Source organism: Oryza glaberrima, chromosome 3 (genome assembly GCF_000147395.1).
Source record: "Oryza glaberrima chromosome 3, OglaRS2, whole genome shotgun sequence".
NCBI lineage: Eukaryota > Viridiplantae > Streptophyta > Magnoliopsida > Poales > Poaceae > Oryza > Oryza glaberrima.
The window spans coordinates 22,125,425-22,197,056 of record NC_068328.1 but is presented as its reverse complement, the minus strand read 5'-3'; the positions used below and the strand labels follow the sequence as shown (position 1 = coordinate 22,197,056).

Below are 71,632 nucleotides of genomic sequence, written 5' to 3'. Positions count from 1 at the left end.
TAAGCCGATAGGTTCATGTTAATGTTTTATCAGGGTGCTAGCCGATAAGTTATCTAGACGTTGCATCGGCTTGTAGGGATTGCATATACATATAAGTTGGATTTAGCCGATGGCAACAAAGGTTTCACTGTTTAATCTAATCTTGTGGATCTTATGACATCGGACCTCCAGCCGATATGTGCTTTAACCTTCGGATCAATATTTGTTCTTCTATTTCATATTGTTAGCCGATTGGTTTCTACTGGATTATATTGCTATATTATATTATCATCAGCCGATTGCCTTTATATCATTATCTACATTGGACATATAGCCGATTGCTTAAACCCTATCGCTATCGGCTGCTATCGGCATCGGCTATGGCTATTATCGACTATCGGCTGGAACTACTCCATCGGCTTGTCAGCCGATCGGCTGTTTGATCTATTATTTGTAAATCTTGTCAGTTGCAGGATTAAACTGACTGGCACGCCCGCATCTCATTAATCTTTGGACCTGTACAGGAGCTAAGCAGATCTCCCAGGCCAGTGTGTTCGATTTTTTCGTCAACACCGCCCCTCAACACACACTGTGCCCTGGCCTCTTGTAACCTATGTATCCCTCCCCTCAAAAAAAAAAAAACCTATGTATCCCTCTCCCTAGTTGCGGCCAAGAGTCACATTCCACCTACAATCCACTCTATTAGATCTGCCGCTGCCTCCATGCGCCCAAACCTTAGGCCGGTTGATGCATCCTGAGTTCCTCTCGACACTCAAGGCTGTTCTTGGCCCGATCTTTCGGTGAGTTGATGATAACTACGATTTGGGAGAAACGTTGACGACCCGACTACAACCGTACAAGACGTTGCGTTGCGCCTTAGCGATCGATACACCTCTCCATGGTTTGTTGATCTTGCCGGTGCAAATCAACCTTATTCCTGCAAGCAAATCGAAGAAACAAGCAAGAACAAGATAAAAGCAATCTGAATTGCAAATAGGAGTTAAATACGAATGATAAGTTGGGGTTCCGAAGAACAAGCAGACGGACGGTCTAGCCGACACGCGCGCTGCAAGCAAGTAGCAATGGCTAAACTTCAATCTATCAAAACCCGAGAAACTCTAAAGGGGTACCTAACTATTGCACCCTGAGTTCCTCTCGACACTCAAGGCTGTTCTTGGCCCGATCTTTCGGTGAGTTGATGATAACTACGATTTGGGAGAAACGTTGACGACCCGACTACAACCGTACAAGACGTTGCGTTGCGCCTTAGCGATCGATACACCTCTCCATGGTTTGTTGATCTTGCCGGTGCAAATCAACCTTATTCCTGCAAGCAAATCGAAGAAACAAGCAAGAACAAGATAAAAGCAATCTGAATTGCAAATAGGAGTTAAATACGAATGATAAGTTGGGGTTCCGAAGAACAAGCAGACGGACGGTCTAGCCGACACGCGCGCTGCAAGCAAGTAGCAATGGCTAAACTTCAATCTATCAAAACCCGAGAAACTCTAAAGGGGTACCTAACTATTGCACCCTGAGTTCCTCTCGACACTCAAGGCTGTTCTTGGCCCGATCTTTCGGTGAGTTGATGATAACTACGATTTGGGAGAAACGTTGACGACCCGACTACAACCGTACAAGACGTTGCGTTGCGCCTTAGCGATCGATACACCTCTCCATGGTTTGTTGATCTTGCCGGTGCAAATCAACCTTATTCCTGCAAGCAAATCGAAGAAACAAGCAAGAACAAGATAAAAGCAATCTGAATTGCAAATAGGAGTTAAATACGAATGATAAGTTGGGGTTCCGAAGAACAAGCAGACGGACGGTCTAGCCGACACGCGCGCTGCAAGCAAGTAGCAATGGCTAAACTTCAATCTATCAAAACCCGAGAAACTCTAAAGGGGTACCTAACTATTTAAGGAGGTGGGAGGACGACCTAAGGGAACCCTAGGGTCGTGCTCCACCTGGTTGGGGCGCACCCCACATGGGCCCCACTTGGGCCGGGGTCCCAGACGAAGTTACAAGCCCATAGGCCCATTATAGGTGACGCAGCACCTTGTTGCTTCAATTGCGGCTCCATAAGATGGAATTTCGCAATGAGGCTGGATCCATTGGAAAGAGGACTCCATGAGCTTTCCATCAAGTACTCACGGGCCGAAAACGGAGGTCGTATGCAGATTCGGCGGCCGTTTGAAGTCAGCAGTGTAGTAGGTGGCCGAATCGGATTCCAGCACTTGGAGGACTTGATCTTGATATCTTCTTGTTCATCCATGATGTGAGCAATGGTTGCATCCGTGGTAGCCATGGTCACATCATCCTCCCCTTCTTCACGGAAAACCGTCCTCGGTTTTTCCATATGGTGCTCTTTGCGTAGTCCATTTACAACAACCTGTTTCTTCCAATCAAAACAAGGCAAACTCGAGACAATTTGGTTAGCAATAACATTTCGCTCTAGCTTGCATGTTTTATCCACATGTATAGGAGGTTCTAAATCTGAACATATGTAAACTCTATGCACCAAATATATTCCTCTATCATCAGATTCGCCAAATATATGAAAAATAGCACTAGTTGGACAAGGCAAATCAGACTTAGCAAATAATTTCTTCTTCAAATTATCGAGCTCACAAAAATCATCAAACTGAACATAGCCCAAAGTTTTTAAAGAAGATAGCAATTCACGTTCCTGTACTTCATTAGCAATGTGAACAACATGCTTAAAATTGGCACACAAAGAAACACTAGAAATAGCATGTTCATTCACCAGTTGTGGCATGGATATAAGTGAAGCATTATCGCACAACTCTTCTTTATCACAAGGAACAGCAAGTAAATCAACTTGTGACAAAGGCAACTCAGCAATTGATTCCACTAATGGTTGCTCTACTATAGCATGAAAAGTGGACAAGTGTAGCTCACCTTGAGAATACTCACCTTCATTTCTCTCAGCACCATTTAATTTACCTTGTGAACTTTCTTCAGACATCGCAGGTGCTTCATCCTCTTTCTCCTCAAGTATACCATTCTCCTTTTCTTGGATGTGCTGATCTTCCTGCAAAACGTTAGTAAGAGGGGAGACAAAAGATTGCTCCTCCAATGTTTGCACATCATCATTACATAAGTATATTGGGAATTCAGAAATAGGAGATAAATCACATTGGTCATGCATCCTCGCCTTTGATATGATCTGACTCTCAATGCTACGAGCAAGCATGAATAGGTGCCCAATATGATTATATGTCACATTATCAAGCAAAACCTGAATTTCAGAATTAAGCCCATTGAAAAATCTACGCATTGTATTTTCATTGCACTCTTTGAGACCATTGTAGATGATACAGACCTTAAATTCATGAATGTACTCCCTAACAGTTCTATCACCTTGTTTCAGATGTTCTAATTTCTCCCGAAGAGTACATTTGTAATAAGATGTCACAAAGCGTTTTCTCATCATGGTTTTCAATTCATCCCAAGTTTCAGGTTTATTACTAACATAAGTCCACCAAAATAATGCAGAAGAGGTAAACTTATTACTAGCAGCCTTAATCATTTGAGCATCAGAAAAATCATATATATCAAATTCATTGTCTACTGCTAGCTCCCAATCAATGTATGCAACAGAATCATACTTCCCATCATAGAATGGTAACTTAGATGCAACTTGTTCAAAATTATAGTCATGTACCTCATATGCATCACGTGGAGAAGTCGTCATATCTCGTCGAAGGTGTAGAAGTCGATGTTCTCTTATTCCCTTACGCAATCCTGCCATGGTTAGTAGCAAACAAGAAACACACAAAAATATGCACGCTCCTATCAACTACTAGGTAGTGGCAGCTCAAATATCACACACACTCAAGCTTTTAACCAAGCTCTTACAAGTTCTTACCAAAGCAAGCGGAATGGTGATGTACACCGACTTAACCAAGCACCCCAATGGAGGTTGGATGTATTGATGCCTTGGCAAACACTTGCTGTACGGCTGCTATCAGATCTGTGGAGCTCTGGGTAGGCTTAAATATGTAGCAAAGGGATAGCAAATGCTCAAATCAGAGAATGCAAAATTGAATAATGGTTCAAAGTCAAGTACCGTGCTGGTCCTAGGCTAGAACGTACTAGAGACGCGAGCCTAGACACAAACGATACCACAAGATAGCACTAGGAACAACTCATGCACAACTCTGATATATGAAGTTCAGCTCAAACATAACAGTATTTTCTCTTTTCTTTCTTTCTTCTTTCTTCTTTTCTTTTTTTTTTCCTTTCCTTTTCTTTTCTGTTTTTTTTTGTGCGGCTTTTTTTTTTCTTTTCTTTTTTTTTTGCACCTTTCTGCCTTTTTTTTTCACTTTTTTCTTGATTTGTTTTAACAAAAACTGACTCAAGGACCTTAATGTAAGGTTACAGGGACTCAAACGTAAATATAAAATTTACAGGGACTCAAATGTAAAAGTCTAAACCCAAAATTAAAATTATACAAAAATGGAATGCTGAATTTATGCCGGTTCCGTTTTTCCAAACAGATCTCGAAACCGACACCAAACAAAAATTCACCAAGGTGTTTGACACAACTCGGAACCGTGAAAGAGAGGGAGGGAGTCGGACTCGGCCAAAGGGGCGAGTGGGACTCGGCCAGGAGGTGGAGTGGATGGCAGCCGAATTTGGTGTATGGGATAAAAAGGAAACTGATTTTTAACCAATCCAATCTACTATATCTTTCCAAAACAAACTTGACTACTTCCAAAATCAGATATGGTAATTCACTTTCCTCCTCTCGTGCACGACACAGGCACGGCCAAAACAAACACACAAAAGAATTGGCAAACTCTAGATGCAACTCAAGAACTCCAAAACTAACCGACAGAAACTTCTGAAAACTACAAAAATAGAACCGTGGCAGCGAGCCGATTCCGTTTTCGTAGGTCCCGACAACAACAGAGACACGGTGGCAGCGACGACTGTGGTACAAAACGTGACCAGAACTCGAAACTCTAAACGAACTAGACGCTAAGACCAGCAACACGCCGTGACGATGCAACACAAAATTCAACAAAGCAAAAACTGAAAAGAACAATGCAATGGCACAATATGGCTTGGTAAATGATACGAATTTTTTTGTATGGCTATTTTCTGGTTATAGGAAGATAAAAACTCACCGAGCAACGAAAGCTCTGATACCACCTGATGCACCCTGAGTTCCTCTCGACACTCAAGGCTGTTCTTGGCCCGATCTTTCGGTGAGTTGATGATAACTACGATTTGGGAGAAACGTTGACGACCCGACTACAACCGTACAAGACGTTGCGTTGCGCCTTAGCGATCGATACACCTCTCCATGGTTTGTTGATCTTGCCGGTGCAAATCAACCTTATTCCTGCAAGCAAATCGAAGAAACAAGCAAGAACAAGATAAAAGCAATCTGAATTGCAAATAGGAGTTAAATACGAATGATAAGTTGGGGTTCCGAAGAACAAGCAGACGGACGGTCTAGCCGACACGCGCGCTGCAAGCAAGTAGCAATGGCTAAACTTCAATCTATCAAAACCCGAGAAACTCTAAAGGGGTACCTAACTATTTAAGGAGGTGGGAGGACGACCTAAGGGAACCCTAGGGTCGTGCTCCACCTGGTTGGGGCGCACCCCACATGGGCCCCACTTGGGCCGGGGTCCCAGACGAAGTTACAAGCCCATAGGCCCATTATAGGTGACGCAGCACCTTGTTGCTTCAATTGCGGCTCCATAAGATGGAATTTCGCAATGAGGCTGGATCCATTGGAAAGAGGACTCCATGAGCTTTCCATCAAGTACTCACGGGCCGAAAACGGAGGTCGTATGCAGATTCGGCGGCCGTTTGAAGTCAGCAGTGTAGTAGGTGGCCGAATCGGATTCCAGCACTTGGAGGACTTGATCTTGATATCTTCTTGTTCATCCATGATGTGAGCAATGGTTGCATCCGTGGTAGCCATGGTCACATCACCGGTAGTGCTGCTGAAATTCTTCCTTGTGCTTTTAAGTTTTATGATCTGATCGAAAAATATTTTGAGGTTCACACAGCAAACCAGCTGGTAGCATAATATATTGAGGGAGAAGTACAGCCAGGTTAATGCTAATATCACATCGCCAACCACACACTAGTACAGAATTTATTTTTCCGTGCGGTCAAAATCTATTTTTCCGTGCCGAGGTAGCACCTGTCTGCACCCAGGGGTCTGTGAAAATCAATATTTTCATGAGCGGGCGGCCCAACCGTACAGGATAATTGATTATCCCGTGCGGTCAAATTATACCAACCGCACAGAAAAAACTGAAAAAAAATCCCGTCGTCGTCGCCGTGGTCGCGCAGCCGCCACTTCCCGCCGCCGCCGCTCGTGGTCGCTGTCATCGTGCTGCCGCTGCTCCCATCGTCGCCGCCGTCGTCGTCGCCGCCGCCGCCGCTTGTGGTCGCTGTCGTCCCCATCATCGCCGTCGTCGTGCTGCAGCCACTCCCAGCCTCCGCCGCGACCGTCCGCCGTCGCCGCCGTGCCGCCTCCCGCGCCGTCGGTGGCGGCGACGACGACGACGCCCCGTGCACTCGGTGGGGAGGGGAGGAGAGGAAAGAGGCAGAGAGGGAGAGGAGAGAGAGAGAGGGGAGGGGGAGAGGAGAGGAACGGCAGAGAGAGAGGAGTGAGGGAGGGAGAATAAAAGGGAAAAAGAAAAGAGAGGATGTGAAAAATTTAAAGTGGGTGAGAGAGAAAAGAAAGAGAGAGGATGTGAAAATTTTGAAGTGGGCGAGAGGGAAAAGAGAGAGAGGTATTTTCCCGTGCGGTCCACTTAAGAGGCCCGCACGCGAAAATTGATTTTTCCGTGCGGTCCTCTTAAGTCGACCGCACGGAATAATGAGGATTATCCCGTGAGATCAGATTAAGATGCCCACATGAAATAATGAGGATTATCCCGTGCGGGCGACAGCCCGGCGCCGGTCGCGCGGTTTTTCCAAACGGTGCCACTTACGGCCCGTCTGGAATCTACCGGGGCCGATGTCTAGAAAAATCATTTCTATACTAGTGACAGTGAACCTTTGTTTTTGTTTTTGTTTAAAACTGCAACAGACGAAAATTATATGACTGAATGTTGTGGTCTTACTGGCCTACTGGCATTTCGTATTTATGAAGGTTGTCTTTAAATTCCTTTGAGGAAATAGTGACAAGGTGATTGTTGACTTGGTATTTTCGGATGACGACCTCTCTTCATGATTCATGACGCACGTGTTAATTTGATTTTCTTATCTGCTCCTATAGGTAGTCGGTAGAGATAAGAGGAAGAAAGCTAGAATGCAGTTATTATTAGCTGGAATGAATTTCTTCAACTAGTCCCTTAGGAAGTCCAGATGGTACAGAATTAATTCTTGAACCCTCAATTATGAAGTATATATATATATATAACAAATTACTATGTATTTTCTACTTGCCAAAATATGCTAGAGTATTAAATACAGCAAGTGCCCAAAGTTCTGTACTTGAATTTCTTCTTTAATTTGTCACATGCACAGACAACTGGGCACTGTTGACCATCTCTGAATAATCTAAACTTACCATTTTATCTAACTACACTGATTGTTCAATTCCCTCTACTCAACCATAACAAAAATAAATTCATGCCATTTTCGTTATAACTTGCTGGGAGCTTGGGATCCTGTATATTAAGGTTTTACAACTTCAGAACTGTCAGAAGGATGCCTTCCAGATTTCTCATGTCCTAACTGTGATCAGTGATTGCACTTTTGATTTCAGTAGTAATTTTGGTAGGACCGAAATTTATTTAATTTCGTGATTTTTGGTACCTTTTGGATCGAAATTATTTGAAATTTTAACAAATTTTGACTGAATTTGTAAAAAGTTTGATCAAATTCAATAAAAATTTATGGAAATCTGAAAATTTTGATCGAGATAATGATTTTGCCGAGGGTCCAAAATTACTGAAATTTTGAACCGAAATTGCAATCACTAACTGTGATCAGCATGCATACTATTTTGGTAACTCAAGATCTGGTGTGATATTATATTTATAATTGTTTTATAAGCTCTTTGACAATCTTATTTTTTAAGAAACAAAATCCAAGCACAGACGCTCACAACGCCCGCATACCCTCCCTTTTGAGAACACACACGCATAGCCTATCCATATGAGCACCTCCGGAGGACTGGAGCCAATATATCTTGAGATTAACGAAGTTACCATGGATATCTTGCTATTAACAGGTATGTCATCTATCACTGAAAGAATAATTAGCCTAAATGCGAGTATTCATGTCAAGCTTAGAACTTAAATCTAGTTCGGTTGGCTTCACCACAAGAAACTAATTAACCAGTCAAGCTACACTCACTTTGCAGTTCCTTACCAATCTAACATTACTTGCATGAGCTATTGGCCTTTTATTCTTGACTGTTTATGTATGAAAATGTCAGGAAATATCAAAAAAAAAATTGCAAAGAAGAAAAATTTCAAATTTTACGTGCAATTTTTAATTCGTCCTGGACTGACAACTGATCTAGCTTGTAGTTCCAACTGACCCCTCCTAGGAGGATGAATCTGTTCAGGAGGGGTCACATCCTTTCCTAGGTTGGGTTTTTTTTTGGGACGGAGGGAGTATAGGTTGTTAGTCAACTCACTGCTGGAAAGCATGTAATGACTGCTGCATATGGGAATTCACTTCGTACGTTCTGTAACCATAATTCATCTGGAAAATTTGACTTCTCAAGATGTGATTGTATATTATTTTCTTCTTTTCAGTAATTTCATCTTCTATATATGGTATTGTTTTGACTAAGGGATATTGGTTTCCGCTTTTGCTTTGGGCAACACCCTCGTTATCCGGTAGCATGTTTTTCGAACTACTAAACCTCATGTTTAATGAAAAAAAATCAAATAAATTTATTTTAAGTTTATAGTAATTAATATTTGTTTTGGGGCCGCCAACAGCTGATTCAAACTGAGCCTAAAACTTCTCTTGTTTTCAGGTAATTAATCAGCGTTAACAAACATTCTATGCTTTACATTTTCAAGGAAAGGGAAGTTTATTAGATGGGGAAGTCCACTAGGACCCTTCTGAGGCAGAGCGTTTATGCCCGTACCAGGGCAAGAGTCGTCTTCTCCAATGTCCAACTTAGAGACGCTTGAGAAAGTAAACTGTTGATCTGTTGCATTTGTCCAAATTCAAAAACAAACTTATAGACAACTACAGGGGAAAGAGTAGTTGTCCTAGTAGTTGCCATCTGAATTTTTCAGTTCTTGGATTGTACATGATTCCAGTCGTACATCAAGTTGGCTATGATATTGGTTCCATTATTCATATAAAGGAACAGTACTATTTCTAATATAAGTTTGTACGATTTGATTGTCATTGTTGTCAACATTTGGTTGCAGGTTTAAGGAATCAGACTGAAATATGTGCAACCAACTATATATACTTAGATGCACTTATTGAAGCTGATACTATATATAATATGTTTAACTGGCCATTGTCTAATGCTTATATATAGCCTTCTTTCTTTTATAAAAAACTCTTGAGTAACTTATGAGGGTTTTATGCTATTTCTGATACGTGCATTTTCTTGTTTGCAAAAATTGGCTCAATACAGACAGAAGGTCAGCAAATTAGCAATTCAAGTTTTAGCTCCCATAAAATACTCCAACATGGTTGTTAGGTACCAGACAGCACTTTCCCTTTCGATGTCTTCTCAAGATTCTTGTCGAATTTGCCTTTTTTTTCATTTTTCCCTGAGAAGTGGTCAACGAAACATTCACTTCGGCAACATCTCAAGAGGGGTAAGGATGAGCCCTCAATCGGAGGTTGCTAATGCGCGTGTAGCTGGCGCGCGCGCCAACTGCCCCTCCTCCCCTCGCGTTTTTTTTTCACACCTTTTTTTTTCTGATTTTGGCGCCTCCAGGCACATTTTTCTTTTTTTTCGTCATTTCTTTTCAATTTTTTTTTCAATCTTTCACACACCTATTTACAAATGTAGAATTGAAAGTTTTTAATTTTAACTTAAAAGTTTTCAAATCTTGACTTGAAAGTTTTCAAATTTTGCGTTGAAAGTTTTAAAATTTTGGTTGAAAGTTTTCAAATTTTGAGTTGAAAGTTTTCACATTTGAGTTGAAAATTTTCAAAGACTAGAAAATTTTTAAATCTGGGTTGAAAGTTTTCAAATACGGGTTAAATGTTTTCAAATTTGGGTTGAAAGTTTTTCAAATCTGAGATGAAAAGTTGAAAGTTTTCAAAGTTTGACTTCAAAAAATTCAAATTTTGAGTTAAAAATTTTCAAATCTAGGTTGAAAGTATTCAAAATTTGACTTCACGTATAGATTTCTGTTCAATATGTTACTTAAAAAAATCTTCGACAAAAAAACAAAATATATCTTAATTATCGTCATTATTAAAACCAATCGGATTAGTTACTTTATATGTATGCATCTTCGGAAAAAAAAATCCCAAAAAGAAAAAAGAAATCTAACCACGCAAAAAAAAATTCCGGAAAGAAAAAAAGAATCTAACCGCGCTGCGTGCGCGTCGCCAGCACGCACGCGCGAATTAGCTTTCTCGCCCTCAAACCACAACTAACATTCCATACTCCAGTGTTAGTCATGTTCTTTGGTACTCCAATTGGTTAACGTGCTTTAAGAGTTTATTTATATTGTTTCACCACTGCTAACGCTACTTTAAAAACTATTTGTCATAGCACCGCCATTTTATTTTTACTGTCAGGTTAAGAAAAATGAACTATTGTAAAAAAAAATACATTTATGTGATTCTAGGCACAAACCACCAGCGAAAATCAATTTTTGCTAATGGCCACTTAAGAGGTCCGCTTGTAAAAATAGAGTAATTTTTACAAGGGACCTGTTAAGTCACTGCTAACAAAAAATTAGTTTTCGCTAATTGCCGCCTTTAGGGAAAAAAACTACGGTATTAAAAGGCAGAGTCTCCCCGGCCAGCACACTAGCTAAGTCCCTCTCCTCCCTCCTCTCCCTTACCTCTCCTCCCTCCCTCTCCCTCCATACTCCCTGTATCCTTCCTACCTCCACACCGCGCGGTGCTCTCAGTGACGGTGATGGCGACTATGACCGCGGCGGCGATGGCGACAGCGAGTTGCAACAAAATCAGGAGAAGGGGATCCGCCGCGTAGGCCTTGGTTGCCGTAATGGGAAGGGCCGACAGTGTTCGAGAGTTGCGGAGACGTAGAATTGGGAGTTGGTCATAGAGGTATCACTGACCGGCGAGCGCAGCCTCCTATCGGCTCGGAAGTGTCTGACGAGTGCATTCCACCCCACGTGCCCTCCCTTGCTCACAGTCCTAGATCTAGACGAGCTTCTCCACGGCAAAAAAAGGAAGGGAGCAATGCCAGTGGATGAGGGGGAGGGCAAGGCCTCTGGCTCTAGATATAGCGGCGCCGACCTTCCTATCTCAAATCCACCAAGCTCAGGACACTTCAGCGCTAGTGTCCCTACGGCTCATTGGTGTCGATGACCGTGGCTTGGCAACGGCTCCAAGACAAGCTAGGCTGCCTTCTCTTCTCTCTAATCTTTCTTGTACATCTGAGATGAAATTGTGAATGGATTCTCTATGTTTCTTATTGATTATAGAGTATTGTGATGATTGTTCTTCCTATATTTGCTTGATTTGTGGTTTGATATCTGGAAATAGAATGCAGCTGCATGTGGGCATTTTCATTCCTTGTTTGCCAAAAATAATCTTTGCAGCCGATCAGAGGGGAGCTGCATGTGGGTATTCTTCATTTTTCTTTGACGAAAATGATTTTTTGCTAGTGGTCGTCTTAACCTAGCTCTACCTGTGAAAATCGATTTTCGTTGACTGGTGGCTTAAGGTAGGCACTAACGAAAATCAATTTTTGTTAGCGGTTGAAAGCCTGCCTATAAAGATTATGTATTTTCTCTAGCCTATGGTGGCTGGCGGGCTTATTAAAAGAAAAACATAATATTTATAAAACTTATTCTGATCCCAAAGAAAAATCTATTGGTAAAAATTGCTACACGACACTGAAAAAGTGTGGTATTTGCTTGTAGACAAAAAAAAACATGAATGCCCGAGGACACTCCAAAATTGTGATAATTTGCTGCAGGACACAAAGACGATTGAAATATTATTTTTATTAGAATTGGAGAGAGAATTTAACTAAAACAACTTCATTGCCCTCTCTTCTTCCTCCATCCATTTCTCTCAGATGGCATGGGCGTGCACAAGAGGAGCGGTGGCGCGACTGCACGGTGCGGTGGCATCGATCTTTGTAATGACTGTGTTTTTGTGCCTGAGAAAATCTATTTGAATAAAAACTTAATGAATGGATCAGAAAGGGGTTCTATTTCCGGGCCGGGCAGGAGGTGAAGGCCAGGAGAAGAAGAGAAGTGCGCCTCCCCGTAAGGAAGAGGATAAAAATGTGTTGTCATCTATCTCGACCTATTTCCCGAGGCATTGGAAATGAAGACCGGCTTGGAGCCAAAAAATTGGATATTTTGTATTTTTCAAGTATGTGCCAAGGTGTGCATCTCAAATTCTTTCTAAACCATCGCTTACAAAAATTCCCCAAAATTCCCTGAGTTCAAATATCAAGTTTGATTTCAAATTTCAACTCATCAATTTCCCCCTTCCAAACTCCTGGAAAATTTATAAATGTTCTTGTTCAACCGGGCACCCTCCTCCCCTTACTCTTCCTAGCCCGCTAGCCTCGTCCTCCCCTCTCCTCCACTTCCTCCACAGGCCAATGTGTCGCGCGGCCCATCTCATGTGCCGAGCCTCCCCCCTCTCTCATGTTGTATTGATTTGATGATATGATTGTGTGGTTGCCCTTAAGGAGCTCTCTGCGCATCTTATATAGGGTGGGGTGAAGGGTTCCAATGAGGAAAACCTAGCCGGAAACGACATCAATTTCCTATTCTATTACATGTTAGTATCCGTTCGGGGCTCTATACCATACCTTAACATACAAGGGAACATAACGACCGAATCCTACTTTATTACATAATACATGGGTTCAGTCCATCTTCTATTTGTAGTCGGATATGTATGCCGTGTACGTAGCCATTACCCATATCCTCAACAATGAGAAAAGTTAGAAGCTAAGACTTGACAATCGAAAGGCCACCAACAGTTAATTTGAGAGAAAAACCATTGATTTTCCCTTATCGTTTCTCTTTACAAAACCAAAATACCTGAAATTTATTTTACTTTTGAAACAATCTATATGACATTCGACTGAAAATTATCATTAAAATCTATCAAATGTAACTACGGAGTACAATAAAGAACAATGTAATTTTAATAATTACATTATATTTGTACTATAATTACATATGTAACTAGCATGTAATTATATGATAAATAGGATGTAAGTTGACATCAAGTCATAAAAACCATAATAGCTTGGTGGATGTGTCATGCGCCTGCATCCCATCAGGTGACAGGATTCTTTTCGTATTTTTATTAGAAAGAACGGATCTTGATGCATATTGAACGACTAGCACAAATCTCAAACACATCTAACGGTTTAGAAAGTGAAAGATTTAACCATCAAATTTCTGTCAGTAGACAGTTAGCAATTCTGTTTATTTTTATAATAGAAATGATTTATATCTTAGGCTCTGTCAACACTCACATAGGTAATTTTGTTGATAAAAGAAAAAAATCAAGTGCTGAACCAACAAATAAAGTAAAAGTACATTACATTTACCAATCTTGCTTTTTTTTTTGCATGCACACAGGCCGAGTTCTTAAAATAATAAACCAGTTCACATCTAACCATATTACGTCACATAACGCTGGTCCTTATAGCGAACAAATACACCACATAATGCGAATTACTCATCAATCATCATTGTTCTCATCATGATTGGGTCGATCGGAGTTGGAGAAGAAGCGGTTGATGGAGGGCATCACCTCTGGGCGACGCCGGCCGAAGAAGCGGCGGAAACCATGCATGCTGTACCTCTCCGCTTCCGCCGCGCTGTCTGGCACTGCGTTGCGGCGGTTGCGCTTGCTGATCCTATTTAGAGCATAGCCGAAAAAAAATACATGTTAGAAGTTAAATTTCCATAACTTAATTAGTGCAGATTGATAATACTGGTGGTTTTGACTAGAACGCTAAAAGATTGACTATAACCACTATTTTATATTATAATATATATAATAGAAATATTAATAGATATATAATTTAATTTAATTAAAGAACTTTTTTGCTAATCTATATATATGGTCTAAAATTATTTTAGAAATAATTTATATTCAAAGATTTTAAAAGTTTGATATTAGCTCTTATCTCAAATGATAAATATTCTTAACCTAGAGGCAGTATATTGACATTCTGTAATCTAGGCTAGTTAGGTTGGAAGAGGTTTTGCATTGACATACTTGACTTCAGGGTTGGTGCACACGTTGCGCCCAAGCTGGAACACAACCATGCCCGATGCCAACATCATCGCGGCCATCAGAGGATAAACCTGCATATGTAGGTAATAGATGCAGCGTCCAGGGGAATACATTTTGTATATATATTATTACATCTATGTGAATGGCACGCATGTAATTAACTAGGCAAAATTAATGTATTATTTGCCCCATAAGTTTTCCTTTTGCCACACAATGGAATATCTTTGAATCACTAGAACGGATAACATCATCTCAATCGGGCGGCAACCCCCATCTCAATCGGGCACGGCGTCCGTAACATGCTAGAAGTCACTGATGTGAAAAGTTATCTCAATCGGGCAAACGGCCGTCACGGATGAACCTATCTTAATCGGGCGCTAATTAAAGCCCGTCACTAATAGCTTTAACCCAGACGACATGTCAAACTATAGCCCATCACGGATGACCTATCTCAATCAGGCCTAAACTATAGCCCGTCACAGATGACGGGTCATCTGTGACGGGCATTAACTATAGCCCGTCACAGATGAGTCATCTCAATCAGGCCTAAGTTAATGCCCGTCACAGATGAGTCATCTCAATCGGGCCTAAGTTAATGCCCGTCACTGATGAGTCATCTCAATCGGGCCTAAGTTAATGCCCGTCACTGATGAGTATAATCCTAAAAAAAATAAATTTTTATTTTTGGCTAGCCTTGCCATGCCGTCCCGCCCTTCTCAGGCCAGGGCCTAAGTTAATGCCCGTCACTGATGAGTATAATCTAAAAAAATAAATTTTTATTTTTGGCTAGCCTTGCCATGCCGTCCCGCCCTTCTCAGGCCAAAAAAAATAAATTTTTATTTTTGGCTAGCTTTGCCATGCCGTCCCGCCATTCTCAGGCCAGGGCCTAAGTTAATGCCCGTCACTGATGAGTATAATCCTAAAAAAAATAAATTTTTATTTTTGGCTAGCCGTGCCATGGCGGGAGATGAGTATAATCCTAAAAAAAATAAATTTTTATTTTTGGCTAGCCTTGCCATGCCGTCCCGCCCTTCTCAGGTTTTTTTTGTCCTTACTCGTGTGCACGAAGTTCACTTCCCAATCGGTCACCCATCGGGAAATTGCTCCAGGCTAAACACGCTTAATATCAAAGTTCTTTGAAGATCAGCTTCCGGAAGAATAGTTGTAGCTTGTTGGTATGAGTATTCTATTAATCCTATTAAGCCCTAGGCCGGGATATATCACACCCCAACATCCCCCATTCATATACATTCATTCACATACACAACCATCAAAAATCATAAACAACAAAATTGTATAACTCATCGAGATCTACAACTATTGTATCAGTCCTTTGTACAAATAAGTTTATTTGAACAATTCAAATTTTGAATTTTCAAAATTTGACAACTTCGAAGAAAAATTAGGGTAAATAAATGATTTTAAATGGAAAAGTCACCAAAATCAAAGTTGTAGAGCTCATCGAGGTGCAAAATTTTTATTTTGGTCATTTCTCCATCTGACTCTATTTAAACAATTTGAAATTTGAAATTCAAAGTTTGAGAAATTCAAATAGAATTTTTTATTAGTGAACGACTTCAACTGAAAAATTCAATCAACAACAAAGTTGAATAACTCAAAGTTGAATAACTCATCAAGATCTATAACTTTTATTTTGGTCATTTTTCTATATAACATTTTTTTAACCGTTTGAATTTGAATTTGAAAATATAACAACTTCAAACAACATTTTCAAATACTAAATGATTTCAATTGAAAAAGTTATCAACAACAAAGTTGAATAACTCATCAAGATCTATAACTTTTATTTTGGTCATTTATTCATCTGATAAAGTGACAGTAACATTGTTCACAAAATTGACATATCTCTTATCTGGTTTTATAAACTATACACATATATATAAAATTTATGAACAATGTTACTAACATTTTATCAGATAAAGAAATGACCAAAATAAAAGTTTTAGATCTTGATGAGTTATTCAACTTTGTTGTTGATAACTTTTTCAGTTGAAATCATTTAGTATTTGAAAATGTTGTTTGAAGTTATCATATTTTTAAATTCAAATTCAAACGGTTAAAAAAAAAGGTTATATAGAAAAATGACCAAAATAAAAGTTATAAATCTTGATGAGTTATTCAACTTTGTTGTTGATAACTTTTTCAGTTGAAATCATTTAGTATTTGAAAATGTTGTTTGAAGTTGTCATATTTTTAAATTCAAATTCAAACTGTTCAAAAAATGTTATATAGAAAAATGACCAAAATAAAAGTTATAGATATTGATGAGTTATATAACTTTGTTGTTGATGACTTTTCCATTTGATATTATTTACTACCCATAAAATTATTTTGACTCGTAAAATGAATTATTATACTGCAAGTTAATTATTTTGCTATAGTTCAACTTACAAATATAAACATTTCATATGAAAAATGGAAAAATACTCATCGGTGATGGGCTTTAATTAATGCCCGATAGAGATTAAGTGATTAAGTCATGTCAACCGGGGATTAATATATAGCCCGTCACTGATGAGTCATCTGTGACGGGCCTTAAGTTGTTGCACGTCACGGATGATGGTCATCTGTGACGGGCCCCAACTTCAAGCCCGTTTGAGATATGGAATGTTATCTCAATCGGGCCTAGACTACGGCCTGTCACTGATAGGTGTCATCCGTGACGGGCTTAAGTTTTATGTCCATCTAATATGTCTGTGCGACCATATCTCAATCGTGCACTTTTTTAGCCCGATTGAGATGACTTTCTTGTGACGGCCCGCTATTTCCAAGCATGTTAAAACCCGTCACAGATATAAGGATCTGTACTAGTGAATATATATGTAAAACTGTAAGTTAATATTAATTCTCTCTCATATAGAGACACATCACTTTATATATTTTTAACTATGAAGCCTAAGATGTAAATTGTCTCTCTTTTTTCAAAAGCCCCACCATATATCACAATCATTTATAACCTTTAGATCGATATAAAAAGCATATGAAAGAAAAATGTATAGTAAGTATGGAAGTAGATTTTTCAGGTCATATCTACTACTTTGTCCCACAATTATCTCGTAGCAATGTACCGGGTTTTATCTACTCCCTCCGTTTCAGGTTATAAGACGTTTTGACTTTGGTCAAAGTTAAACTGTTCGAAGTTTGACTAAGTTTATAAACAAATATAGTAATATTTATAATACTAAATTAGTTTCATAAAATTAATAATTGAATATATTTTTATAATAACTTAGTCAAACTTAAAACAGTTTGACTTTAACGAAAGTCAAAACGTCTTATAACCTGAAACGGAGGGAGTGGTATATATTATGTATACACGGTTACGATCTTAATAGTATTTAAGTGAGTGGTGTATATATGTTTGTATGCGTGTATGCGTCTTTCGTATAATAATGAAAAAAATCTACATCCACGGAAAGTAAAATGTAGACATGGAACTAAATGTAGGTACTGTGCTGCAAGCCCTAAGAGAGATGATTAAAACTTGAAGTTATAAAAAGGACTAGAGAAAATTTTGAGGTATACAAGGAGTTTTTGTCGACAAACTACTGCTACCGCTTGCTGGAAATGGGCCGCAGCCCAAACCAACCAGCTGCTCGTGCAGTCGTGGTAGCTCTTGTCCCCGGCCCAAACCTACCAGCCCTCTATCCCATTATTTTTCCCATCCTCCATCCTTCCTACCAATATCCCCCTCCTCCCATTCTTCCAATGAATAGACGACGGACTATTCTGCAGTTACATCCTAGCCTTTAATTCTGTCAACTTTATCCATCTCTGACGCTACTCAGCTCATGGCCGATGCGGATCCAGTTCATTCTGCTGTAATACGGAGTCATCCCGCAACAGTAAACTGAAATTGCTCTACGGTGATTCAACGCATGAAACAATTAATGGCAGTTTAATGCAGCTGCGATCCACTGCCTGATTTACCTGTCGGGAAAATTTACTCTATTGATTACTGTAATGTGCTTTGATCTGAGCGGTCTATTTCAGGTCTAACAGTAAACAAGCCACCAAATGCATGCGCTATCACTATTCACTCTCTTACTATGCGAGGGTAGAGGTTTAAGTGGCTAACCCACGAATCCACTGGTTGATCAAAATAAGTAGTTTCGTAGCTTTTTGACATCTATTAGTAAGTTTTACATCAGAAAATTAGTGGTTTTCGCGAGTAAGCCACTTTCACTCTTATGCGGCAGGATGCCATTCCAAGGGAACTAGCTAGCTAGCTAGGTGGGCAGAGCTGGTGTAGCAGGACTGAGTTGCGGGAACACAAAGAACAAATTCATGAGCATGAGTAATAGTCCGGGTTCACATTTCCAATTGAGCGCCAGATCCTGACCACTAATGATCCAATTTCACCAAATTTCGATCAAATTTTGGTTGAATTTTCCGTTCCAAAATTGAATCCTTGAAAACCATTTGAAATTTCATTCGGGATATGCTTTCATCCCATGTCGAAACCTCAAAAGTTCGTGGTTTCGATCAGTTTGTGTAAAAATTGTCAACCTTGGTAAGAGTAGACGGGTGTGGCAGGAGATTGGCGCGTGCAAAATTGGGTTTTTTCTTGTAAACACATAGAGTGGAGCAAAACTAAGCCCGTTTGGCACAGCTGTTACTCCAAGGGTGGAGCGGAATTGAGGAGCGGCAGAAATGTCGCTTCACCCTCATAGTGTAATTAATTTTCAGAAACGGCATAAAAGCTCCATTCTTTATTATTCAAGTTCTCGAAAGTATTTGATACAACTCTAGCTTCAAGAGATTAGAGTCTCAGAGTGGGAGCTGTACCAAACAGACCCTAAGTTAAGTAGTTTTCGATCTATTGTGGATTAGATCTATCAAAATTATCCAAGTTGGGACAAAAGCCAAGTGGATAACCAATTTTGGGGAAAATGATGAATCCTCTCTTGACTAGTACAATCTAAACAAAATAATCGTGCAGAATAATATATTAAGAGGAGACTGCATACTGACCTCAGGCCTAACCCAACGCCCCATGGATCTGCAAGCAGTATAGCAAAAATGCAAAATTGAGACTGTCACAATGGTTTGCTAGTTTTTTTGTTTTCTCTCGGAGATGTCTAGCTATAATGCTATATATATATATACATAGCATCACATGAGAGTTCTGATATAGTGTGTCGTGTGAGTTTTCAGTTTTGGGTTTGCCGTGCATGGGCCATATGCCCTTGTTTGCTTCTTTCCTTCCGTGGAAGTTAGCATAAAGCCTCCCTTAAACTATGGGCTTTGAACTTCAAATCCACTGGCTTAGCCTGCTGTTTATAGATGCCTAATGTGCCTTTACCATCCAAGTGTAGCAAAAAACTGGCTGTCTTCAAGCGCTTTCTGTTCGATCACATCTTCCATTCGAAATGGCAACAGGGTCCAATAACCCATGAGCCGAAATTGTTTTACTCTACGGTCTAATTTTTTTACCCACGGATCTGTAGATAAAAATTCATACCTGTTGGGTAGATGGGTATGAGTACAAATCGTGTTACTCCATATGTTCTGATTTTTATGGTACTATACATACTATACTATAACACCATAAATAGGCCGCGGGCTCAGCGCCAGGGTGCTTGGTGCTGTGGTTGGCCATACCAGCGCCAGCCGCATCGGCATTGAGCCCTGCCAGCGTGGCAGCCCAGCCTTTCCCCCACGTCGACGTGGCAGGGACCTCAGCACCAACCGCCTTGGCGCTGATGCGGCTAACCTCAGCGCCAGGCATGTTGGCGCTGAGGTAGCAGCCTTTACCTCGTGGCTGAGCCGCCCTGGCCCGTCACTGGTCCTCTTTTCCCCGCACTCGGCTAGGGTTCATCCACAGGCGCAACTCCCTCTTTCCTCCCCTCCAAAAATCCTCTCAAATCCACCTCAAATCGAAGGCTATTTAGTGAGCATTGCTTTGGATATTGGTTTGCAAGGTAAATCCCCTCCAAAAGCCTAATTTCCCCAATGTTTCCCTCATTTTTATAGAGTATTTTGGTTGAAATCATGCGTTGTTAAATGTTGCTCGGGTTGTGGTGTGGATTAGTGAATGTGGCTAATGATGCGACGTTATAGTTGTATATTGATGTTAGTATAGAGGATTCATATAGTTTTTTTGTAAGTTATGCACTATTTTGCTAATGGTGAAGTTGAGATGGATGTGTAGAGCTGCTGTATTGTAAATATTTTGGGGATTCATATTGATTAATGTTGATGTTGATTGGCATAGATCGTAGGAACATCGAGACTGGTGGTTAGTCGTTCGAATTTCAAAAATATTTTCATTAGGTATAGGGTACCCATGTCAAGTTTCTATCTTTATAGCGACGTATCATAGTAGAATAATGCACTCTTATTTATCGGTTATTTGATGTAGATGGATAGATTGGTATGACTTCATTTTGGTGACAGTGTGGTAGATGAAAGTACCGATGGTAGCCAATTTGAGGGGATGTTAGTCAGGCAGTCAGTGTTTCGTGCCAAACTCATATTTGATGAGTTAATTTCACGCACGAAGGATAAATTGGATTGGAGTGATGAGTCTGTTGGTATGCAAGGGGATATATGATATAGGTGCCGGTGCAATGTCACATATGTTCATGTTAAATTTGAATGGTGAGATGGAATGGGAAACATATGTAGATATTGTCTTGGGTTTACAGTTCAAATCGCTTGAGGTGTTTGCTTGGAAGAAAGAGCGTAGGGAATCGAAGAAAGAATTTTTAGACCTCAATGAAAGTCCGCACATAGAATCCCCCATGTATTGTCATGAATTAAAGAACGATGTGTTTGTGGTGAATCGGAAGGAAGAATTAATTGAGAAAGATGTGGAGGTAGGGGACGAAATACATAAAGATGTGTTCGTGGTGGATTGGAAGGAAGAATTAATTGAGGGAGATGTGCAGGTAGGGGATGAAAAACAAGTTGAGGAGGATGTGGATATAGGTGAGGAGAGGCATCGGAATGTGGAGGATGGGGAGGTAGAGCAGGAAATGTCAGATGATGGTATGGATGTGAATCAATCAGATAATGAGAATATAGTTGAACTTGATGAGAGGCGGTTGATTTTATTCATCAGAGACTTGCTTGACGAAGAAATTTACACTCGCGAGGAGTGTGAGGAAAACATGATATTTAATGGATTAAACTCGAATTTGTTGTATGCTGATTTGGACAATGAAGTGGATGAGTCTGCATCTGATTCTTTCTGATGACGATCATCTAATGGGCAGGTGTCACACCCGGAAATTCACTAATAATTTCCGAACTAATTTGTGCATAAAATCCTCGTCCAAGAATCAGCCGAGGTACACAAACTGACAATTTAATATACAAATCCATCATAATAACATCGTTACATACTACAAAAGAAAAAAAACAGCAGCGGAATTAACGGTCTAGCGATGGCTTCAGCTCCACTCCCACAGGCAGCTCAACTGGGGTATAAGCAACGTCTTCTCCTTCTGGATCCTTTTTCTTCAATTGAGGTTGATTGATTATTGCAAGGTGAGCATATAACATACTCAACAAGCCACACAGCAAATATGCAAGTGCAAAAGGATACCAAAGGATGGCATAATATAGGCTCATTTGCAAAAGCAGCATATAGCAAACATTTAAGAACAGTAAAACAATAGAGTAATTTAATCATCAATTTTAATCAACACTGAACAGCACACCCATGCTGCTCAGGCCCAACCATCCTGAACAACCATACCCGGCTGTACAGATCTAACTCCAAACCAGGAGCTAAGCAAATTATTACCAGTTATAGCATCCATAATTATTGTGAGAGGTGTGAGACTAATCACGAAAAACACTGCTCAACCCGCCCATGACCGCGGGCACGGCTATTCGAATAGTTTTACTCTGGCCAGAGGTGTACCACTGTACCTACAAGACACAGCTCCACGACATGTCACCATGCGCCTCAATACCACCACGGTACCTCGGAAAGGAACTGTGACAGTACCCCTCACACAACACAACTCATCACAGTGCACCAATCCTAGATCATAATCACCCCCTCTATAAATATAACAAGAGGCATGGACTCCCCGCGATCCCCACGGACTTCTCGCCGCTTCTCAGTCTGGTGCCCCGTAATGAACCATGTTATACAAAAGGTAAAGCCATTGTCCACGCTGGCTTGTGGTTGGCACGGTTAATGTCTCACAACAGTAGCTCGTGAACCGGTCCTTAATTGTCATGAGCACGACCTTCAAAACCATGTGCTCACAACCCACCATTGTCAAGTTTTAATTATCAAATAATTATCATAACACGATTAACCATCGTGAGCTACCATTAAACATAATCATAAATAATAATGTAGTATGATTCATCCCATTAATGAACTAATGTTTCTAAGCATGGCTAAGCAATTATATATATATGGCATTTAGCTGAACCAAACCAATATATAAGGTTCAAGCTAATCAGTTTATTACCCGAGGTATAAAGGAATAGGGTAATCAATGCAAATTGGCCATAAACAAAGGAATAGGTTCACACGACCCGGTGACATTCGAAAATAAATGCACAGTTGAAATAAATAGAGAATTTAAATATAGGATCAACATGCTCAAAGGATTGTGTTTGGGATCTATGTGACTTGCCTTGCAATAATCGGTCTTCAATTAATCTTCTTGAACACTTCCGACGCATTCACGAATCTTCGCAACGACAGAAACGACAAGCTAACACGCAAAACGAAGAAAAAGACTAATAAAAACCAAATAAATAGTACATAAAAATAAACAAATATGTAGATCAAGATTTTAGATGAATTTAGAGACTTGAACCACTTAATTCCAACTTCATATGAATTAGTTATGTTTTACAATATTAATTCCAATTAAAGACTATTAAAGAAAAGACTATTCCAATTTAATTAAACAATTTATAAATAATTTATGACTGAGATATAAGACTAAAACATCCTCCGGAAATTATTGGAACGAATTTAGTAGACGATATATAGTAAAAAGAACTAATATGCCAATGAAAAGGGATAACAAGATTTATATTGATTTTGGATGGCTGAGATTAACCTTGACCAGGTCGACCAAGATCGGATGGCTTGAATTGATCCGGCAAGCGGCCTCGCACAGCAGCAGCAGCATGGCTGTAGCAGAGAGCGGCACAACGGCGGCTAGGCGACTAGCGCAGCGGTGACGCTAGGGCAGCAGCTAAGCGCGACACGACGGCGGCTACTCGACAACACAAACTAGAGATTAAAACCTAACCGAGGGAACACGGATAGAAGTCTCACCAAACCAAAACGATCGGAGAGAGAGAGAGACGACGATGACGATCCAGCGGCAACACACGGAGACGACAACAACGCTAGACAAACAACGGATTAGGTTAGATTGGATTAAGACCCTAGGGAAAAACCTACACCGGTGGACGGCAGCACGACAGCGGAAACCGTGAGCACAGGGAGGAAGAGGAGAAGGCGACGATCCTTAACAACACTTACGCGATGACGGACAGCAAAGGAGATGGCCGGTGACGAGTTCCAAAGGGCGGCAAGGTACTGATCGACAACGACAGCGATGTTCCGGTGATCTTCGGCGGCAACAGAGGGGTGGACGGGCTTCTCCTCACAGCTGCGAATCCAAAGGAAGCGACAGCGATCGAAGGCGACGACGGACGATGACGAACGACGCGGCTGGAGACCAAACCGTGGCAACAACCCACTGGTTCACGGTGACGGCAAGCTTCCGGTGGGATTCGGCCTCGGGTAAGGGGTGGACGGGGTGGAGCTTGACCTTGCAGAGCCGAGAGAGGCGACGGCGCAGGTCGTCGATGGCCGAGGCGGCTGCTAGGGGTGGCTGGAGCGGCTGCCGGTGGTGGACAGAGAAGACGAACATGGCGACGGCGCTACAAGCGACGGCGGAGAGAGGAATAGGTGGCGGCTGAAAGAGGAGAGGGAGGGGACTCTATTTATAGCCATGGGAGAGAGAGATCGGGCTTAGAACGCGAGGAATCGCGCCGGGAAAACCTAGGGTTTGGTGGAGAGATAAACTCGAAAAGGAATCCAAATTCGCGTCGAATTCTATGCGTGGTTACAAATTCAGGCTCCCATCGGATGGCCTAATCAGTTAAAGAAAAAGCCAAAATTTGAATTTTCAAGCTTAATTTTGAGATTGCTTTTGAGATATTTTCAATGTAGTTTCTTTTTCAATATTGGGTTTTAAGTCACCAAGAACACATTTATAAAAGTTTCACCTACAAATTCATTTTTATTTCCTAATAAGCCGTTTTGACTTATTAGGAAATAAGCCAAACGATGGGGACCTCAAAGGGATAAAATAGGATTTTTGGGGGAAGAGATAGAGAAGGATAAGGGAAACAAATCCCCTCAACTAATTCAAGAAATGGCTCAGAGAATCGAGCGAAACGGGCGGAGGAATCGGCAGCGGCACACACGGCTCGGCGGCTGCACGGGCTCTGTCCAAGCTTGAAGACGACACTGTAGCAGGGAGGCGAATTAGACTTGACTGGGCATCTTTTTCTCCAGCCCGATTGGAGGGACAAGAAATGGACTTCAGAGGAGGAATAAAGCCAGCTGAAAGGAAGGGAGAATGGGCCGAGAAGGAGAGAGGACATTTCCTGTTTCGGCCCGAAAAGGAAAAGAGGATTCAATTTACTTTTCCAATTAAATTAATCACTGAAATGATCTTTGAATTGTTAAAAATACTTCCAATGCTCAAATAATGTCAAGAACAATCCTGAAAATAATTGGACACTCAAAGTACTTAACAAGGTTATAATCAGACCATTTAATGATTAATTTATTATTTAAATAATTGCTGAACTGCTCTTTGTATTATTAAAATTAAGAATTGAGCTCCGAAAAATCCGAGAAAATTTTAGAGAGTATAATTAACCATGGATAATTTAATAAAATTAAATCCAGCCATGCTTTATATTTAGGAAATTTTATTTCCCACATTTAGCTTCACTTGTAAATTAATGAACATTTCATATAAATTCTAATAATAATTTATTAAATAATTTATAAATCCTAAGACGAAAATCAGGATGTGACAGCAGGATGTCGGAGGAGGAGAGGACCGTGTTTGAGAAAATCATTGGTTGAAATCCAAAAATAACTCAATTCGAGGGCCTTAGCAATGGCAGGCTTGCTGATGCAGACGGTGATCCACAATACGATAGAGCCTTCGATGCAATGGGGGAGGAACCGAGGAAGGGATTGGAGTTTCGATCCATGGATGAGCTAAAAATATGGTTGCAGGGCTACTCTATCTGGGTGCACCGCCCATTCCATGGTAACGAGTTCAATGCATCTGTTAAATACATGGTGGCTTGCCTTGATTGTTATTGTGAATGGCAGATTCGTACAAGAAAGAGGGCGGGTGATAGGTGGAGGATAACTAGTGTAGGCAAACACCACACATGCTCTAATGTGGAAGCATCTGGCAAACATTTGTAGCTAACTTCGAGGTTTATAGGTAATAGATTACAGACATTTGTTAGTGCTGAACCTACATTGTCTCCTGTAGCTATTATAGAGGCAGTTGAGCACATATGGCACTATTGGCCTACGTACGACAAAGCTTGGCATGCTAAGCGAGTTGCTATGAAGGTCATATGGGGAGATTGGGACGAGGCATACCTTCGCTTGCCTATACTACCGAATGCTATCAAAAGTAAGAACCCAAGTATGCATTTCCTTGTTGAATGACAGAACAGTTTCGCCACTAGATTGGTTTGAAGTTGATGCTATCAGGAGGCCCGAATCCGAATCCAAAACATGTAGAACTTTATTTCTTGTCTTCTATGGACCAAACATGATGTGGTGAGGTAGAAGTGGACTTGGAGAAGGTCTTGGTTTGGTCCCCAATCAACTTCTTTAATCATCCATGCATTCCTTGCGCTCGGTCTCTTTTCTTTCGCCCAAGCAAGTACATCTGCAAATGAAAACACACCAAACTCATTATGTAGCAACGTTTGTTTAAATATATAACAAGTAAATCTAATATAGAACATATGCACCTTTGGTTGATTAATACAAACGGAAGTCATGGTTATATCCGAACTAGTTGTGTCCTCATCAACCTCAAGGGGAGAAATCAAGAATGGTGGATGGAGTCCCTAGGCATGTATTTGGTCGTGCTTCATGGATATTTTGGCAGTCAGTGGAGGCATTCAAGCATTTGAGGCCAGTGTTAGCAATTGATGGGACCTTCTTGACCGGTAAATTCAGAGGCGCATTGCTCACAGTAATAGGGATTGACGCATGGTTACACCTTGTTCCTTTGGCGTTTGCCCTGGTAGAGAGCGAGAACACGTACAACTGGGAGTGGTTCATTGACACAGTGAGACAACGTCTGATTGGGCTGAATAGAGAAGTGTGCATAATATCTAATAGGCACACTGGCATATTGAATTCCATCAAGAAGGAGATACCAGGGCACCGACCTATTCACCACAGATGGTGCATGAGGCACTTTTGCGCAAACTATTTAGAAAAAAAAAAAGTTAGGAAGAAGCACTGAAACTAGTTAACTCTTCATCTACCTCAAAGCCTCAAGCTACGGCAATCATATTGGCATATTGCTATCCATCCCTAAAAAGGTGCACAAATCCAAGACTTGCAAAAAGCCTGATCATAATCATATTTTTTTCATGCTGACAGTCAGCTGAAGAGGTGCACAGATCAAGATTTGCAAAAGATGTACTCATCTTCAGAGCTATGGTCAGGCATTTTCCATTCTGGCCGCTACAACATAACACTGAAAAACTCTTTATTCATGATTCATCATCCATAGCTCCAGGTTGTTCCTAACCAGGGAACTCAGGGTTTCTCCTAGCTCGATAAAAGATTAGGCCTGCTATCTAAATTTGAGAAACAAATGCAGATAATAACTTCTTTTTGTCACACATGCACATAAATAATTTGATTTTAATTATATCACTGATGTAGATCAGATAACTGATCCAGTCACTATTGAACATATGCATAATAGCCATTGACAATTTAATATCAGGATGGTTCATAGCTTATTTTAACATGAAAGAGAAACCATTTTTATTTCCATGCTGCACAACGTCATATTTGAAAGAGCAGCAACCATGATTAGTGGCACTGACAGTAAATGGATAATAATATGGATTACTGAAACCCTTTAGGAAAAATAAAACGTACCATTTGATTAAACGTTCAGAATCATAGTCATTGAACAATCACAAATCAAAGCAACTTGTGTTTTCCATTTCCTGATGGGGCAAAAAAAAAAATGATTCCATTTGTTTGTATATGAAAGTTGCTCTTTTCCTGATGTATGAGGCCCTATGCCCACTTATAGTTAAAGCTACTTGTGCAGTAGCATGACATGACAAACCATATAGTGAGCAATGCCATTATAACTGCGAAGAAATACTCAGCTGAGTTAGTGAGCAGGAGTACAGCCCAGCAGCTAAGAAATCATGGGGCATATTCAATATCATCCAATCGAAAATTGCATCAACAGATAGGGTGATGGTGAAGCCAATAGATAGGGTAGAGTAAGAAGGGGGAGGGTTGGGGTGAGGCAGGAGGGGACCTGTACCTGTAGAGGGAGACGGTGGCGTCGAGGAGGGAGGCGGAGGCGGAGGCGACGGATCGACCTCCGTGGCAATCGTGACCGGTGGAGGTGGTGGCGGCCTGGATGGCGGAGATCGAGATCAGTGTACGGGCGGCGTGGAGTCGGTGATTCGGCGGTGACGGGAAGGACTGCGTGGGAGAGGGAGAAGTCCGCGGTGTCCCCGGAGTCCGTCGCGCGGAGACCTCCTTGGTCCCGCGGCAGCGACTACGGCGCCTTGGCGATGATGGGAAGGACCACGCGGGAGAGGGAGAAGGCCACAGCATGACTCCTGCTCCCATGTCGGCGGTCGAGGGCGGCGCGGGTCGCAACGACGGCAGCAAGGAGGCGGCGCCTCGGCGGTGATGGCGCAGCGTGACCTCCTGCTTCCGCGTCGGCGGTCGAGGGCGGCGCGGGTCGCAGCGATGGCAGCGAGGAGGCAGCGCCTCGGCGGTGATAAGAAGGACCACTCGGGAGAGGGAGAATGCCGTGGCGTCCCCTTGGAGTCTATCACGCGTCGACCTCCTGCTCCCGTGTCGGCGGTTGAGGGCTGCACGGGGCGCGGGTCGGATTATTTTTTTTTCGTTGCGGAGGAGGAGCGTGCACTATTTTTTCGCTCTGAACGTGTTGATGTACGTTTCTATATTGGATCACGTGTCTGCGCTGGCTTCACCATCACCACTACGTATTTTTTAAGTAGTAGAGAATAGTGTTTCATTCCTAGCTAGATTAGGTTTTCTCTGGAGGAAGGGAATAGTCAGAATATCATAACCCAACGTAATCAATTTTTCTTTTAACATAGCTGCTTGAGTGAGAGGCCACCAAATCTGTGTTATAAAACCAGCCCCGAAATCACATCGGAAACCAAACCGCGGAAGAAAACGCCATAGGAGATCCAAACACGATGATGACACCGAGGCACGATATTTGGTAACGGAGTTCACCTGTAGCCTACATCTCCGGGGCACTGATTACGGGCGCTCCTCCCCGATCTAGCATATTACAGCGTATCAGAGTTACAACGACTTATGGTCGGTCACCGCCGGCAGCCACTCTCTCTCGCTATGCTAAGTCGCCATACAGTCACAATAGACACGTCTATCTATTTATAAGAGATCCTAGGATAGCGTCCGGGAAAAAAAGTTATATGGCACCGGGTGCCACCTAGCAACTATGGCACCCCTGTTGGATTTAAGACACGTGGCTATACGAATCTCGAAACCATCTCATCTTCATCTTCATCCCCTACCGTGAAATCTATTAATCTACCATACAACGATGAAGTGAGTTATACCTTGTCTCTTCTTGCACGAAGAATTATCAGAACTTTCATTTGCACCAAATTAAATCACCTTACACATGTACGAAGTGAATTATCAGAACTTTCTTTTGCAGATCAACAATAGAGTTCATATTTACACCGTTACTTGATTAATCGGAGATTAAATGACTAGCTTTGAATAGTATATTAAGTTCGGGTGATTAAACTAATTACCTAGCGTTTTGGTCACATGTATTTTCGTAGTTCATTGGAAGTAATGGAGAAACAATCTGTTTTTGATGAATGAGGCCGGCTGGACAGGTAACAGGTTCATGATCTGCGGCGATGGACTACTAGTATCGCCTGTGTTGTAGTTGTAGGACGAGAGCAACGCGTTCCCTCGATTTTGTGCCGGTGGGTTAGATCATTAATTAGATAAGAAGAAGAGATGGATGAGCGGTTCCATGCGGGGTAACTAGGAGAAGCGTTCGAAACCTGATTCTTTGCCGGGTGATTAGAGGAAGGGAAGGTAGAAGATGAAGTTGTTCCAAGATTTGTGCGCGGCCACGTGTCTCGAATCCAACAGGGATGTCATAGTTGCTAGGTGACAAGTTTAACTCATACTTTAGTTCTAATACCTGTTACAACTCTAAATTATAAATTATAACCGACTATACGTGTGTGTATATATATATATATATACTCGATACAGACTACGCCTGAGCCTGAGTCGACTTGCCCTGCGTCCAGCGCCTTCTCAGGCTTGAACCAAACAAAGTAGCAAAAGTATCAGGCTTATTATGCGTTAGTTGAGACCTAAATAAATACTGCTTCAGGTTCAGGTAGTAACCAAACAGACCCCTAATCTCGTCCTAGCTCCAAATTGAACGAGCCACGAGCCGTCCGAGAGGTGTATCGTCGGCGGCGACTTCATCCGTGGGCAGATCGACCTCCACAAGCTTCGCGGCGAGGTCTAGTCTAGACGAGGTCGGCATCAACTTCATCGGTGGCCGTGCTTCCCCCTTCATCCCCTCTGCTTGGACGGGGATCCACCGGCCAGATCCGGCGCATCTTCAGGCCAAGGGTGAGCTCGTCGCCCTCCCCTCTTGGGCCAACGTGGATTCCCGGTGACTGGATCCGATTCATTCAGTAAAATAATTGGAGGAATCCCTCCAAACGGATCCGATTTCTCCCTGCCATGTCGCCCTTGGGTGAGTAATAATAAGCCTGCTTTTATTTAACCTTGCAATCAAATCACACTACGATACACAGCGACTATATCGGATTTCTCAATCCTTCCAAAATGAGTGTTTGTTGTCTCCTTTCTGTGATAAAGATGCAATTTTCCCCCCTAAAATCTCACATATAGCTTCTAAAAAAAAGCAATTTTGTTTCGTAAATTTCGCATGTACCTTCTCAAGAATGCAACAAATTTTGTACAATCTCACGGGTAGAAAAAAAAACTGCTATCTTTAGGCGTTTAATCCGTCCAAATCATGAGTTGTGTGATGCGGATCGTTTTCCAGAAGACTGGTAGTCTGATTCTAATTCTGACTGCCCCAATCTTTGTGCAAAATCGTTGTGTTCTTCGTGTCCGAATTGGATCCGATGTCCCTTTCCAATTTGGGAGACCCTGCTTACCAGAAGGGATTCCTTGTCCGAACTATGGATGAATTTGATTTGTTCGTTCTTATATATGAACTAGTAACAAATACAGTTCGCATGTAGATTATCTTATTTGTATTGAATATAATTCACAATATGCAAATGTTTGCTGCAGCAGGACCTTGTGCAAGCCCCAGCTGGTCCGACCTCCCTATTGATCTCCTCCTAATCATCCTGGAACGACTGGAGCTTCCTCATGCACTTGCCTTCGCCGCAGTCTGCACTACATGGAGTTCCGCCGCCACGGCTGCCGGTGTCCCACGTTCTCGCACTCCATGGATCATGTCTTTGGGGTAACCACGTTGATAAAAGGCTGGACGAAAGGCGCCGCTCGGCGGTGACCTGCAACCTCTACCACCCTGATGATGCAGTCGACAAGATCTATAGTGTCAGTTTTCCAAAGGGCTCCTTTGTTGCGTGCTACGGGGCCTCTCACGGCTGGCTGGTTTTGGCGAATGATCTCTCCAATCTCGTGCTTCACAACCCTGTCACACTGGCCATGATCCCCCTCCCACCGATCACCGATTTCGCTTGCGTGGAGGCGGTCTATGGCAGCGAAGAAGGGAACTTGGAACACTACCTTTTGGAAACAAACAGCAGGTTTGAAGCATATCGGTTAGGGATATGGTTCTACCAAAAGGCAGTGCTGTCTTGCAGTCCATCCAGAGGCGGTGACTACGTCGTGATGATCATCCACAACAACGGCGAGTGGCTTTCTTTCGTCAAGGCAGGACAGAGCAAGTGACAGGTGGCTTCAACTCTAAGCAGGGGAGACAGATATCTCGACTGCGCGTACCACAAAGGGAGGTTCCACACCGTGACATTGCATGGGATGGTGGAGAAGTGGGATCTTGATGGAGCGAGCAATGGACCAACAAGGGAGGTTTTTTATGCCGCAAGGCCCATACGGAGGATTAGGATTAATCCTCACTCGGCATCTAGTGTCGACACCATGGGGTGATCTCCTGCAAGTTCGTGCAATTCTCGCGCATCACTACCCAGATGGTATAGCATTCCAAATCTGCAAAGTTGATCCGGATGGATGCAAGGGGGTGGTGCAGGAGAATGTTTTGATGGATCATGCACTATTCCTTGGATTGAATCACTCCGCATGCTTACCCACCCAGAATTTGCCCGGGATACGACCTCACTGTATATATTTCTCTTCTCCCGTGATAATACATGCATTCGATTGGCTTCTTGGACTACGTGTTTGGGGAGGTGTAAGGACGTACGACCTGGAAACAGGAAAATTCGAGCGTGCAGTTCCCTTTTGTGATGTTAAAGAACAGATCTACGGGTTATTTCCATCTGAGGTCTGGATCACCCAGAATTTGCAATAATTAGAAAACAAGATTGTTATCTGTTTAGAAGCATGTCTATGGACATTATAGTTAGGTACTCACTATCAGTTTTAAGCTTGTATCGATCATTTTTATGGTACCCTACTTCAAGATTCGGAACATTGAGATCGATATTCATGTGTTGATGGCGGTGTACAAATCTGTTTCTGATTGTATTTGTTGTGGCAGTGATGTCAGATTTGTTTTGTGGTGGGAGATTGCTGGTGATTGCTTTTGTGATGGCAGGATGTACTCTTATGGCTGGAATTTTTATAGGTTTGCAAATGCATTCTCTTGTGGGAACTCAAAATGTACTGGCCGCAAACTTCTGGTGCTTGTAGATGAACTGTTGGAGCCCTTCTACTAGTTAGCGCCAATGCGTTTGCAACGGTAGAAAAAAATTTGTCCTACCTTCAGTTTTTTCTTTTTTTTTTTAATGCCGTTGATTTTTTCTGCGTATGTTTGAACATTGGTTTATTTAAAATTTAAGCTATACTTACATAAAATAAATCATAAAAATTAAATAATGGTTATATATATTTTTTTACAAGAAGAATACGCAAACATATACCGAAAAGTCAGTGGCGTCTAACGTAAGGACATAACGGAGGCTGTGATCATACAATATAAATGATGTTAAATATACTGAAGATCAAAACCATGTATTTGATGAAAACAAAACAATGTACACACGGAAATAGGAAACCCTCTAGTTATTAATCATGATTTCATCATTATAAATACATGATGGATCTCGCAGTCCGTGAGAATGCTTAATGGAGACGATATCTTGAGATTGTTATAGGCCATTGATTTTCGGTGTCTAGCACCGAGAGGAGTCTGGATCGATTAGTATGTTCTCAGTTTTCTAGGGTTCGAACCATTTAGCCCCTTTAGAATTTTGGATCCATTGGAGTATACTTGTGAATGGGTTCAATGGATAAATGGACCAGCAAGCTGTGGTATAGCAAATCCTTTTTTTATCAACGGGGCTGGTAATGTTTTTAAACTGTGGGCACCGTCTAAAGTGTTTATATTTTTTACCTTGTATATTATTTTTTTTACTTAGGCGGTTACGCCTAGGTAGTATCAACATGGGAGAGGCTGGTAATAATCATTTTAGTAACTAGGTCAAACTCCACGTGTTGCTGCGAGACTTCAGTATGATAACAATAAGTAAAAATAATATGTAAGATAGCTAAACAACATAAATTTACATAAGCACTAAAATCAATTGATGCGATATCGATATGGCTTAATTAGAGAAGAGAGAAATAACATTAACAAGTGATGATGAACTTACATAGGTACATAAGATATTATCAACAATAATGAAGATATATATTTGTTAACAACCAAATTTGGTAATCCAAGGATCGGAGATGAAGAAGGAATCGGGACGGAGTTCGAGATGGAGATCGTCCCGGAAACAGAGTAAAGATCAACTGGAGTCCGAATCGGCTGCGACCAGGATCGATAGAGTCTGAGTTGGACAGGGTTAACCGACTAAGCCGAATTCGACAATATGACAAGGCGTACGTGGTCGGGTTGGGTTGATGTGCTTCATGAGGATTGCCACGCATGGATATAGAGTCCTGAGAAGGCAATTATATCTTTTAATTAGGATATTTTATGTAATTTCCTTAGAGATTTGCTTGGACAAAAGTCTGCCGCAAAGACTTATGGTATCTTAGAGTTTGTTAGAGATAAGAGTCGTGTCCAATATGGACATATTTTGTAATCTTGGGTATAAATAGACCCCGAGCCCCATGTAATCAAACTAACACATGTTCAATACAATCTCGGCGCATCGCCACCCTTTTTTACTTTCGTTTTGTTTCGACGAGTTCTTGTTTTCGGGTTGAGCTGCATCTGTTCTGATCTTCAACAAGAGGTAAAACTTGTTATGGCGGCTTGTGTTCTCGGGATTAGTGCTTCCATCTTCATGACACTCTAATCTTGTTTATTTAATTCGTCGAGTTATCATATATCTTATATAATCTCCGGCAATACCGCTATCTAACCTACAATCGGCTAACATCTGTCAGTAGAAGGCAGCCGATTAGGTTAAATACCGATGTTGACTTAGATTATATAGGATATCCACCACTCTATGACACATCCAACGGCTTGATTGTCTAGATATTGTCCTTCTTTTCATACTTATAGCTGCATCAGTTGAGTTTGATCTTATGAGTCGTGATTAGAATCTCAATCTCTAGCCTGCCTTTGGTTGCCGATTAGGGTAGCATCGGGGTTTCAGCCGATCTTACCTGATTTGACGATATTTATCTTATGTACTTAGTTGACATGTTAAATCTGCCCTTTGACGATATTTATCTTATGTGCTTAGTTGACATGTTAAATCTGCCCTTTGACGATATTTATCTTATGTGCTTAGTTGACATGTTAAATCTGCCCTTTATGTTAAGATCTTGTTGCATTTAAGTATATTAGACTTCTGTTTGGTATATTCTATTTGCATTAATATTTTAATATAGAGTGGTATCGGAGTATTAGCCGATTCATGCTAGATCTATCTGATCGGCTATGCTATGAACATATATATTCTCGATGTTAATATTTATTTCGATCTAAGTGATTTATACTGTCTCGCCATGGCGACCGATCTATCTCAATCACTTGATTTAAAATATCGACATAAGGATTATATATTGCTAATATCTACAGCCGATCGAGTAGATTTAGTTCTTTCTTACTTATTAATGACTGCCGATCGATGCATATATGACATCGGCTCAAAGATAAATTATATGTCATCGGCACCTAGCCGATTGGCTATCGTTTATGGATTTAACCATGGTTTCTTTGTCTTTATTCCTTGTTGATTGCAGGATCAAATCAACTAGCATGCTCACACACCCAAAGGCAAGTTTTTGACCTGCACTGGAGTTAAGCAGATCTCTCAGACCTCGTGTTTTTATATCAAAAATATTAAAATATTATGTGAATTATGCGGGATGATGATTTAACATGCTTTTTATTTTAAAAGCTCTAAAATGTAATAAATTTTAAATTATAGATAATACAGCATGTTTGCATGATATTAAATGCATTGATTGTTAGTGGATGCTGATGATGTGACATCTTTATATGTTAAGCTTTAGGAGTTAGTGGGTTATAACTTTATAGTAAAATAGGATTGGTATTAGGACCGGCAAGGAACGAGAGGGATGTGCGAAAACCAAAATCATTTATTCATTTACATGGTCTCACTTATCTTATATTACAACCAGGAAGGAATAGGAGGGATGTGTGGAACAGAAAAACCGAGATCAGTATTTTTATGGAAAATGCTACACACACGACCCACACATCCGACTCTGTCAGACGACTACAACGTCGATGTACGCGCCGTCAGCAGCATGCAGCACGAATCCTCACACCGTCTCGCAATGTGTTGCTACGCCGTTTCGGTCGTACGCTGGTTGGATGGATGGGTCGTACGTATAGCATGATTCTATTTTTATTACTCTCGGTGTTTTCTCGTAAGCAGTAATTTTGTTACTCTCGCTGTTACGAGCCAGACCTACTCTATTTATTTTGATCGGACGGAGTGAGAGGAAAATTCAGAAGGGAGAGGTTGAGAGAAACGGAAAATCAGGAAACAGAGTGGGAGGAAAAATCGAAGGGAGGGAGGTTGAGAAAAAAGGGAAAAAAAAGGGAGATCGGCGTGTGGCGCTTGACTTACTATTTCGAGCGCTGCGGGTGTATCACTGCTACGACTTATCATTCTTTTATTTTTACACTATATTTTAAATAAGACGAATGATCAAACATTGCAAGTAAAAAGTTAAAACATCTAATTTGGGACAACAGAGAGAGTATTTCTGATGTGAGAGTTCATCATAGGACAATACAAATTGAGGATTGACAGAAATTTCTAGTTCAGATTATGAGAGTTCATCTCAATGGAAATCTACATCGAGTACCAAAGCTAGGTACTACATAGCTACAATGATTGATCATACAATCAATAATACGTCTGCTGATGCAAAATACTAAGTACTAAATGCTTGGTCTGATTGTTCTTTGGAACAACGTACTAACGATATTATCATCATCTTTGCACATCTGACATTAGCACTTAACAGTCACTTGCGTGTTCGGCGATATATTCCTGTAATAAAAATAAAAACAGAAAAAATGATCAAATTAATGCTATATGCAAGCAGTTTAATGTTTATTGCTAGTCGTAAGTACGTACCAAAATTGTACCCACAGATGGACGGTCACATGGGTTTAAAGCAGTTAGGTCCTTTAAGAATTCTATATCGATGGACCAAGCTGTCCATTCTGGTTTGTATCGTCTTTCCATCAAATCGATCAATGCATCAACTCTGTTGTTAACACTAACAGCAGCAGGCATGAAGATCTCAAGATATATCACTCCTAAACTGTACACATCAACCTACGATAACAGCAAGAATAAATTATATGTGAAACTATTAACTGATAGTTGAAAACGTTTGAAAAGTGAAACTGTGATAAGGAATACCTTATCAGTAACCAACAGCCCATTCCTGAGCTCTGGTGCCGAATACAACACGGTTCCACAATCAGGTGAACCACGTCGACCATCACAGTAAGATTTAGACCAGCAACCATGTCCTAAATCACCAATTCTAACAGCGCCACAAGGTCCAAGGAAAATATTCCATGGCTTGAGGTCACGGTGGATTATCCCAGTAGCATGGATGCATCTTACACCTTTTACGATTCTCTCAAAAAGAGACCACCTGTCCTGAATTGTTCCTTCATTATTTCCACACAGAAAATCATAAAGGGTCCTGCATGTGATATATAAAATTTCAGGAGAAGTCTATAAGCTGTAAAAGTTGATTAACAGCCGTCATTCTAATCGCTTGGGACAGTGCAATGGCGTAGTGGCCTCTTATTCCAAGAATATATCGACTCTTATTCAATACAAGCTCCTATTGAATTATAATGCTTCAACCAATTCGCTACTTCTCAAATTCGTTTCTACAGTTTTGCATGTTTCTGGAAGCATCCTTAACATTATTCTATAGATATAATCATGTCAACCACAACAAGAGAATCGGCTTGTTTTAAAAGGATATTTTTTAGCTGCCTGTAGTTTCTCATGTGGCCTGAAGGGAAGTGTAATTGATAACAAGCATACAGAAAATGTGTTTGTACCTGGCACAGGCCTCCATATGAATATAAATATATTTCGGCTCATGTACACCAAAACCATGAAATTTGTTTTCCTCTTTCTTGTTTTCACACCACGCCTAATAAATTCAAATTCAGAAACATAATTAACAGTTGCAGTTAGAAGTGTAAAGACCTTTTTGTTAGGGACTTAAGAGTACCTGGTAAAAGTTAACAATGTTTGCGTCTTGAAGGCAAGACATAATGCTGACTTCTCTGAAATAAAGAAATTTACAACTTAGAAAATGGCATATTTAAGAATATAAACCTTAGAGAAGGATAACACTCACAAACCTTGGTTCAGTGTGGTCAAAATAATTGGTTACATCAATCGTTTTTACTGCATATTGACCATTAGAATAAGTGCATTCATACACTTCCCCATATCGACCTTTACCTGTTAAAGATTTCATTGACAAGATTGATTGTCATTGCAACACTTTAATGCATGCAAATATATATAGGTTTCTTACCTAACAGTTTATTGATTTTGAAGTTATCCATGCTGGGATTTAATCCCATACCCATACTGTCACAGAGATTGGGCTATAGAGGAAGATGAAATGCGATAAATAACAGAAAAGGTATCAAACATCTTATATCAGAAAGTTGTTATTTATGTACCAGGTGTCCTTCAAATTCTAGCTTGCACATCAAACCTGTTTTCCAGTGATTGAAGGTCTGCAACAGAATTAAATGTTATAAGACAATAAAGAATAATGAAGAAATGTTCATTTTAAGCGACACAAAATAGTTTGCGAGAATCAAATGGAATTTTTCCCTACAATGACAAGTATATAAGATGACTGTTACCATGGTGCTTAACAAAATCTCAGCATCTTTGATATTTCTGTTTTGTTCCTTATTTATGAATCCGAAAAGTGCTTCTTTGTTGTCATATCTCAGCCACTGTAAGCTATATGATTTTGTTGCTTTCCATGAACCTTGGCCTACGAAGGAAAAGCAAGTTACTATTATGAGATAAATTGCACAGGAGTAAAACTTACAGGAGGGCCACAGACAAAAATAACAATCGCTTGAATTTGGGAATGATAACCATTTTAAGGGCATGATTACACATAAAGGAATTTCCACTTAATGGGCGTCGCTTAACTTGGACAAACGAAACTAACAACACAACTCAGACAAAAAAAAATGATAGAGCAGTCTGTTCAACTGAATGGGATTTAATGTTCTCAACAGCGTCCATGGCACACCTTCTCGACAAATTGTTCAGACCATTCCCCACTTCTCTTGGTGGGAAGTAATGTAAGAGGTGAGCACATGTTTTATATGATGTGAAGAGATCTTGGGAAAAACCAGTCGTAACATGCAATCCCTACCTAAAGCTGCATCTAAAGTTAGGTCAGCTGGCAAAAGATCTGATAAGATGGAACAGACAGTGTGGGCAACATTCGTTTACAGTTGGCAACAGTCATGATGAGATCATTTTCCAACTTGATGCAGCCCAGGAAGATAGTCGTAAGTTCTTAACAACTGAAGAAGAAGATTCAGCAGTTCTTTAAAAAAAATCAAAAGTGTTTGGACACTAACCGTCCTCAATAAGATAACAATTGGGCAACGTTCTAGGATAACCTGGATTAAGCATACAGATGAAAACTCTTAAGTCCTTTCACCTCAAAGCAAAAGCACCCAAAGAAGAAAGACCTACATCCAACTCCTACACACACCTACATGTATTGCAGTATCTTCTCAGACAAGAAACAAGAACTTAATTGTTTTTCTAACTGCCTGGTCCCTTTGCTATCTTCTTCCTAATATATTAACGGCAGAAACTTCTACAGCTTTCCTTAAGAAAAACTTATAGGGGGTAAACTTACAGTGTAAAACAAGAACCGCACGAGAAAATCCAGGCCACAGTCTCAAAGACAATTGGTGGTGGCAATGTTTTTTCTTTGGCAATCTTTCACCCCACAATTGATTGTGCCAATGCTCTTCCTCCCGCAGTGATTTGCCCCGCAATTGACTGTGCCAATGCTCTTCCTCCCGCAGTGATCTGCCCCGCAATTGACTGTGCCAATGCTCTTCCTCCTGCAGTGATCAGCCCCGCAATTGACTGTGCCAATGCTCTTCCTCCCGCAGTGATTTGCCCCGCAATTGACTGTGCCAATGCTCTTCCTCCTGCAGTGATTTGCCCCACAATTGATTGTGCCAATGCTTTCCTTCCCGCACTGTTTTGCCCCACAATTGATTGTGCCAATGGTCTTCCTCCTCAACTGATTCACCCCACAATTGATTGTGCCAATTCTTTTCTTCCCGCACTGTTTCGCCCCACAGTTGGTTGTGCCATGGTTTTTCCTCCCGCAATCTTTCGTTCCCCTCTTCTTCCTCTCTTTCCTCCATTCCCAACCTCTCAGCTTCTTTATTCTTTTCTTCCAGTTTCTCCATGTTTTTCTCTTGATGGGGCGTTGCCACCACCCCTTTCTCCTCTCCCGTTTCAGTGGGAGTCCCCTTCCTGCCTGCCAGTGCCACAGCTTTGGCTTCCTTCTCCTCTTCCGCTTCCGTGGGATACACTTTCCTGGCAGCCACCGGTAGTTCCTCAAGGAAAGTGAGTCTGGCAATGTCAAGGATATCAACTCCTGCATGAATAACCAGGTAGGTACCCGGCCTGATATCCTCTCCATAGATGATGGTGGCTGTATCAATGTCTTGGGGAGGTGGAGAAGGAATTGGACCGGACAACTGAAGGTCGGCCACTGTGGTAATGGCGTTGCCATCAAGGCGGACCAATCTAGCCCCCAAACCCACGGAAGTGCACTCCTGCGCCGAAGCCGGCGCTTCCCCACCTGTAGCAGTCGGCATGGCAGCTGCATATGCGTACTGGGAGACGAAGTCGAGAGGCGGTGAAGACCCGGGTCCAGGAGGCGGCGATCGCGGATGGGGATGCGGATCGTGGCGTCGTCGAAGCAAGCAGGAGGGAGAGACGCCGGTCGTGACGAGGTGATGGAGCCGGAGGAGGTGGCGCGGCGGCAATCCCGGAGGCGGATCGTGGTGCCGAATCAGGAGGAGAGACCCCGGGCGTGACGGCGGGGGATCCGGGAGCAGGGGAGGTGGATCGTGGCGTTGAAGCCGGCCGGCGACGAGGTGATGGGGCCGAGGCGGTGGCGCGGTGGGGAATTCGGGAGCGGCGGAGGCGAGAGGAAATCCAAACCCTAGGTTAGGTTAGGTGGATTGCGAGACTTGCGAGACGAGGGGGTCGGCGGGAGGGGTTTGCCGGGGAGGGAAGGCGACACAAGGGTTTTGCTATTTCGATATTTTTGGAATGGTCGTGTCAGAGCCGGTACAATAGCAGGCGATAAATCAGCTATAAACATATTTTAAAAAGATAAAAAAAGAGAGAGGAGAGCAGCGGGCTACAGATCTGTAGCCAGCTGCAGCACGGACTTCAAAACATAATATGTGTATGATAGGTAGGAACAAGTATAGTAAGCAGTTATTGTATGAATTGACTATTACATTGGCTATAGATGAATTGGAGGTAACAGTTAGCTATACTATTAAACTTGCTCTCAGGTCCTCTCGGCTCCACTTGCCCACAGATGGTTTGTGCTTGCAGGTAGCCACAACTCACAAGCGGCCTTGGACGAAAAAGAAGAAGAACATAACTGCTAGCTGGATAGTACTAAAGAGAGACACCCTTCTTTCCAAAAAAAAGGCTACTAGTACACTCAATATCTATGTATTTTTTTCTTCTTAGAAAAGTTTCTCTTAAATTACTCATATGATTTATAATCCGATTACACCGTTGTGTTTGTAACAATTAAATCTTTACAACAAGAACTCACATGATTATATTTTGATGAAAAATCACAAATTACTTTTATGATATGTCTAAATTACTTCTAGATTTCACTAACTTATTTCTTAGATATATAAAAATAAATGCAGTAAAGCTTAAAAGTAATTTACATATATTATAGAAGTAACTTATAACGAAAAGAAAGTAACTTTAATTTAAAATTATATCTAGATTCATTAACATCTATATTAATGTGGGCAATGCTAAAATGACTTACATTATGAAACGGGGGGAGTAACTCTCTGTAGTAGAAATAATTATATTGTGAGTGAGCTGAAATAAAAAACTATGTAAAGTAAATTCACAAGTAAAGTGTAGATAAGATTTATAAAGTCCACAAAATATAAAAATATAGAATTAACTAAAAACAATAATAAAAATAATCAACTTAGAGCATTATGAATGTATAAAAGTAATTTAGTCAAATCTAAAAGTAACTTATATATATGATAAAAGTAACTTACGTATATAATAAAAGTAATTTATAAATAGAAATATTTTTTCATCGTAATATAATCATGTAAGATCTTGTTGTAAAGATTTAATTGCAACGAATGTAATGGTGTAATCAGATTGTAGATCGGATAAGTAATTTGAAAGAAAATTCTATAAAAAGAAAAAATAGGCATGCATTGTGTGCACTAATAACAACGGTACCTTTTCTCACATAGCTGTACTAGCAGCACAGGACCTTCTCTCATATACTAGAAGCACTGGACCTTCTCTCACGAATGAGTGCGTCGCTCTTTAACACAAAATCGAGAGCGCACTCGGTTTAGATTTTGCGAAAAAAAACAATCTGCATTTTCGGTGCATAAATTTATGGGTTCTGTGTATCTACCCTATAGTCTACCCTATATAGTTCAACAAATGGTTTCACTCATTCACTCATCACTCTTTTTTTTTTCATTTCTCATAGAACGGTCCGGATCATCTCTGTGTAAAATTGAACGGTATAGATCTATCCCTGCCTCCCACCTCCATCAATCGCGTGATTGCGCAGCCCCTCTCTGATTCGCCGCCCCCAACCTGCGCGCAACCCTCTCCCTTCTCTCTCGCACACTGCACGACGCCACCGCCGCCACACCGCGGCGCAAAAAACGGACGCCGCCCCGCCACCACGCCAACCACTACGCTGCCTCACGCCAATCGCGATCCCCTCACCATCCCGTGGCTCCCACCTCCCCCCTCTCCCCTCGCGTGATCTCCTCATCCGTGATTTCGCAATTTCCCCTCACTCCCATCTCTTTGCGGGATCGCTCCCCTCTCTCCCATCGCGCCTCAGCCGTTCTGCCACCGCCGCCTCCGCCGATCGTCCAACGCCTCTTTCTCAGCCGCTCCCCCTCAACCGCCGCCGCACCCAGCCACCCACGATCCACGCCGATGCCGCCGTCGCTGCAACCCTCATCCGCTCCGCACGTTCTCCTTCGCTGGTCAGGATCTCCGTCCCCGTCACCATACCCTACACATGAGTCACCGAGGTCCGTGCCGCCAAGACTCCGTCGTGCCAACCCTGTCGCTGTCGGCCGCCTCCTCTACGCCCGTCCCACCACGAAGATCGCCTCCTTGCCTGCATCGTACACTTGAAGGTCTCCATCCCCGATCTCCTAAATTCCTATCCCTAACTCTTTGAATTTTAACGGAGAGGCCCAGACTTCCTGGTCCTTCCTTTTTTTTTATCTCCATTCCTTGACTCCAATCCCCCTTCTCTGATTTTTTTTCTTTGTTATTTGCGTGTGTGTGCAGGACAGCGGGAGCGAGAAGGTCACAATGGTAGAGAGCACCTTGCAGATTGGATGGATCGATGGTAATTCCTCGTCAAATAATTAGTACATCTTTATTCACTGCAAAATCCAAATCTATATTCCGGTTCCTCCCCTCCCAAACGCGAATGCACTGAAATCCCCATCTCTTTATAGGTTACACTATCATGAGCAGGTATTTTAACGATAATGCACATTTTCTACCGTTGTGTTGAGTGGTATTGCCTTCAGCAGTTACGATCCAATCCAGATATAAGTTAGGTTTAGGTCCTGTAGTATTTAAGTTTTGATATTGGTTGTGGTATTTTTATTACTGTGATGTGAGTTTAGATCATTTTATTTGTCAGAGAAGAAACTTGCTGTGAGGTGGAAACTCATATTTTACGCATATGTATTCTTGGATCTTCTTCTTTAATTGTATAGCAGTTGGTAGAGCATAAGCATGAACAGTCTGAACATTTCAGGCCTGATTGTTTAGTTCTATTTTTTTTTTTTTTTTTTGCATTGGATCAACGTGGTGAGCTTCATCATTAGGGAGCGGCTCCGTTCTACTATGAATCATCCTAATATTAAATTATCAATGGCTATTATGCATCTGTTCAAAGTTACTGAAATAGAGATAAAATAGTGAATACAAATGAATATGTACTTGCTGTTTAATTTTCCTCCCTCCCACTATAGAATACACCAGTGAGATAATTGAAATCAAATTATTATGTGCATGTGTGACACAAAAAGTTATTATCTGCATGTGTTTCTCATTCGATTCCTGCCTCCAGATTGACTCACGCTGTCACCGCCGCCACCACACAAAGCGCCGACTCGGCCGTAGCCCCGTCGCCGATTCACTGCCGCCAGGTCGTGTCCATCATCTACCCGATTCACCAGTGGTCTACCTGATCAGTGTCAATGGCCCTCTCTGCCTGGTACATGGAAATCCTTTTCTCTTATTTCATTTGCTCTTTCCTCTTCTTGATTTTTCCTCGATTGGTCCAAAATTTAATAAGCAATGGCAATTCATTTACTTGCGGATTGACAGTGCTATGTTTCTGATGTGTGTGCACATATCACACTAAATTATCAATGACGACGTCCTGTTTTAAACAATTTGATTAGCATCTGCAACTTTTTATATAATGCAAATGATTTAATTTCTCTTATGATCAGGATGTTTATGTCTGTAAATTCAGATGAAGTGCTTTAATTAGTAGCGTGCATATACAACCTTCAAGTATTATATCGTTCAACTGCTGCAACAATGGAATTAATCCAAGTTTCAAAGTGGCTTCTGGTACTTTTAGGTTATATCCAAGTTCTGCTTTCTGCAGTGATAATTTTTTCCCTTGAAAATGTAACATGACAATGAGATGGTATGATGTCATGATGATGGGATTCGTTCTTTCCTTGAGCTAATTCCAGCCACATATAAAATTTACATGAGCTAAACTATGTACTTTCTGAAAATTCCATAATGCTTTTGTCTATTTGTTTAAAGAAATATCCAGGGTGGGTCTATTATCCGTGTGGCAGTGGATTCGATGAGTTATGCCATAATATTGCTTTTCAAATAATGACACCTGAATATGTAAAATGTGCTGCATTGGTTTTGTGCAAGCACTGATGTATGGCCTAAACTGATTTTATTGACTACTATGCATTGTTATGTTACTCTATTGAGAAGATGGTTCTATAGGTGCCATCACTCTCATCCGGCCTCTCAGCCGCCGCCGCATTCCCTGATTCCTGTCGCGGTATCAAGCAAAGCCTTATCGCCGTTCGGTCAGGGACACAGCCTCGTCGTGGCCAACCTCCCCTTCCATTGGAAGCGCCGTTGCCGGTTCAAACTCATTCGTCAGGTTACATAGGCCGGCTCCAATCAGGTACAATATACATGCTCCCAAAAAATAAACATCTTTGATATTGTCCAATTGATTGACACATGTATATTTACAAATATAATTTATTGTGTACTATATCAGTGAAATGTATATTTAGACCCTTGTATATTTGGAGTACATGCACCCGTGATTGATGGCGTGCATGTGTGATATGTTTCCTTGGATTCAAATCCAATGTGTTCTTTATTATAGTCAATTATGCTTGGAGGGTTTGATCTGTCAGTAAACGGATTCGTGGCTATAGTTCCACATGTCAAATACTAAAATATATATGGCACTTAACTGCAAGAGATCAAGCCAATAAAACTGAATAATCTATGCATCTTATCTTATGAAAATAGTTTATGTCCACTTCCTTGTATCCGACGTTTACAGTTTTGCATGAATCAGGAAAAATCTGCTCTGCTGTTGACTACTTCACTCCACACTCCAGTTATTCAAGCTATCAAAGTTACTCTAGAGATACTCCGGTTACTCAATTGTATACATCTATGTTTCACACATGATCTATTTCTGCATGTGTGTCACATTTACTCTAAAAAGATGCTGTCAAATTTTAAAAGGATACTGCTTTACTAAATTGTGGTGTATGTAGCGTTAGCATGCCACCCATATGGCGAATAACTGAAGAGTGATGTATTTGAGTTAACCCTTTTATACGAGCCTAACCTACGGTACTTCCACAACCATGGATTTAAATAGATGGTTCATGTAGTTCCTAATTTCGTTTTTATTTCAAGTGGGCTGGTCCTACTACATTTGCATGTAGTAGAGGGCAAGGAGGAAGATATTATAAAGTAGACCAATGAATCTATTGTGATCGGGAGTTTTGAAACATTTCATTGGGAGTTTATTTATATATTGTTTTATGCTCTGGATTTTTGGATTCAAGCCCAACCAATTCCAAGGGGTATAAACAGAATGCCTTGAGGGAACAGAAAGAATCACCTTGCCCGTGCCTAATTGCTCCAAAGTAAAAGGTAAGCACATATGGAATGATTAATTCTTGTTTTCAAGAAAGTTTCACCATCTAAATTGGGAATGAATAGCTCTCGTAGCATTAGGTATATTTCTAGGGACCTGAAACAATACACTGTTGTGTGGATGTAATATGCCCGCTTGTCAACTTGTTTGTAGATGCATTTGAGACGTTTTACTTTAGAATATCTTGATAAGAAGTATTGCGTGCATAACAATTTTATTACAAGACATTCAGAATTTTAGTGTAGTGTATTGCGTGCATAACTTATGCCATATAGCACCCTAATTTTATTAGTGCAATCAGAGGATAAATTATTAAGAGGACATGGGTAAGTGATTCCACACTAATTAACATAGTGGTATTGTATAAAAACCAAATAATAACCAGTGTTGATGCAGAACTGCTTAACAGTACCAGTTGTGGTATACATGGTTTTGAAATATGCATTAAAATAGCAGCGGTTACACCTATTGAGTTTTACAAATAAAAATGACAGACCTAGCTACACTGTACATCTCCTGTAAACTAAAATGCAATCTTAAAAATAAAATCATGTTTACTTTCAAGCCAGGACAGATGTATTGAAATTCATTTTTTAAGCTTCATAAAAGTATTGCCCCTCAAATAATTGCAAGGGTGGCAACTGGCAAATACACTCTGTATACAGAACTAACTAACTGCAGTCATTGCCTCACATCTTTTTGGAGACTGTTGAACCAACTTAGGAGCAATTTAAGTAAATAATATTCATTCAAACTCATTTTATTTTCTGAATCTATGACCAAAATAAACTTACACAGTCCACAATAATTGGATTGTCACATGCTATAGCTAACATATTTAGGGGAGTGTAGATCTTATGAGACAAAGGGTCTATGGGAACACTATTCATTACATGGTACAGTCGACACGTAATATAACAGTTGTGATGTAATGACCTTATGATACTAATGAAAAACAGACGCATACTTTAATGAAAAAAATCATGGGCAAGTATAATAATTAATAGCAACAAATGCATCAGTCCATAAAATTCCTCAATTTCTCATCTCTCCCAGTGTGTCGGAATTAGTTTTGCTTAAAGATTGTAGTGTTGGTTATGGGACCTGGCAATAAAATATCGTGTATAAAGACGTTCCTGACTGGTGAGCAAAGGTAGGTTCTCATGATCAAAATTAATTCAAAAACATAATCTAGAAGATAATAAATTGATGATCCGAATGTTACTCACCAATGTCCACTTACTTTGTACAACACGACGTCACCATTCGTGTAATTATGTTCTCCATACCATACCGTGATACATGCTTCAGTTTACACCAGGTTGATAACATGGCTATATGTTAACACGTCTTTCTAAACATGTACTTTTGCCATCAACAAATTTCAGTACAGATATCCTTTTAGTATTCGGGTCATGTAAATCTTGAAAGAGAACGTTAGCGAGATGACAAACACTTGTTATCTTGTTATACATGGAAAAACTATTAATTTTATATCTGCTTCTTATTAAACTGTTATTTGGGTTTATATTCACGCCATCATGCTATGTGCTCAAAGGGTAGTGTTGGCGTGTGTCTTATGTGACGGATAGAAAAATCAAGATTTTAAAAGTTATTAAAGAGAAATAGAATTGTAACGTAGCGTTTAACACGGGCATATTACTAGTTTATTGAAATTGTGTTTTGAAAATCTCACTTGTACCTTCTGCATAATGCCATTGTTCTTGGAGTCTCGCAGGTAGCTTCTCAAGAATGCAAAATTGTCGTACAATCTCACGGGTAGCTTTCCTTTTAAATTCTTTTTTGCTATATATTAGGCGTCCAATTCGTTCCTATCATGAGTTGCGTGACGTAGATCGTTTTCCAGAAGACTGGGAGTCCGGTTCTAATTCTGACAGCCCCAATTGCAAAATCGTTGTGTTCGATTCTTTTGTATTGGTTTCTTCGTGTCCGAATTGGATTCAATGTTCCTTTCCAATTCGATAAGCCCTGCTTACCAGGAGGGGCTGTTGTCCGAACTATAGATGGAATTTATTTGTTCGCTCTTACTAGTAACAAATATGTTTGCATGCAGAGTGTTTTATTTGTGCTGAATATTAATTCGCAATATACCAATGTTTGCTGCAGCAGGACCTTGTGCAAGCCCCAGCTTGTCCGACCTCCCTATTGATCTCCTCCTAATCATCCTGGAACGACTGGAGCTTCCTCATGCACTTGCCTTCGCCGCAGTCTGCACCACATGGAGTTCCGCCGCCACGGCTGCCGGTGTCCCGCGTTCTCGCACTCCATGGATCATGTCTTGGGGCAACCACGTTGACAAAAGGCTGGACGAAAGGCGCCGCTCGGCGGTGACCTGCAACCTCTACCACCCTGGTGATGCAGTTGACAAGATCTACAACGTCAGTTTTCCAAAGGGCTCCTTTGTTGCGTGCTACGGGGCCTCTCACGGCTGGCTGGTTTTGGCAAATGACCTCTCCAATCTCGTGCTCCACAACCCTGTCACACTGGCCATGTTCCCCCTCCCACCGATTACCGATTTCGCCTGCGTGGAGGCGGTCTATGGCAGCGAAGGAGGGAACTTGGAGCACTACCTTTTGGAAACAAACAGCAGGTTCGAAGCGTATCGGTTAGGGATATGGTTCTAGCAAAAGGCAGTGCTGTCTTGCAGTCCATCCAGAGGCGGCGACTACGTCGTGATGATCATCCACAACAACGGCGAGCGGCTTTCTTTTGCCAAGGCAGGCCAGAGCAGGTGGCAGGTGGCTTCAACTCTAAGCGGGGGAGACAGATATCTCGACTGCGCGTACCACAAGGGGAGGTACCACGCTGTGACATTGCACGGGATGGTGGAGAAGTGGGATCTTGATGGAGCGAGCAACGGACCAACAAGGGAGGTGATTTATGCCGCAAGGCCCTACGGAGGATTAGGATGTATCCTCACTCGGCATCTAGTGTCGACGCCATGGGGTGATCTCCTACAGGTTCGTGCGATTCTCGCGCGTCACTACCCGGATGGCATCGCGTTCCAAATCTGCAAGGTTGATCCGGATGGATGCAAAGGGGGTGGTGCAGGGGAATGTTTTGATGGATCATGCGCTATTCCTCGGATTGAATCACTCCGCATGCTTACCCACCCAGAATTTGCCCGGGATACGGCCTCACTGTATATATTTCTCTGCCCCTGTGATCATACATGCATTCGATTGGCTTCTTGGACTGCGTGTTTAGGGAGGTGTAAGGACGTACGACGTGAAAACAGGAAAATTTGAGCGTACTGTTCCCTTTTGTGATGTTAAAAGAACAGATCTACGGGTTATTCCCGTCTGAGGTCTGGATCACTCAGAATTTGTAATGGTGTGCAAAAAAGTGTCCATCAGTTTAGAAACTTGTTCATAGACATTTTTAACGGTAGGTATGAAGGATAGTTTTGAAAGGTGGGTATCACAATCAGTTCTATGCTCGTATGAACCTAAGGTAAGACAGGATTTTTTTTACTATTTGCTATCTTCCCCAATGCCACACTCCCAAATGCCATCATCCCAAAATGTTTAGATAAATTGTCACTAGATCCATATATTAGTTGATTCCCAGCCATTTTATTTCTTTTCTTTTATGCCACATCAGCTTTGGATGGGTGAAATCCCTGTTTCGCCCTTGCACACTGGGAGTAGGAGAAAAACTCCGATATTTGCATTGCTCCCTGCTCTAGGCTTTGCGTCCCTACTCCTCGTCCGACTTCGCGTCGCTCCCTGCTCCAGCGAATCCGCCGGCGGTGGCCAAACGACGACACAATCCCAGGTAAAAGAGCAATAGATCATTCGTTTTTCCCTCTTTTTGGTTTGGCATCGGATTTTTCCCTGATATTCTTTTTTTGGTAGATTGATCTGTCTAGCGTTTGCAAATTCTATTTGTATGTTCCAAGCAGTGTTTGCTTGTGAAATTATTGTGCATCTGTCGGATGTGTTTTATTTGATGTGGGCTGTGTTAAATTTGGACTGAAAGTCCCCGAAAAAAAAATTGGACTGAAAGGGCAGGGGTATCAATGTCATTTTCTTGATGGTGTCATGAGGTGGCTGTTGATGTGGCGTTAAGAATGGACCAAAATGGCAGGAAATCAACTAATGTAGGTCTACCAATGGCAATTTATTCAAGTTTTTTTAGGAATATGGCATTTGGGAGTGTGGCATTGGGGATTTTGATAGTTTGGCTTACTGGTGTTAACTTATAAGGACGGCACAAAACGTGTCGCAATGGGAAACAATCACCAAATTCATGATCTGCTATCGACCTTGGGGAGAGAAACTGCCAGAAATGCCGGTATCGATTCACAGTTCATAGTTCAAAATCGTGCCAAATCACCAAATTCATAGTTCTAAGCCAGTATCGATTGTAGGATGCCAGAAATCATTTCCTAAGCCACATTGTTGCGACGATCAAAATCTAGACCTGTAAGGCTGGAGATGATTTCATGAGCCATGAACTATAGAGTCGGTTACACTCTTTTTCATAGTATAAAACGCTTTGATTTTTTTAATCAAACTTTTAAGCTTTAGTAACTTTATAAAAAACATAGCAATATTCTAACATAATATTAACATATTATGAAAATATATTCAATATTAGATTTGATAAACTAAATTTACATTTTAGATATTGCTAACATTTTTTATAAACTTCGTCACACTTAAAAAGGTTTAATTAGGAAAAAAATCAAAGTGTTTTATAATATAAAAGGGAAGTAGTACATAGCATGCATACATTTTCATGCCATCACATATTCACTATGATTCCAAGCATTGACATCGGTCTCCAATATGATAATTTTTACTTGCAGTTTCTTAAAAGAAAGTATTATATAAGTAGATAAAGTTATATTATGAAAGTATTCTCCATGATAATCTAATAACTGCACATAAAGTCATCAATGTAGCTACATAGCATTTATATATTAGTTAATACTTAATATGCTAAGTTAGTTAAAAAGGTTTGACCGACTATGATGAACCCTGAGCTCCACTCAATGCACCCACGGCTATTATTGGCCTGCTTTTTCGGTGAGTTGAAGATAACTACGATTTGGGAGAAACATTGCCGACCCGACTACAATCGTACGAGACGTTGTTGTGTTGTGTCTTAGCGATCGATACACCTCTCTATGGGTTGTTAATCTTGTCGGTGCAGATCAACCTTATTCCTACAAGCAAATCGAAGAAAGAAGCAAGAATAAGATAAAATCAATCTGAATTGCAAATAGGAATTGAATACAATTGATATGTTGGGGTTCCATAACGAGCAAACCGGTGATCTAACCGATCACGGGATTACACGGCAAAGTAGCGAAGTTAAACTTTAATCTAAGGCAAATTTTGCTACAGGACATCGTGACTTCAAAATTTTAGTTGTAGGACACCGCGTGAAGTAACTTTTCGGGAAGAAACTCTCAAAAGTTGGATATTTGCTGGTAAACATTGCATCTATTAAAATAATAATTTCTGGTTAAAGATGAGAGAGAAATCGCGTGACAGTTCTAAAATGCCCTTGGGCACACATGTCAGATCACATGTCAGATCTACAATCTCCCTTCCACATTGCCATGGTCAACACCCTTCGGCTCATCACCGCCGCCTCGGTTGACCCACCTTGATGAGGGTGTTAGGTACCGATCTTCCGATAGGTACTGATAAACAATCGATTTGGGCGGAGTCGCGACACAACTCGATTCGGCTTCTGAACAAACACGCTACTGAGCCCCTCAATCGCAGCACCACGTCTCCTCTGGTTATTAACCGTGCTGAAACCCAGTTGACCTCGCCGAGAAGGCTAATCCCTGTAGGCGAATCGAAGAACACATGCAAGAACAAGATAGATTGCAACCAAATTGCATATGAATGATTAAGCACACGAATTTGGGGTTCCACAAACCGATCTAGCGGCGAAACTGTTCTTGACAGAATAATCTAAGCAAAACACAACTCTAAATGATGACGGCTACTGAATTAATATGATTAGCGATATCCTAGGGTTGCCCTAGGGCGCACACCCCCTTGGGCTAAGCCCATGACACAATTACAATGCCAAAACTCAAAATCAGATTCGGACTGGATGAGGTGTGTGGCTTGTTTTGCAGATTCTCGGCAGCTCGGTAGGAGTTTTGATGTGAGACCAAAACCATCTGAAAGTAGACTCCATAAGCTTTCCAACAAGTACTCATGGGCCCCGAAATTCCTTCTAGATCAGTGGCTAGGTCCGTTTGAAGTTGATGCTGTCAGGAGGCCCGAATCCGAATCCAAAACATGTAGAACTTTATCTCTTGTCTTCTATAGACCAAAAGTGACGTGATGAGATGGAAGTGTACTTGGAGAAGGTCTTGATATGGTCCCAATCGACTTCTTTGATCATTTATGAATTCGTTACTCTCGGTCTCTTTTCTTTCGCCCAAGCAAGTACCTATGCAAACAAAAACACAAGAAACTCATTGTGTAGCAACGTTTGTTCAAATATATAACATGTAAATCTAATGTAAAACATCTACACCTTTGGTTGATTAATACATAAGGTAGTCATGGTTATATCCGAGCTAGTTGTGTCCTTATCATCCTCCCCTTCTTGATTGGAAACCGTCCTCGGTTTCACCTTGTCATAGAGCGTATTGAACTTATGTTTATGTATCACAACATCCGGTGAGGAACATTTCTTGATGGCCATAGATAGAGAATTACTTATATGCATGCGGTACTCTAGACAATACATTTCATCATAAAAAGGAGGAGGTATAGTCAAATTAGAACAAATATATACTTGATGCACATTATATTCTCCTTTACTATCATAATTGCCAATAATATGAAAAATCACATCAGAACGGCATGGCAATTCAAATCTAGCAAATAATTTCTTCTCTAGACAGTTGAGTGGACAAAAATCATCAAATTGAATATAACCCCAAGTATTTAAAGAATATAGCAATTTAAGCTCTTCATTCTCGCTATCAATGTGAATAACATGTTTAAACTCAATACTGGGTGGCTCTACTATAGAACTAACATGTTCATTCACTAGTTGTGGCATGGATATAAGTGAAGCATCGCACAACTCTTCTTTATCACAAGAGACATCAAGCAATTTGTCTTGTGACAAAGGTATTTCAACAATTGTTTCCACTATGGGTTTCTCTAACGTAGCATAAGTAGTGGACATAATTGGCACATCATAACTATGCATACCTTGAGCAGTTGTAGCACCATTATCTTTACCTTTTTTCTCATCTTCAGAAATTGTAGGCGCTTGATCAATTAAACATTCCTCAAGCATGCATGGAGCTATGGATAGATCTTTTTGCTCTTCGTCTTTCTTCTCTTCCTCCTCATTACCTTGGTTGTTCTCAGATGCCTGCAACATATTAATATCCAAAGCAATAGGCACAACAATACGTTCGTTTTGTAATAACTCAGACTTAGTTGAAGGCATCGCAATATTAGTATCTTTTCTAGTATGTCTGAAAATCTCATCGATTCTATTTTTCGTCCTTTCAATACTATCTTTGAAAATTTCCTCGATTCCATTCTTCATCCTTTCAAGATTATCTTCGAAAATTTTAGTAAAACTCATGGGTACCAATTTCATTTCCCGACCATTATGTCTAAATGTGTATGTATTAGCAACAAAATCATGCGATCCATTATTATCACATACCTATGGTTGACCAAACAACAAAGAACATGCTTGCATAGGGACAAGATCAAAATTGGCAGTGTCATGGTAATTTCCAATCGAAAAGTTTATTCTCACAATTCTATTTACCTTGAACTTACCACAAGAGTTGAACCATTCGATGTAATATGGATGAGGATGCGGTTGTGTAAGCAACTCAAGTTTGTCAACCAAATCTGAACTCACAAAGTTGTTGCAACTTTCACTATCAATTATAGCATGACATGCTCTATCCTTAACCACAAACTTTGTTTCAAATAATTCGTGGTACTGCCATTGCTCCGCTTTCTCCATTTGAGAACTTAGCACTTGTTGCACCAAAGTACTTTCATCACGTGCACCTGCCATTGTCAGTAGAAAAGAGAGAACAACAAAACAATATTGTTCCTATTAACTATAGAACATGGATTGTAGTGGAGACAAGCAAATGGAAGCGTCCTACCAAGCTCTTACAAGTGTCTTACCAACAATGCTAAGGACGGTACAACCAGTGGCTGGTTTGTGACACCTTGAAGGACGTGATGTGGCGATTGCAAGGATCAAAGCAGTGCTGACCAGAAGAATATATGTAGAACTTGGGAGGCACAATATATAGTAGCAAAGGAACGCAATTGTACTAATCAGAAAATGCAAAGTTGAATAATAGTTCAAAGTACTAGTCAATGTGCTGGCCTAGTCTAGACTCAACTCTAGCTCAAGCAAGCACCCGACAACACTAAGGACTAGATATGAATCAATGCACAACTCTGCACTCTGAAAACATACTCCAAGGATAAATGGTTTTTTTTTTCTTTCTTGATGCGGCTTTTTTAAGCACATTTCTGCCTTTTTTTCCTTTTTTTTAGGTGCGGCTTTTTTTTCTTTCTGTTTCTTTGCACCTTTCTGCCTTTTCTTTTTTTATTATTTTTTTAGTTTTTTTTTCAACAAGAACTGAACCACTGACCTCGAAGAAGGACTCAAATGTAAATATGAATATTACAGGGACTCAAATACAAAGTGTAAAACTAAAATTAGATCACCTCAAAAATGGAATGCTCACATCATGTAGGTTCCGTTTTTATAAAAATATCTCAAATCTACAACCACCAAAATACCAAACAATGTGATAATCGAGGAAGCGGCACGGGAGAAATTGCCGTGAGGTAGAGGTGGTCGGCCGTGAGGGGAGGTGGTAGTTGCGGACGTGGGGGTGGGGGTTTCGGCCCCAGCCTCCACAGGATAAGGGTGGCCCCACTAATATTTTTTTATATCTAACAGATCCAACCCATATCAACCAACCTCGTGCGTTTTTTTTTTAATTTATTTCTCACGGCACACATAAGCTCGGGAACACACGGCAACACAGGAACCCTAGAAATCAAGCAACTCTCTAACCACTCGATAAAAATTTCTCCAAATCACAAAAACGGAAACCCGACGACGAGACGATCAATTTTTCAAGGTCCCGGCAACAACCGACGAGATGAAAAACTGAACCCAAAACTGACGTACAACTCTCACACTTGAGTGATGAACCCTAGATCTAGGTGATGAACAGATGCAATACTCAAAACTAAAAGTTAAATCTAAAACTAAACCAGCACTCGACACGATGATGCAATCTAGAATTTAACAAAGCAAAATCTAATAGAACAATGCAACGGCTCAAATTGTCTAGGTAAAGAGTACATATTTTTGTGTGGCAATTTTCTGGTTATGGGAAGATAAATTACCTAACGGGCAACCACGCTCTGATACCAACTGATGAGGGGTGTTAGGTCCCGATCTTCCGATAGGTATTGATAAACAATCGATTTGAGCGGAGTCGCGACACAACTCGATCCGGCTTCCGAACAAACACGCTACCGAGCCCCGCAATCGCAGCACCACGTCTCCTCTGGTTATCAACCGTGCTGAAACCCGGTTTACCTCGCCGAGAAGGCTAATCCCTGCATGCGAATCGAAGAGCACAAGCAAGAACAAGAGAGATTGCAACCAAATTGCATATGAATGATTAAGCACACGAATTTGGGGTTCCACAAACCGATCTAGCGGCGAAACTGTTCTTGACAAAGTAATCTAAGCAAAACCCAACTCTAAACGATGATGGCTACTGAATTAATATGATTAGGGACATCCTAGGGTTGCCCTAGGGCGCACACCCCCTTGGGCTAAGCCCACGACACAATTACAAGGCCAAAACTCAAAATCAGATTCGGACTGGATGAGGTGCGTGGCTTGTTTTGCAGATTCTCTGCAGCTAGGTAGGAGTTTTGATGTGTGACCAAAACCATCTGAAAGTAGACTCCATAAGCTTTCCAACAAGTACTCATGGGCCCCGAAATTCCTTCTAGATCAGTGGCTAGGTCCGTTTGAAGTTGATGCTGTCAGGAGGCCCGAATCCGAATCCAAAACGTGTAGAACTTTATCTCTTGTCTTCTATGGACCAAAAGTGACGTGATGAGATGGAAGTGTACTTGGAGAAGGTCTTGATATGGTCCCCAATCAACTTCTTTGATCATCCATGAATTTGTTACGCTTGGTCTCTTTTCCTTCGCCCAAGCAAGTAACTATGCAAACAAAAACATAGGAAACTCATTGTGTAGCAACGTTTGTTAAAATATATAACATGTAAATCTAATGTAGAACATCTGCACCTTTAGTTGATTAATACATAAGGTAGTCATGGTTATATCCGAGCTAGTTGTGTCCTCATCACACCTGGAGGATGGTCACCTCACCTCCTGCCCTCAACCGCCTAGGGACCTCCACCGCTGACCACCGAATCTCCTTCGCTACCGTCGTCGTCCTCCGTGTCCCCAAGCTCCCCGCCAGCTTCTCCGCCTGGAACACCGGGTGCCCTCCCCTCTGTCACTGCGCCACTGGTCCTATCGTCCTCAACCCCGTCTGGACTCATCCAGCCGCATGGCCCGCATCGGCGCCGGCCACCACCTCTGTGCGGCGTCACTCGCCTCTTCCGGCTGTCTCCTCTTGGATCCACCTCCTTCCCCGCGGACCTCGTCGACACCGGCTTCACCGCCGGCGGTCTTTCCTACGACTACGCTGCTCGCCCACGACCGGCCTATGCATCTCCTTCCTCTGTCGCCACCGCCCATGGCAAGCCGCCATCAAGCTTGCCACGCCTCACGTTACCTGTTCCTCCTGCGAGCAGAGGAGGAGGAAGAGGAGGAGGAGGAGGAGGAGGAGGAAGAAGGAGGAGGAGGAAGAAGAAGAAGAAGAAGAAGAAGAAAGGGAAAACGATGCTAGAGGTTTGCATGCGGGCCCCATGTGCTTGAGAAAGAGATATATATAGAGAGTTGCAGATCTGACATGTGGGCCCAAGGGCATTTCAGAACTTTCACGTGATTTCTCTCTTCTCTTTCACACGATTATTTTAATGGTGTGGTGTCCACCAGCAAATATCCAACTTTTGCGAGTGTCTTCCCCCAAAAGTCACTTCGCGTGGTGTCCTATAGCTAAAACCATGAAGCCACGATGTCTTATAGCAAAATTTGCCTTAATCTAAACAAAACCCTGAACGGGTATCTAGCTATTTATGAAGGTGAGAGGACGACCAAGGGGTCCCTAGGCTCATGCTCCGCCTGGTTGGGGTGCACTCTACATTGGCCTCACTTGGGTCAGGGTCCCAAACAAAGTTACAAGCCCATCGGCCCAATATAGGTGTTTTTGCGATTGCAACCAACTAAGAAGGAATTTGGAGATGAGGCTGGTTTCGTTGGAAAGAGTACTTCGAGGGCTTTCCATGAAGTACTCATGGACCCAAAATGGAGCACGTACGCATATTTGGCGGCCGTTTGAAGTCAATACTATAGCAGGTGGCCGAATTGGATTCTAAAACTTGGTCAACTTAATATTGATGTGAGCGACGGTTGTATCAACAGTATCCATGGTCGTATCAGATACAAGATCCTAAAATGAACCATATTTGAAAACGAAGAAAGTATACATAATGGCAAGTCCATATGACAACATAAACGATGATCCCCTCATGTTAAAATGTATGATGTTGATTAGTTCAAAACAAATAACCGACATCACTAAAAAGAAACAAAGGGAGTATAACACTGAAGCTCGATTAATGATGCTGCTGGAACATGTTTGTTGTTTATAAATGAATTCTTAAAATTTAAAAAACAGCGATTGAACCAATGGACCTGTATCTCTATCCCCTCACACAAATCTCAAAGCTTTGGTGGCTATCAGAAACACCGAACGAAGTAGTTTCCTCATCAGTCAAATACATGCCATGTGTTTAAAGTTGTAAGGTGGTGTCATTTATGTTCAAAATCTTGTAAGATACATATTTAAATTTATAATTTTGGCTCACTACTACAAAACAGGTTTTTCCGTGCGGTTCTAGAGGGGTTTTCGCATGTGGTAGAGCTAACCGCACGGGCAAAAGGGTCTGCGAAAATGGAATTTTTGCGTGCGAGTGGCGCTCGCCAAAATATGATTTTCGCGTGTGGGTGCTTATATTGTCCGCACACGAAAATTAAAAACCGAAAAATAAAATAAAATCCGAAACCCTAACCCTATACGCCGCCCTCGTGGTCGCCGTTGTCCTCGTCGTCGCCGGCGCCGTCGCCTGATCCGCCACCCCCATGCCTCCCCACTGCCGGATCTGTCGCTGGAGGGGGCCACCGTGCACGGAGGAGATCGAGCGAGGGGAGGCCAAATCCATGCCGTCCGTTGGGCCCGCCCATGCGAAGCCACCGCCGCGCCAACTGCCTCTTCGTCCTCGGTGGGGGCATGCACGCTGATCCAGCCACCTCCTTCTTGCAGCCAAACCCGTCCGCCCGAAGCCACCACCACACCGGCCGCCTCTTCCTCCTCCTCGTCGTCGGTGGGGGCGTGCGGGCGGATCCGGCCACCTCTTCCTCGCCGCCGAGCCCACCTGCCTGAAGCCACCGCCGCTCCTCCTCCTCCTCGTCGGTAGGGGCGTGTGTGCGGATCCGGCCACCTCCTCGTCGCCGTGGAGCCAGCCTGCCGCGCTTGCAAGCCCGAAGCCACCGCCGCCAAGATCCAGGCCGGGGCCGGTCGCTGTCGCCTCTTACCGCCTTCCACGCGCCGCCGTCATCGTTGCCAGCCGCCACGCACCCGCCGGTCTCTGCCAGCTGCCGAGCCGCTCGCTGCCGCTCCCGTCTCTGTGGTGTCCCACGCCCCCCACCACGTCTCTCCATCTCCTGAGCCGCCCCTGTCACCGTCGCCGTCGGGAGGAGGTGAGAGAGGAGGAGATAAGGCTGTGGGGAGAGAGAGAAAGGAGATAAAGCTGTGGGGAGATGGGACTTTAGATTTTTGAAATTAATGAAAGGGAAGAGAGTGAGGGAGAATAAACTTGTAGGCGGGCCTTTAAGAGGACCGCACGCGGAAATCGATTTTCGCGTGCGGAGAGGCCCGCCTGCGAAATTCGATTTTCACGTGTCGGTCCTCTTAAGCATCCGCACGTGAAAATGATGGGACGATTTTTGCAGACGTGACCAATTTGGTTCGTCTGCAATCTAAAGAGCTTCTTGCACAGGAAAATCGGTTTTTAGTAGTGGCTTAATGTATCACAGGTCTAAACCTCTTTTAACCGTGCACGACCTCCGATGTGACGCTCCACGCCGACACACATTTGCATTTGGCTCTCTCAAACTACGTCGGAGGTCGTACATGGTCGAAGGAGATTTGGACATGTTGTGACACATTAAGCCACATTAAGCCATTATAGATCTAAATATGTATTTTACGATATCAGTGAACTAAGTGACACCACCGTGCAATTTAAGTTGCGGTAACAAAGCAACTACGTACCGTGTCAAACAGGGGGTAAAATGTGTCGCTGTAGCGGCGTGAGTTGATCAATGGCTTGTTCGGGAACGGATTGGCACGGGTGCAAGTCAACCCTTCCGGCATGCATGCGTGCATGACACTAGTTTCACCAAAATGATCTTAATTTTGTAGAGTATACTGCAGTTTTGCAGGAGTATTATACATATTTCTTGTGTGCGTTCTAGCTAGTTAGATATCTACTTAGCGACCCGATTATGACATGACATGACATGCATGATCGCTAGTATATGCTAATGTTAATTACACGTAATTATATAACTTGCTAGAGCAATAATTGTGTTTTTCTTTTCCTTTCGCGTATGTTAAAAGGGGAGTCGGTCGGTAGCTAGCTACCTAGCTAGCGTGCAAAACGGCGAGTTCCTGCATTTTAGCTATCTAGCTATCGGCGAAAATTGAGGAGAATGGCAGCGCAAGGTGTTGCCTCCGTTTACGTGCTTGCCATCCTCACACTGCTCGTCGGACTGATCTTGGCGTCCATCCAAACAGGTAACATCCAAAGAGGCATGTTTTTTGTTTGCGCCACACACGTGTGTACGTACATTATACGTGTCTACCATTTCCTCGGTCACTAATATCTCTTCATGGGTTGCACGTACGTACGAAAACACAAACGATGATGATGATCAACACACAGTGCAATCGGCCATCGGCGTGTGCTACGGCACCAACGGAGACAACCTGCCGGCGCCGGCCGGGCGACGTGGTGCAGCTCTACCAGTCCAACCACATCGACGCCATGCGCATCTACCTCCCCAACGACACCATCCTGCACGCCCTCCGCGGCACCAGAATCGCCGTCGTCCTCGACGCCCCCGACGTCCGCTCTCTCGCCTCCAACGACGCCACCAACGCGTCGTCCTCCGCCGCGCAAGCCTGGGTCCAGGCCAACGTCCGGCCGTACTACCCGGACGTCAACATCAAGTACATCGCCGTCGGCAACGAGGTGAAAGACGGCGCCGACAAGCCCAAGATCCTCCCGGCCATGAACAACATCAGAGACGCGCTCTCCGCGGCCGGCCTCGGCGGCCACATCAAGGTGTCCACTGCCGTCGAAATGAGCGTGGTCGCCGGCTCGCCGCTGCCTTCCGGAAGCGCGTTCGCCGACCCCCTCCATCATGGGTCCCATCGTCAAGTTCTTGGCGAGCAAACGGATCGCCGCTGCTGGCCAACGTATACCCCTACTACGCCTACAAGAACAACAACGGCGTCGACCTCAACTTCGCGCTCTTCCGGCCAAGCTCGACGACGATAGATGACAACGGACACACCTACACCAACCTCTTCGATGCCATGGTTGACAGCATATACTCGGCAATGGAGAAGGAGGGAGGGTCAGATGTGCCCGTCGTCATTTCCGAGACCGGGTGGCCATCGGCTGACGGTCGTGGCGCGAGCAAGGACAACGCCAGGGTGTACAACCAGAACTTGATCAACCATGTCGGAAAGGGCACGCCCAAGAGGCCCGTGGCATTGGAGACTTACATATTCGCCATGTTTGACGAGAACCAGAAGAAGGGAGATGCCATCGAGAGGAATAAGTTCACTTCATGACCGTTAAGAGTGATCGAAATCTAATCCGTGACCCTAAACCACAAAACCGGATATCTCGACCCCCCAAACTCTTAAAACCGGTGCAATTTGACTCCCTTGGTGGTTTTAGAGAGCGGTTTTGCTGACGTGACGCCACGTGGCACCTACGTGGCAATATTGACCGAGCCTTTGATCCACGTGGTGTTTGACGTGGCACTTACGTGGCATTAAAATTAAAAAATTTACGTGGGACCCGTTTGTCATTCACACACAGAAAAATGTGGGGCCCACTAACTGTGGGACCCACATGTCAGTCCTCCTCCCTCTCTCCCTTCTCTCTCTTTTTCTCTCCCCTTCTTCCCCTTCGGCCGGCGGCAGGGCATGGGCTGCGGTGTGGCGCCGCCTGGCAGGAGCTGAAGCGGTCCCCGCAGTGGAGGAGTCGACGATGGCGAGGCCAGCTCTCGGCGAGATGGGGTCGGCGTCTGTTCTCCGCACTAGCCGGCGACAAGGGTGCTGATCGGTGCCAGCGTCACCGTGGCCTTCTTGCTCCTGCTCGCCTTCTTCTTCATCATCTTGCCGCGCGGCGGCACACCGCCGGAGGTGGTATCATCGTCCAAGGAGGGCGGGATCCGGGGGCATGGCGGCGGTGTATTCCAGGTTGAGAGCTATGGGGAGAGGTGCGAGCACGTCACCGAGGAGGATGACCATGATCGCCGGCGATTCCCGCGTGGCTACGTCGACTACCTGTACTTGTTCGACTGCGTGTTCGGTGTGGAGTGGCGGGTTCTTGGCTACGGCGTGACGGCGGCTTGGCTCGCCGTGCTGTTCTACCTGCTCGGTGACACAGCAGCGGTGTACTTCTGCTCCAGCCTCAAGGGCCTCTCGTGGCTGCTCCGCCTCTCCCGACGATCGCCAGCGTGACGCTCCTGTCGCTCGGGAACGGCGCGCTGGACGCGCTCTCCACCATCGCGTCGTCACCTACGGCGGGGGAGAGGGGGAGACCACCACCGTCGTTAGGAAACTTGCAATTCGCTCACAACTCACACGCTCAACCTCACTGAATCTCTGAAACTCTGAAGATTGTAAGACTGTAAACAGTAAACTGAAAAACCGAAGAACAGAGTTCTGAACAGAGTGGTTTTTGTGCTGCTTAAGTCTCACCAGTCACCGCAGCTTCTCTATTTTCTTCTCTATTTATTCATCTCCATCAGCAGTTCGTTACATGCATAACTGGAAAGAACAAGCCAGACTTCAGCCAGCCACTATATGCATGCAAAACAGAAATTAAAAAGCTCAAGATTGCAAAATATCCATCAGCGCACACGGCATCATCGCCGACGAACCACCAAGATCCCGACGCGAGCCAGCTTCCTCTTCTGTCGTCGCCATCGTCCCGCTCCCGTTCCCACTCCCTCCCCGCCGCCGACTGCCTCCAGTCGGGACTATCCAAGAAGAGCCGCGGCTGAGCGGGGACGAGGAGCCTCGCCCTCCTTGTCGGTACTGAACGGGCGCGAGTGGACGGAGCGGCAGCCGGACATGTCCCCCGACGCCGATGTAGTTGATGGAGATGTGGTCCAGCGACTCGCGAGCCGTCGGAGACCGCGCCGGTAACCGCAAGGGCGAGGATGACGAGCAGCATATTGGGCCGCCGCCGCCGCCGTTCCCCTCGTCCTCCCACTATTGCGAGCCTCCGCGGCCGAGCCGCCGCCGACTGCGCTGCGCCCCGATGCCACCAGTCGCCGCTGCTCACCCCGTCCTCCCGCCGCTGCTGGCAATGAAGAAAGAGAGAACGTAGGAGAGGAGAGAGGACTCGCTGACAGGTGGGCCCCACTTTATTTTTTTAACTTATTTGATGAGTAGAATGCCACGTATGCGCCACATCAGCGAAACCGTCCTCCAAAACCACCGAAGGAGTTAAATTGCACCGGTTTTAAGAGTTGAGGGGTCGAGATATCCGGTTTTGTGGTTTAGGGTTACGGATTAGATTTCGATCACTTTTGAGGGTCTAAAAGTGAACTTATTCCCCATCGAGAAGCACTTCGGGCTCTTCAACCCGGACAAGTCACCGGTTTACTCCATTAATTTCTCCGGCACTTCGGACTCCGGCCTCCAACCCCAACCAAGTATGGGTTGGGCTAACCGTCCGGCCTTCTACGCTCTAATGATCGTGGGCCTTAGTTTGAAACTTACTAACTTGGCCGGTTTAGTTGTTAGGGGCGGTGGCAAGTGAAACAATCCAGCGCATATGTACTCTCATTAGTGGTGATCTGAGCAAAATTTAATCGGCATAATAATCGGATATTGTTTTTGGATATTTTGTATCCTCATTTAAGCAAGGCAAGGACTACATCCAACATTCAAGCAGATGAAATATTTAGCAGTTTTTTTTTGCCAATTATATATAAATGGAGGTTGTATCTTTGCTTTTAGACTAGTAATCTAAGTCGTTTTTATTCAATTCGCAGTAATTCGACCTGCAATATCCGGAAGATTGATTGTAATTCTTTCGAAACAAAAGGCCACCAAAAATAATTTTATTATCATTACCTATATTATAAAAATTAAAGATAACTTTGTACTCATCGTCTGTTATTACATCTGATGCTCTGGAAGAAAACTTCTACTCTGAGCTAGCTTTTCGTTCGACTTTGTTTCCCTGCACGCGCTTGCCTTGCATGACATCGCTTCTGTTCTAAAAATTCATCCATCTTCACAAGGACGCGCCTTCGGCAGCACGACTTGAGCCCCCCACTCCTCCCGACTCTGCATCTATCGATCCCCCCCCTCCCCCCCAACCTCCTCCCAGAACAAGTTCTTCTACCAGCAACTCGTGAGATCGAAACCGCACAGCGGAAGCGGTAGGATCAGATCAATCAAAACATAATGAAGAAACTATGGACACCTGGCCATTGAGTGTGGGTGCAAGGGTGGCACTGTTGACGGAGCGAGATCAGGTTAGACTGATCTTGGATTGAAGTAAATAATACTTCCTCCGTTATAGTCCGTTATAGGTTAAAAGACTTTATAGCATTGCCGATTCATTAACATATATATGAATATGGATAATATTAGAAAGTCTTTTAATATAAAACGGAGGAAGTATAATGGTTTGATCAGGAAGCGGCTAATATGATATATTGTAGTAATGCATTAAAAAGGCTCTGATTTTTTCAAGTTATTCATCGAATTTTTGAAATGTTTAATTTATATCTATAATCCAATAGATAATCTATAACAATGGTCTGCTTTATAATCTAAATTAAACATAGCAAAGTCATCAAACTTTATTTCTTGCCTCACGGTAGCTGAGAAATAGAGAGTAGATGGGATGGGAACGTGCACAGTTGCGCACGGCAAACGGAGCGGTCCATTAGCACGATATTAATTAAATATTTGCTAATTTTTTTTTCAAAAAGGATTAATTTGAATTTTTTAAGCAACTTTTGTATATAAACTTTTAAAAAAACACATCGTTTAGTAGTTTGAAAAGCGTGCGCGTGGAAAACGAGGGAAAGGGGTTGGGAAGAGGGGCATCCGAACACACCCTTAAGCTAATTTTGCAATATTGGGACTGCAAACATTGGGGCTTCGTTGTTTTGACACTCCGAGTGGATGACAAATGGGCCCATCTGTGTCTATGAAATGTGGATCCAGGATCATTATAGCAAAGGTTTGTGTTTGCAGTGTCATAATTGTAAATCCCCCTTGTTAGAGAGTTACTTTTCAACTGTAGTTGATTGTAGTTGATAGACTGAGCTTTTTTTTATTCAATGGTAGCAAAGATGGACTTGGGCCTTTGGAGTGGATGAGTATGATTAAATAAAAGAGTAAATTCCGTAAAACACTACTTATGTACAAATTCACGAGACCATGAAGATTTTTGCATGTAGCATATAACCACAGGTATTATGGTTCTAAAGTTTCACTAAACCACACTATTGATCATTTTAACTTTGATCTATCACACTTTGAGTTTTACAATCATATCTCAAATTTTACAAGGATTATCCATAATATAAATGTTACTTTTCAAAATTTTGATATAGGAGTATGTCAAAATGGCTAACAATGTGGTTTTGTGAAACTTTATAACCATAATATCTGGGTTATATGTCGCTTGCCAAAATTTCTGTTGTTTTGTGCAAATTTAACCATAATAGTTGTGGTTTTATAAAATTTACTCTGAAATAAAAAGTGGTCGCAACCCACGATGAAGTCACAGTGATTATCTTTTACAGCATGCACATCTAATTAACTAGGTGAAACCCCGCGCATTGCTGCGGAAATTTAGTATGATAACAATAAAAAAATAACGTGTAAGATAGCTAGATAACATCAGATTAAGTAAGTTAATGTGGTTTATGATAATTTAAATTTAAATAGTATGTAGAATGGTGATTTAAACGTAAAAAGTAAAGTGGTATGACTTTATGGAAGAAGAAAAGTTGGGAGATAGTTTGGACCGTAGATTAATCATCTAAAGGCTAAAAACAATTGAGGTGATATGACTTAATTAGAGAAAAAAAGAGAAAGATAATTTGGACCATAGACTAATCATTTAAGCACTAACTAAGTGAGGATAAACTATATAAGTATATAGGATATCATAAAACATAATAAAGATATACATTGAAATATTATGTGAATTATCTGGGATGATAATTTAAAATTCTTGTATTTTAAAAGCTCTTAAATTATAAAAACTATAAAATTATACTCCCTATGTTTCTAAATATTTGACGCCGTTGACTTTTTAGCACATGTTTGACCATTCGTCTTATTCAAAAGCTTTTGTAAAATATGTAAAACTATATGTATGCATATAAGTATATTTAACAATGAATCAAATGATAGAAAAAGAATTAATTCACATATTTAATTCTTTTTTATAAGACGAACGGTCAAACATATTTAAAAAAATCAACGGCGTTAATTATTTAGAAACGGAGGGAGTAGATAATATAGCATGTTTGCATAATGTTTAAATGTGATTATTGTTAGTGGATGATGATGTGATATCTTGTTAATGGATGATGATATGGTATTTTTGCATATTAAGTTTAAGGAGTTAGTGGGTTGTAACTTTATAGTAAGATTGGATACTTATATACTATATATTTAAATAAAACCTAAAAATTACAATGATAAGAAATACAATTTTTTCAGCATTTGATGTTTCTTTTAATCCTGTAACAAAGTAAAAAAAAAACAAAAGTTCAAAGTAACATTCTGTCAGTCTTTAAAAAAGGAAGTTCTGATACGGAGTACTACTCCGGGGAGTAATGGTGTTTTTGGTCCAGAGAGGCCCAAAGCGTAAGCCGAAACGAGACTGGGGGTACGGAAAAGCCCATATCGCGAACAACATCGCGGCGGAACGGGCCCGCCTTCTCCTTCCCCTTCTCCTGTCTTGTCTCCTTCGCCCGCGCCGCGCCGCCTGCGCCGATCTCCATCCCGGCGAGCACCGCTGCCGGCCTCCTCTGCTGCTTCCGCCGCACACTCTCCTCTCTGACTCCTTGTCCCCCCCCCTGCCCCCGGGCTTCGGCTCCCGTCTCCACGAGAGTCCGCCAGCCGCCTGCGCTGATCTCCATCCCGCCGTCGCCGCCGCCGCCGCCGCTGACGGAGACATGAACCAGCCGGTGCAGAAGAACACGCTCTATGTAGGTACGTGCCAGTCGTGCCACGAGCTCCAAGCTAGAGCTCTCCTCACCCGTCTTCTTCTTTCTCTTCTGTTTTTCTTTTCCACGCCTGCCACCTGCTCGACGAAATTCCTCCTTCACGGGGTTATCTTTTTTCCTGGCCGCCGGCGGAGTAGCAGTGTGGTAGTGAGCTGAGCTGAACCCGTGCCTCGTTTCTTGGTTTTTGTGGTGCCGCAGGTGGGCTGGCGGAGGAGGTGGACGAGAAGATCCTGCACGCGGCGTTCGTGCCCTTCGGGGAGATCAAGGACGTCAAGACGCCGCTCGACCAGGCCACGCAGAAGCACCGCTCCTTCGGCTTCGTCACCTTCCTCGAGCGGGAGGACGCCGCCGCCGCCATGGACAACATGGACGGCGCCGAGCTCTTCGGCCGCGTCCTCACCGTCAACTACGCCTTCCCTGAGCGCATCAAGGGAGGAGAGCAGGGGTGGGCAGCACAGCCAAGTATGTCCAGCTTCCTTCCTTCCTTCTTATTGCTTGTCCAATCGTCTCCATTGCTCATCGCTTATACCTGCTTAGTTTCCTGACTTAGGGCTAGAACTCTAGAACTGCTGGTTTTGACTACCTCGTTTTGGCTTAAATTTTTATTTGCAATGTGGTGCAAATGCCAAATGCGTGGTCCAGACCCCAGATCGTAGAGGGTGAGGAGTCGCAAAGAATTTTGATTGTAGGACTTGTGTTTTGCCTGATCTAGTAAGAGTAAACAATGGCAAAAGTTTATCATGATTTGTCTTTGTCATGACTTGTATTTTATCATGATTTGTCTTTAGGTTTTCACTGCCATGAATTTTCTTCCATTCATTTTTATTTGCTTGTAACAAATTGGGGTTATCAATGTGAACAATGAAAAGTTTAAAATGTTGAAGATCCTTGTTTCTTCAACATTATCTTTAGCATTTGGGTCCTGGGGCCATTAGTCAGTGAGACATGAGAGTGGCGTATCATTGAACTCAATGAGTAGCATGCCCTACAAAATTTGATTTTCTGTTATGGAAGTAGAACTATCTCATGTGATAAAATTCAGCTTTTGTAGTCCACAGAAAATTTTAGTTCTTAGCATTATTTGAATTTGCAGAATTTAGACCTCTATTGAGGCTTGCAATGATTACTTTACAATTGGTAGTAGTTGATGAATGAGTGTGTTTTAGGTGCTTCTTGAAATTCTGGAGCCTTATATTTTTCTAATAGGGCATTTGGGTATTTAAACATCAGCGCTTGCTTGGTTAGGTCGAAATCACAGTGCTAAAAGTCCCAATTATAATCTGTAGCACTCCAAATGTTTCAATTTGATTCAGTTGTAATGGTGGCAATAAGCAACTGCTGTAGGAAAGAGCAAGCTTAACTTATATAAGATCATGACCCTTGTGTCTTCAGTCTGTACAAATTACAAAACTGTATATCGTAGTAGATCATGAGCCTTGTGCTAATAGATGGAGCCAATGATGCGAAATTATTCCTATTAATATTGGATGCCGTAAGTGTTCTCTAACAATCTTTGACGGACTCTATTGACATGCTAGCTTGGGATTCTTCTGAGAAAAACGTGTAACACTAGTAGCACCAAAGGTGCGTACTGCATTTGCATGCACTTGCTGTTCCTAAAATCTGGAAGTTTGAAATGCCAGTCAAGAATGGCTACTTAGCCCTGGCTACTGTTTCATCACTCTATTCGATAACCTATATTAGGTTATTAACTGTTCTCTGTCCAATGCAGTCTGCTAACTATGTCAGTATTATAATTTCATTAATTAGCCTGGTAATGTGCTCGATTTGTTTTACTGGGCATTTAAATTATTTCATAAGTTGATGTATACTTTGAGGAAAGTGAATACATGATTAGCAGATTATACAGGAATGTAGAAGGCTAAACTTTGTGATCCCTGTGTAGTGAAAGCGCACCGATACTATTAGTAATGAACTATTCCCATAATATAGAACTTGATGTTCTTCCTCCAGGACTTGCAACCCTTCACAATGCACTGGAGACTGCTATTCTTAGAGACTTGTATTGATAATATGAACAAACAAATAATGCAATGTTAATGAAGTCCTTTTTAGGTCATGGTAATCATTTTGGTGATTCTCCATTTCTCATCGTCTGAAAATATCATTCAATTTTAGGCCCCTTTTAAAATGAAGGATAATGTTTTAGGAAGCGCCAACATCCGATGAGAGTGAAGACTTCCTTAACCATCAGTTTATTACAAGACTGCTATATTTCAAGAATAGAAATGAACTTAGAAATTTTTTTATGAGAATGAAAAGAACAAGAATGACCACACTATATAATTTATTGTACATACTACAATTTGTATTAGCGGTGTTCCTGAATCACTGCATCGGTGTTCACAAAAAAAGTAGTATTATCTTGCCACAGAGTAGTATTGCCATGCATCTAATGATTTAATCCAGCCATAGTTACTTAATGATCAAAGCATCACTTGTGCGGAACTGTCCTTTGTGTATTTGAATGTTCAAGAGAAATTCTTTGTTCCACAAACACTTACGTCATTTTAAATATTTAGCTAAATAATCTGAGCAACCATCAAGTCTAATGTTGTGTTGCAATCTTGTAGGTCTTCTATATCTTTCTCAATGATGTTTTCCTTGAGTCCTAGCTGTACATACCACTTACCTGCACTGAAATCTTTTTTGTTTATTTCATTTTTTTTTGCAATATATTCATTTCATCTTGATTTTCGTTATTGCATAATTGCTGTCATGTATCACCCAATAGACTCATATAGTAGAAGGAATCACTACACTCTAGGGCCCTTTTTCTGTTCCACGTGCATGACACTGATATGGTGACACCACTACACGTTCTAATAAAAAAGTAGTATATATGCATTATTTTCACATCCTCAATCGTTTGCCACTGAAATAATGTATTGCGAGCTTTAAGCAAGGAAAATGTACCTCAAATAGGATCCTTAACTCCTAGAATTCAATTTCAGTAGATGTCTATATGTTCTAGAATTCTATTAACCAGAGATGAGGGGAGCTGAAGGATTGAGATGGGGTTAGGGTTTAGTGTCCTGGCCAAGTGGGTTGGGTTGTCACATATGATTCGGGGATGAGTCGACCTTGTCTCGGAGAATAAAAGAAGTTATTTTTTCTGTATAATCATCCGACATTTGGTCGATAAGCATCCTAAGCGTATCAGAGCTGCACATGTCATTAGACACCAATGCTCAACTTTTCTGAAGTGTTTGTGCATCATAGTTGTTTAGAGATAAGATAATGTTGAGCTGTCAGGTATTTCCTTAATTTTAGAGAGAATTTTCTTATAGGTCAAATTCCTTGATGTAAGGATGAGGTTTGTATCTCTTTTCATTAACCAAGAAGTAAATAAAAGTCTTTGGTATCTCCCTCCTCTTCCTTGCCCTTGTAGTGGGGCTGCCCAGACGGTGCACCTGGGTTGCCTGGTCAAGCAACACCTTAATTAGGCTTAGTAGCCCCTTATCCCTACCATGCACATTACAAGTGCTCAGCTCATATTTAGGAGAACTACTGCACAGACTCTGATAGATCTTCTGGTGTACTTCCAATGCTTGTGCCTTCCATAATTTCTTGTTCAAGCTTTTTGTATTTTTTTCAAATCAAGACATTATTTTTGGAAATTGAAATACCAATGGTTGTGTGGAATTATTCAGCTCCTACCACCTATATTCATGGTAGCATACAAGCTTTTTAGTTTTTACCACGTTAGTCCTCACTAATAGAGGGGTGAAAACACTTACTTTGCCAAAAGTTGGGAAAATTATTTTCTTACCATATAATGGTGTGCCTGGTTTTGCCACTGAAACCCGTAAGTCCCTGAAAGCATTATGCCTATACCATTTGTTTTTTCTAAGGCTTAAAATGATTGTAGCAGAAAGCAGCTGATAAATTATGTATTGTGGAACACTGCTAACTGCTAAGAACTTCTACCATATTACTATGTTTTCATAGATGATTCTACCAGGTATACTTTCTGATCTGGATCAGAGGGTAAAAATGATGTCAAGGCATTTTATACATGTTTTAAGTATAACTGTTTGCTTATATACTAGTAAACCCTCTATGCCTGCAGCACGATTCGCCTTAGCTGAAATCAAAGATAGCATTTTGTCGCAATATCATCTATATAAACTCTACTATATATGAGCCATCAGGACACTAGATACATCTGAACAAATTACGAATTTGATAATGTGATTGATTCGTACTGTATGTAGAGCATCCCTTTGTTGCTTGTGCTTTTGTTAGTACTGCTTCTAAACATTGATTAATGGTAAAATGCTGACAAGTTTGTTTGTCTCTTTTCAGTTTGGGCTGATGCAGATACTTGGTTCGAGAGGCAGCAGCAGGAAGAAGAAATGCAACGCCTTCAGGCAGAGCAGCGTGCAGCGATGCAGGCAGCAGAGAAGCTGCACAGGGAGAAATTGGCTGCAGAAAAAGAAGGGGAGAAAGAAGAGGAGACTGATACCAATGCAGACCCCATGGCTGCAGCAGAAGCTCAGGCCTTGAAACAGAGCTCTTAAATCCTTGTGTATTAATGTTAGAACAAGTAGTACTGCAGGCATGTCCATTTGTCAAATGCATGCTATTCTAAATCCGTCGGTGCAACTAACATGCTATTCTCTGCGGACTTGCTAAGCTAGTTGTTAAGTTGGAGCTTTCTGTTCATACTGCCTGTGTACCACTAGTAACATGGATTTTGGGGCTATGAAAAATTGATTTGTGTTTAGCTGTACTGTCACATTCACAGGTGATTTGCATGTCGTCTTATTCTCTGTACATGTATTTGATAGTTTCTCTTGCAACTTTACAAGTCACCGAAACTTCCACCGTCGCCTTATGCCTGTCGCTAAATCAAATACTAGTTAATTCATCCGTCTGTACCTTCAAAGATTATCATAAAATCAGATTACCCATACACCCATTCAGAAAAAAG

General features: G+C 42.1%; 5 protein-coding genes and 2 pseudogenes across 9 annotated transcripts; 5 read left to right on the top strand and 2 right to left on the bottom strand.

Moving 5' to 3' along the window:
• Positions 1-13,833: 13,833 nt before the first annotated feature.
• Positions 13,834-19,413, bottom strand: LOC127768992 (uncharacterized). Its single transcript, XM_052294667.1, has 3 exons — positions 19,390-19,413; positions 14,377-14,465; positions 13,834-14,011 (listed from the first exon to the last, which is right to left on the bottom strand). The coding sequence occupies exons 1-3, from the start codon at positions 19,411-19,413 to the stop codon at positions 13,834-13,836; spliced, it is 291 nt and encodes a 96-aa protein (XP_052150627.1).
• Positions 19,414-21,161: 1,748 nt separating this feature from the next.
• LOC127766330 (uncharacterized) lies at positions 21,162-21,614 on the top strand. The gene has a single exon (XM_052291404.1). The coding sequence runs from the start codon at positions 21,162-21,164 to the stop codon at positions 21,612-21,614; it is 453 nt and encodes a 150-aa protein (XP_052147364.1).
• Positions 21,615-30,488: 8,874 nt separating this feature from the next.
• Positions 30,489-32,659, top strand: LOC127765511 (putative F-box protein At4g17565; annotated as a pseudogene).
• A 3,390-nt stretch (positions 32,660-36,049) lies between these two features.
• LOC127765678 (eIF-2-alpha kinase GCN2-like) lies at positions 36,050-39,518 on the bottom strand. The gene is made up of 10 exons (XM_052290620.1): positions 39,305-39,518; positions 38,277-38,413; positions 38,088-38,144; positions 37,937-38,009; positions 37,758-37,860; positions 37,625-37,679; positions 37,449-37,543; positions 36,787-37,078; positions 36,496-36,699; positions 36,050-36,408 (listed from the first exon to the last, which is right to left on the bottom strand). The coding sequence occupies exons 2-10, from the start codon at positions 38,277-38,279 to the stop codon at positions 36,376-36,378; spliced, it is 915 nt and encodes a 304-aa protein (XP_052146580.1). The 5' UTR covers positions 38,280-38,413; positions 39,305-39,518; the 3' UTR covers positions 36,050-36,375.
• A 2,807-nt stretch (positions 39,519-42,325) lies between these two features.
• Positions 42,326-49,544, top strand: LOC127765407 (uncharacterized). 5 transcript variants are annotated; one of them, XR_008016120.1, is made up of 6 exons: positions 42,326-42,872; positions 43,030-43,090; positions 43,826-43,972; positions 44,728-44,926; positions 45,335-45,924; positions 48,056-49,541. XR_008016120.1 is itself a non-coding variant. In XM_052290308.1 (5 exons), the coding sequence occupies exons 2-5, from the start codon at positions 43,088-43,090 to the stop codon at positions 48,571-48,573; spliced, it is 855 nt and encodes a 284-aa protein (XP_052146268.1). In that variant the 5' UTR covers positions 42,326-42,872; positions 43,035-43,087; the 3' UTR covers positions 48,574-49,539. The 5 variants fall into 5 exon arrangements, 3 of the variants coding, with proteins under 3 accessions (XP_052146268.1, XP_052146270.1, XP_052146267.1); XR_008016119.1 differs by having other exon boundaries at positions 43,826-44,926; positions 48,056-49,544; XM_052290308.1 differs by lacking the exon at positions 45,335-45,924 and having other exon boundaries at positions 43,035-43,090; positions 44,740-44,926; positions 48,056-49,539.
• A 10,327-nt stretch (positions 49,545-59,871) lies between these two features.
• Positions 59,872-63,230, top strand: LOC127766329 (glucan endo-1,3-beta-glucosidase GII-like; annotated as a pseudogene).
• A 3,100-nt stretch (positions 63,231-66,330) lies between these two features.
• Positions 66,331-71,425, top strand: LOC127765468 (uncharacterized). The gene is made up of 3 exons (XM_052290380.1): positions 66,331-66,661; positions 66,874-67,137; positions 71,005-71,425. Exons 1-3 carry the CDS (start codon positions 66,625-66,627, stop codon positions 71,217-71,219), a joined length of 516 nt encoding a protein of 171 aa, XP_052146340.1. The 5' UTR covers positions 66,331-66,624; the 3' UTR covers positions 71,220-71,425.
• Positions 71,426-71,632: the final 207 nt, after the last annotated feature.

Coding starts and splice junctions, on each gene's coding strand:
- LOC127766330 (XM_052291404.1), top strand. CDS start 21,162: ATGTATTGTCATGAATTAAAGAACGATGTGTTTGTGGTGAATCGGAAG.
- LOC127768992 (XM_052294667.1), bottom strand. CDS start 19,413: ATGGGGCGTTGGGTTAGGCCTGAG. Junction 14,466..19,389: donor GGCGTTGGGTTAGGCCTGAG/GTCAGTATGCAG, acceptor CTACATATGCAG/GTTTATCCTCTGATGGCCGC. Junction 14,012..14,376: donor TGCACCAACCCTGAAGTCAA/GTATGTCAATGC, acceptor TGCTCTAAATAG/GATCAGCAAGCGCAACCGCC.
- LOC127765407 (XM_052290308.1), top strand. Junction 43,973..44,739: donor TCAATGGCCCTCTCTGCCTG/GTACATGGAAAT, acceptor ATGGTTCTATAG/GTGCCATCACTCTCATCCGG. Junction 44,927..48,055: donor CATAGGCCGGCTCCAATCAG/GTACAATATACA, acceptor TGTTTGCTGCAG/CAGGACCTTGTGCAAGCCCC.
- LOC127765468 (XM_052290380.1), top strand. CDS start 66,625: ATGAACCAGCCGGTGCAGAAGAACACGCTCTATGTAG. Junction 66,662..66,873: donor GAAGAACACGCTCTATGTAG/GTACGTGCCAGT, acceptor GTGGTGCCGCAG/GTGGGCTGGCGGAGGAGGTG. Junction 67,138..71,004: donor GGGGTGGGCAGCACAGCCAA/GTATGTCCAGCT, acceptor GTCTCTTTTCAG/TTTGGGCTGATGCAGATACT.
- LOC127765678 (XM_052290620.1), bottom strand. Junction 38,010..38,087: donor TAGAATTTGAAGGACACCTG/GTACATAAATAA, acceptor CTTCCTCTATAG/CCCAATCTCTGTGACAGTAT. Junction 36,700..36,786: donor GGCTGTTGGTTACTGATAAG/GTATTCCTTATC, acceptor CTGTTATCGTAG/GTTGATGTGTACAGTTTAGG.